At 44.5% G+C, this 60,350-nt stretch overlaps 5 protein-coding genes across 5 annotated transcripts; 4 read left to right on the top strand and 1 right to left on the bottom strand.

Moving 5' to 3' along the window:
• Nucleotides 1-1,073: 1,073 nt before the first annotated feature.
• Nucleotides 1,074-3,664, top strand: LOC129197864 (keratin-associated protein 10-1-like). The gene is made up of 2 exons (XM_054806667.1): nt 1,074-1,091; nt 2,198-3,664. Exon 2 carries the CDS (start codon nt 2,219-2,221, stop codon nt 3,662-3,664), a length of 1,446 nt encoding a protein of 481 aa, XP_054662642.1. The 5' UTR covers nt 1,074-1,091; nt 2,198-2,218.
• Nucleotides 3,665-9,359: 5,695 nt separating this feature from the next.
• LOC129197487 (uncharacterized) lies at nt 9,360-10,301 on the top strand. The gene has a single exon (XM_054805977.1). The coding sequence runs from the start codon at nt 9,360-9,362 to the stop codon at nt 10,299-10,301; it is 942 nt and encodes a 313-aa protein (XP_054661952.1).
• A 16,779-nt stretch (nt 10,302-27,080) lies between these two features.
• LOC129197841 (claw keratin-like) lies at nt 27,081-27,593 on the top strand. Its single transcript, XM_054806635.1, has one exon. The coding sequence runs from the start codon at nt 27,081-27,083 to the stop codon at nt 27,591-27,593; it is 513 nt and encodes a 170-aa protein (XP_054662610.1).
• Nucleotides 27,594-56,525: 28,932 nt separating this feature from the next.
• LOC129197872 (scale keratin-like) lies at nt 56,526-56,969 on the top strand. Its single transcript, XM_054806676.1, has one exon. It carries the CDS (start codon nt 56,526-56,528, stop codon nt 56,967-56,969), a length of 444 nt encoding a protein of 147 aa, XP_054662651.1.
• A 2,294-nt stretch (nt 56,970-59,263) lies between these two features.
• Nucleotides 59,264-59,626, bottom strand: LOC129197860 (feather keratin 4-like). The gene has a single exon (XM_054806662.1). It carries the CDS (start codon nt 59,624-59,626, stop codon nt 59,264-59,266), a length of 363 nt encoding a protein of 120 aa, XP_054662637.1.
• Nucleotides 59,627-60,350: the final 724 nt, after the last annotated feature.

A 60,350-nucleotide genomic window follows, 5' to 3' on the forward strand; every position in this document is an offset into this window, starting at 1 on the left:
CCAAGAGTTCCTAAATTTTGTTCAGTTTCATAACAAAATTATTTATGGACCTTTTTCTTCACCTAAAGAACTACCTGGGGAGAGCCATTTCTCTAGTTCACGAGAAACCACAGTTTTTAATAAACATACTCCGGAGCTGGGTTTCATCTCAGCCAGTGCTAGATGCCAGTGGGGCAGAGCACTCCTCTGCACTGGTGTCCCCTCAGCTCTCCTTGTAGTCAGCAGGAAGAAATCGTCACTTTTGGGGGATATTTCATGTGACAACGTACACATGAAAGCATTGATTATATGTTCAGTGACTTCAAAAAAAAATTAATCTCCCAGTTTTCTAACTATTTTCTTTAATCTGATTGCAGTGTGCGATAAGAAGTTGACTCACTGAGAAAGTCACCTGCAGGACTGGAGGAAGTTTATCTTCTCCTGGTGTTTTTTGTGGCCTGTCATGCTGCTGGTCACAGCTTTGACAGCTGAGCTTGTGCAAGAGCTGCAATCAAATGTGACTGTAGCTCATCTTTTCCGCTCATCTGAGAGTCACTGGACGGTGTATTCCCATTGCTCTGATAACAGGTGATTGCGTTGGGATCACCGGAGCATCAGGACACCGACGACCAGGTGCTCTCCAGAGCTACATGAGCTAAAAATGAAGCTCTCTGTGGATGATGAACTGCACTCACCCAGGGGGGTTATTTGAACTTTACTAGGAGATCCTGATTTTCCTCAGAGGAGCCAGTGGCCTGTGTCCAGCCTGCACACGTGGCTGACCCTGGCTGCTGGGCTTTATAGGGCAGACGAGAGGTGCTGTCACCTCTAATCAGGGACTAAAGTTAGAGAAGCACATGGAGGGGTCAGTGCAGTTCTCACGTCATGAAGCCAATGCCATGTGTGTGCGGAAAGAGGCCAGGTGATGGGATGGCCCCATTTCTGGGGACCACCAGGACATTTCCAGGGTCTGTGAGACCTCTGGAAAGTTATAACAGTATGTTATTGGGTGCGTTTCTGCCTTGCAAAACCCTCGAGGCAGGGGATGCCACTGCTGCCTGCCTCTCCAAATACCATTCAGTCTTACCGTGCCAGGGAGGATTATACAAAAGGTAATTACTCTTACTATGGGGAGCTGACATTCAACTACTCATCCTCAGGGATGAGTACACTGATGCTAGTCACTGCGAGTCTTGCACACAGGACAGCTTTTGCATAGGAGCCAATAGGATATGTCGTGGGTACCTCATACCTTCAAGGCACGTTTAGTAGCTATATAAAAGCTCTCCTTCTATTAGGACTCACTGGTCACATCGCAAAGCTGTTCTCATCACGGAGCTGGGTAAGTCTGGTTTGTGCTGGGCTTTCTGTTGGTTTTTAAAACTAGTCAGTTTGAATTTCTGTGTTGGATTGGGAGTGCACTCTCTTCCAGTGTCTCCAGCCGGGCATCATAGTCCAAGAGACACTTTGGAAAAATGCAAGGAAAGGTTGTTAGCAGTAATTGGGGTGCTGCTATTGTTGTTTGCTTTTGAGGGTGCCTGACAGCAGTCACAGAAGCGTTGGTGTATCAGGGAACATAATGATAGAAGAGCTGTAAGCAGGTTTGTGTTCAGTTGCGGTATCGCTGCCCTTTAATTGGCTTTGGTTCCCTAATGAGCATGAACTTTGTGATGCTGGGACTGAGCTGTGAACCTCTGCCTGCCCGCGGTGTAATGGAATCACCAAGCAGCGGTGCCTTGGGTGCTCTTTGCCTCTCCTGCTATGGCAGATGTGGCTAGATGTTCGGAGTGTGTTTCTAGGTTGAGTTTTTTTCTTGATGTATCAGCGAGAGGTCAGAAGCAGTCGCCAGCCAAAATCAGGAGGAGAAAACTGGATTCAATGAGTGAAAGGCAGCTCTGAGACCAGCCATCCCCCTGCTGACGTCCGAGATCAGTTCTCCCCTGTGGAGGTACAGGTGATGGGGAGACAGCTGCAGTGTGGGGAGATCTTTAATGCTACGTATCTCTGACTTTCCCCACTGTTTGACTTAGTGCTGTGTTTCAGACTTAAAAATGATGGGTTATGTCCTCGGTGGCTGCTGCCGGTGTGTTTTTTGAGACCGTGGCATAGGTGGGATGTGTCTCCAGCACCCTGTGAAGCAGCATGGGCAGCAGCAGGACCGCGAGAAACTCAGCCGGGTGCCTATCTAAAGGCTCTGCTTTCTCATGTGTCATTCCAGTCCTGCCAAAACCTCGCTGAGATGTCGTGCTACCTGCAGCAGTGCCTCCCTCCAGTCTACCAGGACCCCATCCCCATCAAGTGTCCGCCAATGTACGCTGCCAGACACCTGCCACTGCCTACCTGGCACTCGACACTGTGCATCCCGCAGTATGTGACCCCCTGTGTCCCCCGGCAGCGGATCATGTCCTCCAGCTTCTCCCAACAGCAGTGTGTGACCAAGTGCATGCCACGGCAGCAGTATGCAACCAAGTGTGTGCCGCAGCAGCAGTGTGTGACCCAGCGCATTCTACAGCAGCCATGCGTAACTCGGTGCGTGACGACCTGCGTGCCGCAGCAGCAGTGTGCGACTCAGGGTGTGTCGCAACAGCCTTGTGTGACCAAGTGTGTGCCGCAGCAGCAGTGTGCTACCAAGTGTGTGCCACAACAGTGCGCAACCAAGTGCACGACCACCTATGCTCCCCAGCAGCAGTGTGCGACCAAGTGCATCCCGCAGCAGCAGCATGTGACCAGGTGTGTGACTACATGTGTGCCACAGCAGCCGTACCTGACCAAGGGCATCCCACAGCAGCAGTGTGCAACCAAGTGCATCCCACAGCAGTGTGTGACCACGTACAACCCCCAGCAGCAGTGTGCAACCAGATGTGTCACCACGTGTGTCCCGCAGCAGCGTGCAAGCAAGTGTGTCTCGCACCAATTTGTGACCGCTTGTGCCCCACAGCCATGTGCCACCACGTACGTCCCTCAGCAATGTGCGACCAGGTGTGTGACCAAGTGTATTCCACAGCAGTGTGCCACCAAGTGTCCTACCATTTGTATCCCGCAGCAGTGTGAAACAGCTTGTGTCCCACAGCAGCAGTGTGCAACCAAATACATCCCACAACAGCCATGTGTGACCAAGTGTGTCCCACAGCAGCAGTGTGCCACCAAATGTGTCCCGCAGCAGCAGTGTGTGACCAAATGTGCCCCACAGCAGCCGTGTGCCACCAAGTGTGTCCCACAGCAGCGGTGTGCCACCAAATGTGTCCCACAGCAGCCGTGTGTGACCAAGTGTGTCCCACAGCAGCAGTGTGCCACCAAATGTGTCCCGCAGCAGCAGTGTGTGACCAAATGTGCCCCACAGCAGCCGTGTGCCACCAAGTGTGTCCCACAGCAGCGGTGTGCCACCAAATGTGTCCCACAGCAGCCGTGTGTGACCAAGTGTGTCCCACAGCAGCAGTGTGCCACCAAGTGTGTCCCACAGCAGCAGTGTGCCACCAAATGTGTCCCACAAGAGCCGTGTGTGACCAAGCGTGTCCCACAGCAGCAGTGTGCCACCAAGTGTGTCCCACAGCAGCAGTGTGCGACCAAGTGTGTCCCACAGCAGCAGTGTGCCACCAAGTGTGCCCCGCAGCAACATCAATCAGGTGGAGTGAAAATTTCGAGTCATTCCAAAAAGTACTGCTCTGCGTCCAAATGGCCCTGGTAACAAGAGAGGGGGGAAGGAAAGTCCATGGAAAAAAGGAGGTACAGCTTTGGGGCAGGGGTTATTTATCTCCTCGTACCACTGCCAACAATTTCCTATTGCTTAAGTTTGCTTTATCTCTGTTTTCCAGTACTTCTCAGCTCTATCTTGGGCCAGGGTTGTGATGCTATTTCCATGGCTGCACTCCAGGTGCCTGTGGCTTGTACCTTAATCTGCTGCAAGGCATAGTTTAGTGGGATGCTATTAAATTCTCACCTAACTGAAATGAATTTTAAAAAGTAAACAAAAAAAAAAAGAAAAGAAAAAAAATAAATGTCTAAGGAGTCCAGATCACAACAGCATCAAGAGGACTGGCAGTGCGGCCGTCGGAGGGCTGGCCCGTGTCCGGCTCAGGGTTTAGTCCTGGCCTTAGGAGACAACATCCAGGTTAACCTAGATTCCACAAGGCTGCGACCTCTCCAAAACAGCTGTTTTCACTCACAGATTTGGAAGACAAATGTAAATTTGCTAAGCAAACGGTATGAGAATCTTATTCCAATGGCCTTCATTTCGGAAGGTGGCCAGAAATCCCTGCTGCTTTAAAACACTGACTCTGCACTGACTCCAATAGAGTCCCCGAACAAGACAGGATTTCTGGATGGGTGAAGTTGGTCCTTGCTGAAATTTTACACACGAATGTTTTTATTCACTTGGTTGCTTTGATATTATCGAAAACACCACTTGAAACAAAAGAAAGTATTTGAGATTTGAAGTAACACTGAAAGTTGTAGCACGACTGTTTTAGAAATGTTTGAGCTATAAAAGCAATTAACTATATTCTTTATACTGCCTGAAGATGTGTACTCTGCACTGTATTGAAAACAAACCATATATATGTATGTATACTTATACATATATATATCCTTAAATAAATATAGTTGTCTGACCTCAGATTAAATATCTTGTCTTTTTGCCCTCTGGTTGTTCTTCTTTATTAAATATAGTGAACTCCTGTCTGAAAAATACAAAAATCCTGTAATATGCCCTATCATTAGGAAAATGAATAGTAGCTCACGCTAAGTAGATCATGCGTATTTTGGAGGGTAAAAACAAGTGTCGCAAGACAACGAGGAGGGTGTGACTGGGGCCGGGACGCTGCCCCGCATCCTGCCCTGCTCCACCCTTGCCCGGTCACCTTGGGGTGCCACCACGGGCTGCCCTCTGAAGGCAAGGAGGTGTCTAAGCCCTGAGCATCGAGCAATGTCAAGGTGACATCTGGTTGCTTCCCTGGGGGTGCACAGTGTGTGATGGAGGAGCAGACCATTTTCATACCTCCTCCTGAACGTCCAGTGACGATGCTTTGGCCCAGAGATGCAGCGTGCAAGAGCAGCAGTGACTGTGGCCCTCCTTCCACCTTGCAGAGCCAGGGATGTCCTCACAACCCAACATTTTCTACCCGTTTTAAAACCAAGGAACGAGCAACGGTGTGGCCTTCTGAGCAGCTGTCACATCACCATGGCTTTCCCATAGAAGCCAGAGCCCAGGGGATTGTTAGGAAAATCTTCCTGGGTGGTGGGTGGCTGGGTGGCACAGGACATCATCTCACAGGGGTGGAGCGGCCGCTGGAACGTGGAGCTTGTTTTGGATGCGGTTGCTGACAGAGTCTGGTGCTGACCCTGGCTCTGACTCACGCTGTGCCACCAAGTGACCACAGCGCAATGTGCCTCGGTTTCCCCCGTGCTTAATTGGGAATAATAATAGCCCCCACAACAACGTCCCATGCGGCACTGTGCGTCTCTCTCTGAGATGAAAGGACTTTACAGATGCTAATTAAGAACATTTGGATGACAGGGTACGATGTTATCATCGGGTTAATATTTTGCTACCTGCACTGGAAACACTAAACGCAATATTAGCATTACTTGAAGACTACTTGATCCAGACCTTGCCCAGGAACTGGATTTATGTAGCTTATAAAAATTGTATTAATCTGCTTACCTGATCTCTGACGCCAGTTTGATTCCTACAATCTTGGGTCAGATTATGTAACATTAAAAAGGGTGTTGTAGTTGAAACACAACGAAAGTCAAGAGAAATACAAGTTGAATTCAGAGCTTTCGTCTTCAGTTGCAGAAAAGAAGATAAGCCTAGAGAAACCATTCTTCCCTTCGTCTTTCGTAGCTCTTGAAATGTTAGCATCAACTAGAAAAATATGCACTTTGTAATTTTTTCTGTGATACTGAGGGAGAATTTTTGTTGGAAAATCAGAAATGTAGATAACAAACCTACCTTCAGGCTTCTGTATTTTCTGGTGAAAACAGAAATAGAAAATGTACGCAGCAGTTCATGAGCCAGAGATCAATATTCTGCTTCAAATCGTAGAATCCTAGAATTATTTAGGTTAGAAAATACCCTCAAAAGATCATCAAGTCCAGCCGTAAATATAACACTGCCAAGTCCACCACTAAACCATGTCGCTAAGTACCATGTCCACACGACTTTTAAATACCTCCAGGGATGGCAAGCCAGCAGCATCCCCGGTGCTCCATATTGGTGAGAAATTTTCCACCTACTCCATTAAAAGTTAACTTATTTCACCTGTTTTTATTTCAATGTGTGGGACCTCCCCTGAATTCCCAGCATGCTGGAACCCAATTCAGAGGTGTCAGATTTGCATTAAAGGAAAAAAAAAAAAATGCCAGGGCCTTCGCTTATGCAGATATGACTACGTAAAAATACATTCCCTGTCCGCACTTATGTTCATGCCACTGTTAATTTTCCCCTGGGTGTATTTGTGACACAAACAGGGAACAAAGGGAGGGATGACTGGTGCAGAGCACGAAATGCGATTTGTGTTTTCAGGACACAAACCCGGTTTGATTCAGCCGCCTTTCCCCGGGCTGCCCCAGTGCTCCTGCTCAGCCCTTCTCCACTTTGTTGTGCTGAAAAAGCGTCACCTCTTTCGGCAGGTTATTCACTTCATGGCAAGTCATTTTAGTAGCCGTCTTGCCCTTAGCCTAAGGCTTTCTCAGTCCCAATCATCCGTCTCTTCCCTGGGTTCCCTGTATAAGTGAAGGAAGTCCGCGTGCCACAGTAATTACGGTCTGCAAAAAGTCGCCAAGAGTCCTTCCTGGACGGTGTTTTCAAAGGCACCGAAGGGACTTAGGCATGTGGCTCCCATGGAAATCAGGAGTCCCTTTGGTGGTCTCAACTGCAATCTTCTTCTGGGTGGAAAGGTGCGTTTTAGCTGGCCTGGATTTGCAATGTGCAGGCAGGGATGCTTCAGCACTGCACAGAGTGTCCTTGTCCTTCGTTGGTTCGATGTTGGATCAGGAGGTTCCCCTACACGGAGCTCACAGGTAAGCCAGATGTCCCGGCAGTGCCGGGTGGTGATGGCAGCCACGCAGAGCGAGGACAGCCATTCCCACCGTCACGAAGCTGCACGTGGCTCGGCCAGGACTGGCAGGCAATTAGAGCATCACCCAGACAAACCGCCTCACTCCCCTAGGGCACTTATTCACTGTATAAAAGCTCTGCCATCGCGGGGCTCTTCTAGGCACTTCTCTCCGGTTGTTCTCACTGATGAAGTGGGTAAGTCTGGCTTTTAATGGAGCTCCTGAAATGCTGTTTTATTCCTGGGTGGCCGGAGCAGGCAGAGGTCCTGCCTGTGTACTCGCGGAGAAGCATCCTCTGGGGGATGCTGCCTTCAGCACCAGCATGCGCGGCTCTAACGGCTGAAGCATCTCCTCTGTGCTAAACTGAAGAATATTGGGAAAGCAATTCCAGATGGACTGTGAAGTCAGGAGTGGGATTTGTGGGCTTTTCTACGCTTTCTGTTAGTTCTAGTCCCAAGGAGGCTATTGACTATGTAAAGGGCTCAATGCTGGCAGGAGTCAGATACGAGCTTGCACGCGAAAAGGCAGCTCCTCTAAAGGAAGTGGCGTGGAGAAATTTGCTGCCATTTTATGGAATTTAAACAAAGCAACTTTTCAGAGAACAGTAAGAAGCTGACCAGCTTCAGTGCCAATGAGAGACTCTCTAGAGAGTCTGAACATGTTAAAACTTCTATCTAGGCTAACAGTGATAAAAATAAGTCTGAGATGCAAACAACCCCCTGGAAGCCAATAATCCTCCCTACTTTTGAAGCTTTTTATCTTGATGAGCATCACCAGATACTTTAGCATTGTACATGTAGCAGTAGCAATTGCTATCATTGTTTTTCAATGGGTTGTTTTTATTAGTCAATTATTATTATAATTGTAGTGATAATAAGTTTTCCTAATGATAGTAACACACAGCATTGTTATTGCTAATAGTCACCCAGTGATAGGCTTTTAGAAGATAAAATGCCTTACAGTAATTATAGACAGAACTAGGGGTGTTCAGAAAATGCAGTTTCTTTACAGTCATTTAATTATATGCCTTAATCTCCAAACAATGTTGAAAGTAAAAAATCATTTTTGATCAGAGTACCTTTCACATGTCAGTGGTTCCAGTACCTGTTGTCTTTAAAATATTCCTGTTAAAACCTCAGAAAACTCCTTGAAACTGGTGTTTTCTGCAGTGAGGAATGAAGTGGGATGGTTTTTCCTATGGCCCTCAGGGCCAAAGCAAAGTGACATTTCACAGTGGTTTCAGGAGGAAAGTGTAGATCTCCAGAAGGTGCCACCTGGTCCCTTCCCCAGGGATGCGGTCTTGGCTAGAGTCCCCTTCCTGCTGCTCATGCAGGGGCTGCCAGGATGAGGTTTCACTGTCAGAGATGCTATGCCAAGCATTTTGACACTGAGTCTTTGGCTTACCGTAACAAAACCAGGGCACTATGGCTTTGTATGACTGCGGTGCAGGACTGGAGGCTGCTTTAGATGAGTGCAATTCTCTCAACTCAGTGAAACTTGACCAATTAACACCAGCTGACATTTTGCCTTGATAGCTTTTCCTTCCCTGCTATGGTTTCACCAAATACTTAGAAACAATCCTATGGTATTTCCTCTTTTCTTGATGATGCCTACACAATAGTATGAGGCTGGGACTGCAAGGCTTGCAGAGGCAGCAAAGCTGATGCTACAGCAGCAAGCTCAGAGCCTGTAATTGCATGCTGCCAGCCCAGCAGACCCCTGTGGGTCCATGAATCGACAGGCAGGGCGTACGTGCTAAGCTCCGTGCTGCCACAAACCTATCCTTACTCTCAGCTAGCTAATTTAACCTCAGCTTGGGTTTGCCTGCTTGAACTGCAACCACACCTGAGTATTACAGCATGGACACACCTTTAATTTTGGCTTGCCTTTCATCTCCAGTGCTTGGGAGTTGCAGGACATAAACTTGAAAGGATGTCCCAGTGGGGACACAGGAGGTTTCCAGGAGTAAGACAAGGGTCATAATGTCACTTCTCCTCCATGAAATGCTTTGGTGGACACTTAGCTGGTCTTTGAAGGGTGGCATGAAAACTCCCCAGTTTGCCTGGCTCCAATCCCTGATTGTTTCTCAGCTCTCAAGAGAAGGGTGTGTGGGCACAAGCTGAGAACAGACTCTCCTCTCCTCACCTGGCTAATCAAAGCCTGGGCTTGAGTCACCGAGAGCCTCTGACCTTCAGGAGAGCTAGGGTGTGGGTTGCCATGTTGGGATGCAGGAAACTCCGAGTCCCGCATCACAAAAAATAGCCTATGCCTATGTGAACTGTCTGTCTTTTTCCTGCTTTCAGGCATAAGCACCTTGCGTTACCATGCACTATTATGGGGAGCAGTATAAACATCTGTACCTGCCGGGATCGGCCTATATCACCGAAAGCATCCAGCAGTGCACGCCCCAGTCCGACGCGTGCAGTACCACGTGCCACCCAGTGAGCGTGATCAAGAGCCCGATGCCGAGATGGCAAAGCTACACGCAACCTTTCACTTACGTGTGCCCACAGCCGAATGTGACCCAGACCCCTCTGCAGTCTAGTGAGCCCTATGTTCAGCAGTGCGTCCTGCTGTACCCTGAGTCTTGTGAGACCACTCGCCTTCTGCCCTGCAGGAAGCCCAGCCTGAAGCTGAGCACAATGCAAAGTTTCCAGACCTGTGAGACCAGTGGCCCCGAGAAAAAACGTATGGCCAAGAGCCTCCCACCGTGTGCAACCAGGTGCCCAGAGCCGGGCAAACTCAAGTTCCCACCGTGTGGGATCAAGTACTCGTCCTCATGCAAGAACGAATGCAGGTCGCAGAAGATATCCAAATGCTCGTCGCAGCGGTACGGCACAGGGCTCCGGTCCCTGCAGGGGATGACCAGCGGCTATTCCCTGCCGCTGCGGGGAGTCACCGAGTGCCCCCCGCAGCAATGCATGACGCAGTCTTTCCTGCAGGAGTACGTGAGCGGGTTTCCCCAGCAAAAGTGCATGAAGGGCTACCCGACGCAGGAGTGCATCACCACCTACTCCTCGCAGCAGTGTGTAACCAAGTGCCCCCCTGGGCAGGGAATAAAGGAGTGCTCCTCGCAGCAACACATAGCCAAATGCTCGCTGCCGCAGGAGGGAGCCAAGCACAAGAGCTCCTCGACACAACACCTAAGCAAGTCCAAGTGCCTCTACCCGCGGGCCACCCAGCACTCAACGCAGCGTCACGCAGTGGGGGTGAAACATTCAAGCCACTCCAAGAAGAGTCGTTGTGCTTCAAAATGGCTGTGGTAAAGGAGATAAAGAAGTAGTTGTGAAACTAGCAAGCTACGTAGCGGAGGTCCCTGTTCCCATTCCTAAGCTTTGGCCTTATTTTACCCCTTATTGTATCCATGTTAAACTCATAGAGTGCATTGCCTTTCTTTTTTGACCTCACTTCAATAATTCCTGCAACAGAAAACACGTTAGTGAGAAGTTAAGTAACTCTGAGCTCAGGCTTTGAACTTCAAACTGATACAGAGTTCACAACCAACGAGGTTTTTACTGTTACTGGATCAATTATACTCCCTGGTTGTACCAGTCATATTAAACCCAGGTTGCAGCTGGATTAGTGCTGTCTGATTTATTTTCCATTTTAAAAAACTGTTTCTAATACCTACTGCTGGACAAGATTATTCCCTGTTGTTATACCACTCCTTTGTGTAAAATAATGTCAGTAATGATGCTTTTAGGACTAGATTTACCATCTGTGGGAACAAATCTTGGTGTTGTAAAGTTACCCAGAGACATAATAAAAGCAGCAGCGCAGGGTGGTATTTAGAAGGCTTGACTAAAATAATGAGACCCATTAGCAGCCCTCAGACAGGAGTTTACTGTCCATCCAGGCTTAGCTCGGTTGCACCAGCGTCACAGGGGAGCAGGTCTCACAGAGGAGCTTTCAGTCCTGCACACCTTGGGACCAGGGCAAGCTTCCCCCAGGTGTCCCCTGCTCTGCAAATTTGTCCCTGGATGAACCACTGCTGAGCACATCATGAGATGGGTTGTGTGGGATAGTCCCTGGCATCGCAGGGGGAAGAAAGGACGCTGCAGAAGGTCTCTTCTGATGCTGTGACCCTGAGCTGGCCCTGTCTGCATTGGATGGGTGATCAGCATCAATAGTCTGTGGTTATAAAATTGCAACCAGAGGGAAAAGTAACTTTCAGTTCCAGCTGATCCTTGACGATAACATTTTCATAGACAGCAGGAAATAATTATCCTGCTTGGTCAATATTTTGATTTCCGTGTATATATATACATATATGTAAGAGGCAAAGTCGCAAAGCACGTATCTTTGCACACCTGCCCTACACCACCGTCTCTCCCAGGAGGTGCTCCTGGGGCAGCAGAAGCTCTCTGCCACCATCTAAAGGTGCAGTGGAGACCCTGCAGCTCCCACCACGGCTGCTTTGCTCTGCTCAGCCAGCTCCTGAGTAGGTCTCAGCAGAAAACGTCCTCCTAGCTCCTCTGCTTCTTCTGCAGCACCCCGAACAGACCAAGCAGGATTTCTATAGACTCCTTTTTTTCTAATAAAGTGATGGCTTTGCCTGTAAAAACAAGAGACTGATGATACCAGCAGTCCTCCAGGATTAGGAGGAGTCTTGCTCCCCACAGGGAGAGAGAGTTCATTTTAACTTCTGGTAAATCACTAACCCTGGGGAATTAAATGAAAAAGAGAGGAAAGGCCTGAGCAGGTAGCTCCCTGCTGACTACCTCACATCGGATCGATCCCTTTCTTGTACCAAGCCTATGTAAAACCTGGCTCCTCTCTGCCCGCTCACCCCAGGCACCAGCACGCTCAGGACAGGCAGTGAGGCACAGAGGTCTGCAGCCATCAGAGAGAGATGGAGGTTCACAATTAAGGCACAGTGGGCACAGCCCAGGCCTGGGGGGGAAGCTCTCCCACCTGCATTTATCCCACTTGCATGGTTTAAAAGGCTTTACTGATCTTAATCGCTCTTGGTCCCGAAAGGAGCTAGGCTCCCCTTCAGTTAGCGTGGGGAAGATGGCATTGATCAGCAGAAAAGGAGTTCCTTTAAAAAAAAAAAAACAAACCAAAACCAATATTCTGTTTTGCTTTTGCTGCTGATAAAGGAGTTGTGCTGACATGATAACATAAAAACCTGGTATGTCAAAGCAGCCACTAAATGGTGCCTGAACTTTTACTGGCGCTCTGCATGAAGATGGTTTTTATGCTCTCTTGTTCCCTCTCTCCTCCTGGCAGCAGATGCTGCTCTCCTTCATCAAATGGATTAGTAGTTGGAATCTGCTCCTGAAAAGGTCATGAGCACTGCAAAAAAAAAAAAAAAAAAATTTTAAAAAAAGAAAAAAGGACCTGGTGGCCCAGGAGGTGATGTGAGGCAGTGCTGCATCCTTGTGGCAGTGAGAGCCAACAGCAGGCTGGGCTGCCTCAGCCAGAGCATAGCCACTGGCAGGAGAACGGTGGTGATTCCCCTCCAGCTGGCATTCAGGAGGCCACATCCAGCCATCCATGTCCAATTTTGGGTGCTCAGCGCAAGAGCCATGGTCATCCAGGAGCGAGTTTGAAGGGTGCAAGAAGAGAGAGGGTGGGAGAGCTGGGAATGTTTGCCCTGGAGAAGAAAATGCTGAAGGGACAGTTTATTACTACCTTCACCCGCTAAATGAGTGTTTAGAGCAAAGACAGGCTCCACTCCAAGGTGGACAGTGACAGGGTGGGCTGCAAAGTGTCTTCTATTTTGGGCTTACTTTGCACAGCTTTCCATGTGACTCCTGTCCAAATGAGGCTTTGGGCAACGTGGTCTAGTGGAGGGTGTCCCTGCCCGCAGCAGGGGGGTTGGAACTAGATGATCTTTGGGGTCCCTTGCAACCTAAACCATTCTATGGTTCTATGATTATATGAAATTGGTTCTAGTGCAGGATCTCCCAGCTGGACAAACTCCACATTGCCCATGGTATTGTTGTTGTATAGGGTTGTGTTTCTATTCCCATTTCCAAAGGTGCTTTTTGTGCAGAAGACATCGTAGCTTCTAGAAATTAAATGGCAACCTCACTGTCTTTTCTTCCTACAAGGAAGATTGGGAGGTGTAAATGAGTTTCCAGTTTGGGGTGTTTGGGTGCTCTGCAGGTAAAGTGGCATAGAATCAGGAACTTCCATTTTTCCAGACACTTTTCCAGTTTTTAAGGAAGAAGGGTATGATCAGAAACTGGTTCAGAAGTCACCAAGAGATCCATAACTACCTGAAATTGTCACAGAATATGAAATACGATTAACATAAATTGCCAGCAATCTCTAGTAACAGAGCTCAGTGGGGTTAACCTCCATCGTGAGCTATGAATTTAGGGCCTGGCTTTTTTGGATAACTTTGTGTGAGCTTTTTGCTGTATTTTGTGAGAGGATGGGGAAAATAATCCTGACATTCAGGGACTGGTGAGGTTTCCACACAACAGGGAATGTCAAAACATTTCAAAAATATTCATTTCTGGTTTATGCATGCAAAGCATTTTATCGTTATAATATTAATAGTATGTTATCTGAGACAAACACCTCAGGGCCAATAGCAACTTTAGGATATGCAGGTTTTGATGGAAGTGTCTTAGTCGTTCTCATAAACAGGATGTTGTTTTCGAGCCTTCACAACTCAAGGTGTGTTGCTTTTCCATTAAACAGTAATTTTCAATTTGCATTCAAAAGCAATCATTTCAAAACAGGTTAAAAGGTGGCTTCAGCTAGGTCTGTGAGAGTTGAACATGTGACTCACAACTCTGAGAATCTACCTGAATCCTTGGGAAATCAGTGAGGCTCCACAAAACTCATCAATTCAGGTACATCAGTACCCACATGATTAAAAATTTTTCCCCACACTTAAGTCTCCCTTGATGCGCTTTTAGCCCATGACTTCTCTTGTCCTCAACAGGTGTAAGTGGCAGCTAAACTCTTTCACTTTGGCATCTACCTTTTACCTGCAGAAATTCTTACCTCATCTCCTTCCAGTCTTCTCTTCTGTAAGTGAGCATCCTTAAGATGAGGTTATGTTTGTTAGCCTTCTGATCACACATGGTGATTGGAGCCAGATGCTCGGCAGCTGGTCCATACCCAGAGTGGGAACGAGGATCTCCAAGCAAAATGGCATCCTCCAGCTGAAGCTGTGACAACAGTCAGTGAAACAAAGGACAGGAAGCAAATAACCAAATCAGTTTCATTGTGAACAAAAATGGGGTCTCTTTTTTTTTTTTTTTTTTGCATTCTGCAAAATCCTATTCTCCACTCCTCCATCTGCTTACAGGCATGAACCCCATGGTGCCTCCAACTAAATGCTACAGTGGATTTAGGGGAATGAATTAAACCCCCACACCTACCAATATGTCTGCAATACATCGGTTGCTGTCTGCAAACCACTGCTCACATGGTCAATGTTTAAGCCAAAACCGAACATCCTCAAGTTAATGGAGACAGAAGTGGTAGAATCCCATTAGCAATTAATTTAGACCATAAAGACATAATATGAAGGGAACCCCACAGCATGTAACAGTATGTACCATAGAAAAATGAATAGTGCTGGTAAACAATGTTAAAATAATTACGGTAATTATAAGTGTTACACATGCGGGAAACATTGTTTGGAAAGTAATTAAGACCTCATGCACAAACGTTGTCTCATCTTCCTGGAAGTTCAAGAAAGCATATAAAACTCAAAGGATTCAGGGCTCCTCTGGCCATTTCTCTGGACTTCTTCCTGGACAGCTGGTAAGTCCCATTCACCTCAGTCTAATTATATTAAGTAAAACATGGGCTGGGGTTTAACAGCAATCCACCCTGCAGTTTCTAAAAATATTAATGAGATTCTTTCTTGAAAAGTTTGCTAGAAATTATTTAGTTGTATACTTGGACCATGCTCAGCCTTAAAATATATCTGTGGGGACTGGCATTCTTATTTAAAAAAAAATGTAGTGCTATTTTATTATTATCAATTAACTGTATATAGCTACATTGTATTCAACATAAAAGACATTGTAAGCTTGATTGAGGTAGAGTTTAGATAACATTACCGTATAATCATAGAATAGTTTGGTTTGGAAGGGGCCTTTAAAGTTCTTCTAGTCCAACCCCCCTACAATAAGCAGGGACATCTTCAACTAGACCAGGTTGCTCAGGAACGTTAGTATTAGTATTTTTTCATTAAAAAATTGGAGAAGATCCGAGATGTTCAAATTTGTTTTCCAAAAATTTTTATTCATAGATCAGCAAGATTTAGTTTTCAAAGGGATAAAAAAGGACTTCCTATTTCCGTCCTTTCCTGCCAGAATGATCATGTTTGCATCCAAATCACAGCTAGAACAAAGTTTTCATTTCACTAAGAATGAATTTTCACAATTCACAAATTGTGTGAAAAACACAATTTTCAGTTGGTCATTCATGCTGGTCTGTTCATGGCTGGAGCCTCTCTCTTTGGGTTAAGACACCTTTACCATAGCACTGTTAGGAAGAAGAAACTCTGCAAGGACAATTGTTTACAAACTCAATGACTTCAGGGTTTTTCTGATGAGGGCATCTGATGCTGAGCATTGGCAGACACCAAAAGCTAGACAAGATAAGTAATGGGATCCCCCTTAATCTCTCCATCATAATTGGTGGGCAGAAACAGGCATTTCACACGACTTATTTAAGCACCTACCTCTGAAGGAGCTTGACTGCACCCTGAAAGTGCCTGTGCCAGGGACAGAAATAAAGTGACTACTTTATAGGTAACCATCTACATCACACAGTTTTAAGCTTTGGCAGGTAAATCCCACATTATATTTTTGTAATTAGTTCCAGCTGAATGACCTAAAAGATGGATTTGGGGTCTAGGCAAAAAAGTAGGCACCAAAAATCTCTATAAAGCTCTTAGCTCTGCCACGAATGGTCTCTGCAGACAGGTACCTGGAGGCAAGGTTTTCCTAGGAGCTCAGGGTCTAGCACACGGAATGGTACCAAAATCAAGTCCTTCTACCTCCCGCACAGCAGTCTCCAGATTGCAGAGCTGGGACAGTGGTTTTTTCCTCCCAGCGCTGCCTGACACAGGCTCACGAGCCTCTCGGGACAAAGCCTCTTTGTAGACTTGCACCAATACAGCGCGCGGCGCAATCTCGGTGGAGGCACAGGAATCCTACTGCGCATGATTACTCTAATGAGGGCTGAGCATGCTCTATCACAGAGACAAACAAATCAACCCAGGCAAGGACATTCTCCAGCACAGGGATATAAAAAATACTTATTCCTGTATGACCAGTAACCTCATGGGACCCGCAGTGGTTACGCTGGAGTCACTGGCCACAGCTGCTGTACCTCTCCAGTCATCCTTGGGGGCTGCTGAGACAGGATCTGTAATTGGGAGAACGAAAAGAGGCACGGCATAGGGACAGAGGAGGAAAGGGCCCGGGAGCAATGGATGGCAGTGATAAAGCGGGATGGAGGTTGGTTGAACCCAGAGGCCTAACGGTCCTTTTTGGGAGGGTGGAGGCAGGGTGAGAAGGACTCGGGGTGATGAGCATGGGGTGAGTGGAGCAAGGGGACAACCCTGGACTGACCCGTGAGCTTCATTTCCTGAAATCATGGGCTCATGTTGTCTCTGTTACAGCATCTACGTAACCTGCACAGCCCCTGTAATAAAATACCTGAGCTGCACCTCTTATCCGCTTGCACTTTCTCCTCCACCACAGCGTACCCCCAGCTGTGGCACGCACCTCCCCTTCCCTGCAAAGAGGGCAGGAGAGGAGCAGGAGTCCTCCCTGAGGTGCAGAGGTCTGCAGGGTGAAGGGCAGGGTGCGGGTTGCGAATGCTTTGAGAAACACCCCCGTGATCTCCATTGTGTGCTGCAGGTTCGCCACCATTTCTCCCAGATGTCCTTCGGTGGCGGGTGGGACACAGGACGATGTTCCTACTCATGCGATGTGCAGTGCCCACAGCCTCTTGCTACCAGCTGCAATGACCCATGTGTTGTATCCTGTGGCGCCTCCAGAGTCATTATATACCCCCCTCCCGTCGTCGTGACGTTCCCGGGGCCCATCCTCAGCACGTGCCCACAGGAGACGGTAGTGGGAAGTTCTGCAGTCCTGGAGGGAGGTACACCAGCCCCGCCGACATCTTTGAGAGCAGAAGTCCTGTGCTCAGAGCCACCTGCAGAGAGATTGGTCCCAAAATACGTGCCTCAGCGTGCACCACGCTGCTCCTACGTGTTTTCTTCCCACTGGATGCATCCTTGCAGCAGACCCAGCTACAGACGCTGCCAACCATCTGAGAGCGAGAGGGAAGAGCATGCTCCAGAGAAGGAGAGGCCAGAAACTGAAAATAAAGATACAGCAAATGAGGACAAAGAGACCTCTGAAGAGTAACACAGTGGTACCAACGCCAATGACCAAGTCCAAAGGCCTCATAGAATCCTACTACCTCTTTAAAGCAGGCTTACCTACATCTTCTTTAAACTATGCTTTACCTTAAGTACATAGTTTTTCCTCAGGTATGTTCTCAGGCAGGTGATTAGAGTAGTAAAATGCCCCCTATGCTAATTGGTGTTAGCCTGACCTTTGAAACATACAGTATCTGATTCTTGGGAATGAGTTGTTCTTTTTCCATCACTTTCCAGAAAAATTAAGGCAGCAGCTGTTTCAAGAACACCACAAATGTGGTCATTTGAGACATGACAAACCCTTTCACTGCTAAAGCTAATTAGACTGTTCTTGACATTTAAGAGAATTAAGTCACCAGGAAATTCACTATTCTTTTTGAGATATATACGCACGCACACACACACACACGTAATTTGTTTCTGGCTTTCAGTTTCACTGCAGGAAAGAAGTGTGGGGGGGGAAGAAACCAATCCTCTCTTTATATTTAATTTTATTTAAGGAAAAAAGTACTTGAATAAATGTATCACCTGCATATAGAAGTTAATGCAGTATATGAGTGACAGAATCTGCATCTGGAACTGTGCCCTTTATGCTGTTAATTTATTCTAGCAGTCTTTCTGTCCTTTCCCTTCCCATTAAAATTATTCTGCATTATTATGGTGGTTTTCTTGTTTTCCTTGTCTTCTACTCTTGATTTTCAGGTACCTACTGGTGAAATTTAGATGGCAAACATCGAAACCAAATCTGTCAGCCCTGTTCACCCATAAAGTGAGAAAATAAACTCCCTCTTGCACTCCCCAGCTATGTTCACATGCCTTTGCACAAGACTGTTTCATTTTCACTTTCGTCTCCCAGCTTTCACTTGTTCCTCATCCTGTTAAGTACAGCTTGTGGTTTTGCGAGTTTACAGCTTGATGTGTCAGCTGAAAAGCAATAAGTAGAATGTAAAGGAGCAATACCTTGAGAAATTTTCCTTATTATTTACTTCTGTTCAGGAAAAAGCCCCAGCTACTCCCTGTTCCCCCAATTCTAAGCTTCTATTCATCTAAAGATTTCCACATATTTTAAGCTCAAGCATTGTCTTTTTATTCCCAAGAAGAATATTACTGCATTTGTGATCGGGCACTTCTGCCAGTCTTTGCAAGCTAAAAGTCCAGTTTAACAGAACTGAAATAAATTTCACAGGTAAGCTTGTCCCTAAAACTGTGAAAGCTGGCTAAACTCTAATTCCCCATTGTTGAGCTGGTGAGTCTTGAGAGCTGCTGTATAACAATTTGCTCTCACCTGTGGAGAGAGATGCCCGTGAACATCAGGGCGTGCACCTCATTCTGCAAACAACAGCCCATGCAGCCACATCCAGATGCAGTTAGTTGTTTTCCCAGAGACTCCTTCAAAGAGAAAAGGGATTGCAGAAAACTTTACAGCAGTGTTAAAACACGATACGAAAACACGCTAAGCAGCCTGGCTTCCTGCCAGTCTCCCTCTTTACCATGCCCTGTCTCCCTGGGAAGCTGCCAGACGCTGAGTTTGCCCATCCGTCTGCTGCAGCCCCCAGGCTTTCACCTTGACTGTGATCTGCTGTCTGCTCAGCCAACTCACCTGGACATCTGCCTGGGAGATACATGCTGCCTGCCCCCTGTAAATCTGCTCTTTCTAAAATGAGCCCCTCAAATATTTGGTGTATAGATATTTAAATTTTTCCCTTTACAGGATGGGAACTCCTTTAAATCTCCTTGTTTATTTTGCAGACATTAACATGTGCCCTACTTTATTGATCCACTATGAAGATGTAATTACTATATCTTGGAAGATTAGCTTGTGAACTGTGTCTCAGTGTCACGCCCTAGATAAGCTGGGAGGCAGGGCAGAGATAGAAGCTTTGTTTATTGCCTGGCTCACGCAAAAAGTGTTGTGAAAAATTCAGTAATGAGGTCATCAGCAGGGTGGAGCTCTCAGGAACCTCCAGTCCAAAAGACCCGGTCTTGACTCATTATCTATACCCCACCCAGTCCAGCAGTAAAAGGAGTTGAACAATAATCTAGTTGCACAAGGGGATTCAGGAAGTGATTTTTCACCTCCTGAAGATAACTTGCAAATTATTCCTTTTTTTTTCCTCTTAAAAAAAAAAAAAAAATTACTTGCCTGAAAATCACTAGCTTGGTTCTTCTTGAGAATGAAGCAGCTTGCACAAGATAGTCCATCCTCCAAAAGCCTTGCTGAGACTTTTTAGAGAAGAGCCATTAGCCTTTCAGCCTAGGAACTTAGCACTTGATCCCTTTTGGAGAAATTTGTTTGTCACATCCATACCGCGCACCATGGCGTTCTGCTGTCTGAAATGCAAGTGTGTCATTTGAGTCCATTCAGTGTGCACCAACACATCGCACTTTCAAAGAACTCTCAATATTCTCTACTCACCTGCCTAAGCCATATCTTGAGGCAGTTTGATTAACAGCCTAGCTAAGAACCCCAGTATTTCTGATAATTCTGCGTCTTTCTGCCAATTTAGTCTTTGCTCTTGGTCTTTCCTCCTTTGCCTGCTATTTAACAACCTCCCACAAACACGTTGCAACTGTTTCTCTCACACTGCTCATTTCGATGCTTTCCCTCTATATTGCCTTGCATGTGGGAGCCCAGCTGTTCCTCTACCTTCCCCTACTATTTCAGTCATTATAAAGGATGCCACATTTTATTGTCATTATAACATCCCCCATCATCTTCTCACTGCTTCTTGCAAACCTTCTTTCTCTTTGCATCCATATAGCACAGACAATTATCATCTTATTATGGGATAACTGATGCCCAAAAGCCACCTAACCTGTCTAAGGACACTCTATACATAAGGGTGGATCTAAGACTTAGACACACCTAATTATTATTAGCCTTATTACTTATAACCTGTCATTATAATTCCAATATCGCATGCCAGCCAAATTTACAAAGGGGCCAGAGAGACCAAGGCATGGGACAGACACAGGAGAAGGGGCAGAACAAATCCTGTGAGGGATGCCCAGAAAAGGTGCTGGTTCAGGGATGCTGTTACTGTTTAAATCCTTTTTCAAGTTGTGACATGACTTACCAGGAGCGAGGTAGGAGTGCACTGACCTTTGTGGCAGCTTCCTACTCAAGCTGAGGTTATAGCCTTGTTGACCTGAGTTGGAAGAAGCAGTGCTATACAGATATTTGCAGCAGAAGGGGACCTGGCACCACAATTCGGATATTTCCTCTGGATAGCAGAGCACTACTTTCCCTTTCCCTTCTGTGAAAAGAGCCTTCTCTGTCTCTAAGCTCAACTATAAATTCATTTAACAGGGTTCTGTGGCACCAGATCAGCGCTCTTAGTCTAATAGCCTTGAAGGAACTGAAAGTCAGCTGCCAGTTTTTCTTGCTGAGATTAGCAAGCTTAATTAGATAATGAACCAGAATGAAGATTTAATTAATAGCTTTAGAATTAATAGATTATTAAATTGGATATTAGCACCACACCCCTGTGAGCCATGAGGTGATACAGGATTATGAATCCACTCTGGCAGTATCAGGACATACCATGAACACTAACAAAGTATTAAAAATGGATTATTTGCAGGGGTGGAACTTCCAAAGTACTCCACTCTAAATAACCCAAAACTTGGACTCATGAGCACCCACCCTACTAGGAAACAGCTCTATACACATCTCTACCGTACTCGTGTTTTAAGAAGGCTCAGCTAACTCCACACTCCCTCCTTCTCTTTGTCATGGGACAAAAGTGCTACTCCAGAGTGTCTTTGAATACACAATTGCCACTCCAATAAGTGCCCATCACTATGTCCTCCTCACCTCCTCAAGCCTCTTGGTTCTCATTGAGGTCCTTCACCTCTTTGCAGCAACTCAGACACAGAGAAGAAAAATACAAGTGTCCTCCTCAGAGCCTGAGTCTTGTGGGGCAGGACAGAGCTGGGCTGATTTATGGAGTAACCCAGCAGCCTTATCAATGCTGCTACATCAGCTCTTCCCACACCTGGGGACTTCAGATGACCCAGTAGACCTCAGAGTCCTACAGCCCTGTTCCTGGTCAAGCAAGGTGGCTCTGACCTGGAAAACATGCTTGAGTGATGGGTACGTTGTGTGCAGCCTGAGAGGTATGCATTGGCCGGCTTCGATACACAGCTAAATTATACACAGACGTGCAAGCTGTAGCTACACCTTGGGCTGCAATTTCACATACCCTCAGGTTTTATTGAGGAGAGCAGCACTCATATATAAAGAGGATTAGTTCTGTTTTGGTTTTAAGATGAAAGATGCCGGTAAGATTGCAGTAATCTAATTATTCCTGAGCTCCTACCAAATCTCATTTAGTGGTGGGGAAGAATTCCTCAGCTTCAGAATGATTTGTGTGTGTAGTTACTTAATCACCACCTTTTGTTGCACCGTAGCTAGAAAAAGTAACCAAACCTATCCATAAGAGAGGAAAACCACGTGAAGAGAGCTGTATTTTGCCATTAAATACTTAAAGATGACACTAGGCATTCAGGATGCAAATGGGACATCAGTAGACTGAGGTCACTGACTATGAATCCCCTCTGGAATTTTGCTGAAAGGAGATGAAGTAAGGAGTGTGGAAAAGGCAAAAAATAGAAGAAAGTCATCTTAGTGCCAATGAAAACTGGAACATGCAGTGGTGGCTGAATACAGGGTCTCCATATCAGTGGGGTTTCTAAACTTCCAGAGCCCTCAAAGGACAGCTAGACAGTACTTCAAAGAGATGGCAGAACTGCCCATTTGATGAAATTCAAGCGCTTATGGAAAGGTCAATGTATGGATAGATCTCCAGGCTCCACCAAACGTGTCTGCTGACTGTAAGAGAAACTCGGATACGTATTTTCAGACACCCAAGCATAGCTATCTCAGTCTGGAACAGAATCTAACCCCTATGTCCTGCTTTCTCCTGTGGAAACCACATAGTTGCACAACCAAGGCCAACTTTCAGGCACAATGACTTGTTTTGATTTACTGAGTGGCTGACAGGACAAGCAAGCAGGGGTTTTAGGTTCGAAGAAACGGTTACTGGAGAAGATTGTTATAAATATAAGATAAAGCCTGAGAAAGAGAAGTCAGATATTGGCCTGATTTTAAGAAGAAATGAAGTTCCTTTGATTTTTGGAACTGGTGGAAGCATCAGTTTTTCTGGAAAACTACAAATTTTATCATCGATCTAGACTCGCTTTCTTTTTTTTTTTCTTTTTTTCCCTTTTTTTTTCTGTTGTCTTTGGGGCTCTGCTTGGCCCACAGTCACAAGTTTTCCTGTATTTACAATAGCATAGCCTGAGTAAATCATCTCCAACAGCTCCAAACACAGGGAGAAGAGTAGGGTGCCCACAAAAAAAGATTTATTTTTCTTTTTTAAGTAGGGATGAACAAAAGGAATCAAGTAAATGTAACGCACAACTTACAATGAATATAAAAGTACAAAAGTGAGATACTGCTATGGTCTGAGCAATATATAGATAATGAAAGAGCAGACAGTGGTGATCTAGTCCTTCAGTTCCTTATTTCATCTTGAGTCTTGCAATTAGGCAATGAAAAAGCACTCGGTAATATTGATCCTCAAGTTTGAGCAGTTTTAGAAATAGGTTTCCAGGTGACAGCTCTTAGACCATGCTGGAAACCTGTGCCAAAATGTGGATGTTCAGGATCCAAAGCAGCCTTAAGTTTGCACTCTTGCACAATGATCCCCATATTTTAACCTATTTATTTTGCTGCATGGTGATGTTTGTTATTACAAGCACTCTCTGCCTGGAATTGCTATGATAAAATCTGCGGAAAAATGAAGGTTAAGGATAATGTTTTGCTATAATCTGTTGTGGTGGGTTGAGCCTGGCTGGGGGCCAGGTGCCCACCAGAGCCGCTCTCTCACTCCCCTCCTTCACTAAAGAGGGGAGAAAAGGCATAATGAAATGCTTGTAGGTCGAGATAAGGACAGGGAGAGATCACTCACTAATTGTTGTCACGAGCAAAACAGACCGAACTTAGAGAGGGAATTCATCTGATTTATTACTAGGCAAAACAGAGTAGAGGAATGAGAAAATAAAATCAACTCTTAAAACACTTCCCCCCACCCCTCCCATCTTCCCGGGCTCAACTTCACTCCCGGCTTCAACCTTCCCCCTGCCCAGCGGCACAGGGGGACGGGGAGTGGGGGTTACGGTCAGTTCATCTCACGGTGTTTCTGCCGCTTCTTCATCCTCAGGGGGAGGACTCCTCTCATCGGTCCCCTGCTCCAGCATGGAGTCCCTCTCACGGGGTGCAGACCTTCAGGAGCAAACTGCTCCAGCGTGGGGTCCCCCACGGGGTCACAAGTCCTGCCAGCAAACCTGCCCTGGCGTGGGCTCCCCTCTTCACGGGTCCACCGGTCCGGCCAGGAACTTGCTCCAGCGTGGGCTTCCCACGGGCTGCAGCCTCCTTCAGGTGCCTCCACCTGCCCCGGCATGGGGTCCTCCACGGGCTGCAGGTGGAATCTCTACACCCCCTTATCCTTCCTCCATGGGCTGCAGGGGACAGCCTGCTTCACCATGGTCTTCACCACGGGCTGCAGGGGGATCTCTGCTCCGGCGCCTGGAGCTCCTCCTCCCCCTCCATCTGCACTGACCTTGGTGTCTGCAGAGTTTCTTACATCTTCTCACTCCTCTCTCCAGCTGCAAAAGCTCTCCCTCTCTAAGTGTTTTTCTGCTTCTTAACTATGTTATCACAGAGGCGCTGATTGGCTTGGCCTTGGCCAGCGGCGGGCCCGTCTTAGAGCCGGCTGGCATTGGCTCTGTCAGACACAGGGGGAGCTTCTAGCAGCTTCTCACAGAAGCCACCCCTGTAGCCCCCCCGCTACCAAAACCTTGCCACGCAACCCCAACACATCTGTGATAATAATATAGGCTATTTCCTTTCAGACATGTGAGCTTTCAGACCAATTTAGAAAATTATAGCATGGGACAGGTGAGAGCAATGGCAATTAAACCAGCTTCCTCTTCAAGATTTAATCTTAGTATGCAAAGTAGTTGTGTGAGGATCAGAGCACAGTATCGTGATTCCTAAAACCAGAAAATCAATAAAGCTACTGCCAACAAAAACAACAACAACAACAAGCTAGAAAAAAACAAGATGAGGAGTCTTTGAGATAATGCTTCAGAATTGCTTCATGTGAGGTGAGTTATAAATCTAAAGCTGTAAGTACAAGGTCTGGGATTCCTCAGTCAGGCCAGACTGCTGGTTTATATAAGTTTGTTGTTCTGTATATGAAGCAATAAACTCTTCAGAGGAAAATATAAAATCCCTGATGTTTTTTCTTCATATTTTCAGGTGTATTGAGATTTGGCCTGGTGAGGGAGGATATTTATTTCTTTATCCTTACAAGAACTCTTTGATGTAAGGCAGCTGAGTTTCAGGTGATGTGAAAAGGAATGCTGGACTCTTGCCAATTACTCCTTATGCATTTTGTATCTTATATTTTTTTTAAAAGGATATCTGTGGAGTAGGAGAGCTGATCAGAGTTTGATATCGAAAGACCGTATCTGCTCTTGTGGCTTTCTACCTTATGTAAAACATGAATTCCCTTTACTTAAAGCTGCCAGGGAAAAGCATCAGTTACAGAAAGCAAACTGTCCGGATGGTCAAGCCAGTGTGATTTTCTGCAGTGTGTGTTAAGAAGCTATGTTTTGAACAAGTTTTCTATACATTGGAAAAAAAAATCAAAACCAATGAGGTCCTTATTATATTCTATAAAATACACGGTTTGGTAACTCCTTTAATTGCTTCAGCTGTCAATCGCTGTAATTATTAGTTACTTCTCATTCCCACAAATTATGTGTGTCATTATTCTGTGCAGCTTGCTGCCATATCTCTATCAGCAGCATACATTCCGTGGCCATGAAATGTAAATAAAATAATCTGTATATTTTTTTTAGCTTTAGTTTTAATAATTTTCCGCAAGAACATAGCTAAAAGGGTTTTTATGTAAATGTGATTATGTGAATCACAGTATCAGCCTTTGTCAGGCCTCGCGAATTTATTTTAGCTGAGGTTATGGGCCTGTGCTTCAGGTAATGTTTCCTCTGGATTGTCTAGTCCCACAGGTAATGTATATTGTTCCCCTCCTCATATTGACCTCCAACAAGCATACTCAGAAAGAAGAATTCAGTTTCTTCATAGTTACTAGTATTTTTTGGTGTTTATTCTAAATGGCACCTTGGAAGGGAATGATTCCTTGAGATGAGGAATGGAAGATAAATTGTAAAAGCTTGCACAAGTACCTCTCCTTAGCTGAATTTCCAATTGGATTATTGTGCCTGATCCTAGTGCTGACAGGAGAGCCTGTGAACTGCTTTGGTATCTCTTACTTTCTACTTACTTGGGACGTGATGTAGTCATGTAGGAGAACATCTGTCCTAAGGACAGTCCCAAGCCATAAACTCCAGTCCTAAAGCCCCTGGAGTGGGTACGCAATGGCCATGGACACTAATGCCTGTTTAATGTAAAAAGATTTCCTACTTTAAAGAGGAAAAATCCAGAAGACTACTGGTTGTTATTATTACCTGAGATGACAAATGATAAACGGGAATCCTGTGCTTACTGGCAGCACGCAGTTTATCCATCTCTGAGCTACCTTCATAAGTATTAACAAGTATTTAAGAGAAAACCAATCTCAACTTATTGTGCGATTTTCGGCGAAAAGACAAGATAGGTGAAGTGCACGCATTGTGCTGTGTGGGATTGGAAATTATCTAATAATCACAAGCTATTATCAAAACAGTTGCAACAAAGGCAGGCATCATCAGAGGAAAACGTTCTGTTTCACAAGGTGTACAGAATGGTTGCGTAAAGATATCTCCCAATTTCTACTCTCTATGACAGCATATAAAAGTCCTCATAACTCAGGTCTCCGTAGCTGCCTCTGATGACTTGTTCTTCTTGGTGACTGGGTAAGTCTGATTTAACTGAATCAGTTCATAATTATAGATGTGGATTTATAGGTAGCATTAATATGAGGTTATATATCCTACTTTATTTTAGGGCAGGACCTTATTCTCTAAAAACATTTTACTTGGAAACTGCTTACTTGCAAATAGGGTGGATCTAGACATCACCACGTGTGGGGGAAAAACTAAACGGGAGTCTCAAAAATGTGGATGGTAGCAATTCCTAGGAATTGAGCATTTATCTATGGAGACAGGACACTCCAAAAACGTTATCAGGATAGGACTGACTCCCAGACAAAAAACACAGCAGAGGCAGTGATGTGAGAAAAGGACAGAGACATTCTTCACAGGACTGATTTTGGGAATAAGCTATAGGGCAATGGAGCGCTCAAGAGGAGCGGGAGTAGACTTAGAAGCCTCTACCCGGCAATTCATCTTGCTTGCTTGGCGAGATCTGTAATGCACAAGTCTACTTTAGAGTAGAATGGATTGTGCCTTAGAAATGGCGATTATTTTTTATTATTTTTTTTTTAATCACTAACTCCTAAGTTTAGTGTATGGCTGGGACATGTGTATCTGATCTATTCAGATGAATAGCATTCAACTCATCTACACAACCCACGTTACTATAACACATTTTGTTTCTTCATTCCTCTGGCTGTAACAGCTGTAACTTTACCAAGTTAGTGTACTCTCTGCCTTTCAGGTTGACTTGCCTTCTGGAATGATGTCTTCCTATGGACAGATGCTTAGCTCCCGCTGTGCTGCACCATGTGAAGTGACGTGCCCGCAACCATATGCCGACTGTTGGAATGAACCATGCGTCAGGTCATGCGGTGATTCAAGAGCAATCGTGTACGCACCACCCGTTGTCGTGACTTTCCCGGGACCCATTATCAGCTCGTGCCCTCAGGAAAGTTTTGTGGGAACTGCTGAGCCTCAAATAGAGGGTCAGATGGGCTCTGGAGGTGGAGGAATGGGCTCCGGAGGTGGAGGAATGGGTTCTGGTGGTTCCTGTGGTGGAGGCAGCTCCTATGGGATGGGCTCCCATGGTTCAGGTGGTTCTTGTGGTGGCATGGGAGGGGGCTCATATGGTGGGGAGGGCTCGTGTGGTGGTGGAATCTCCCGTTTTGGAAGCTTTTACCGAAACTCATTTTTTTCAGGATTTGGTAGAAATTATTTCCCCTTTTATTCCAGAGGGTACTATAGATATCGCTACGGAAACTATGGGCCATTTTAAATCCTTAAGAAAGAGTCATGACTAAAGGAACAATAAGACACAAACTAGTAGTTGACATATAGACCTGGAAATCAGACATGCCAAGCAGCCTCTGCTCCAGCCAGTGTCAGTAGGAGCTGGGATTGCTTGGGATCTCTTGCGCTATGTTTTATCTAAGGCTTACGATCCCGATGTTGCCTCACTTTGTTATTTGCTCATGTTATGTTTTGTTCTTTCTGAACCTGAAGAGAGTGAAACAAGTAATGGGACTTGACTGTGAAGCATCCAGCTGAAAGAAGAATGCCTTGTGAGCCCTGTGCTCCTCTGAATGACTGATCGATTGTAGTGCTTGTTGAAATGGAAATTACATTCTTTGTCTCTGCATTGCCTCATTCTGCAAGAATGTATTCCACTTCTTGTTTGTATTAAAGCCCTGTTGCATCATAGCACTGTCTTCTGGCTTTCATTTTGCTGCAGTTTCTTAGTTACAAACCACTTTGAAAGAAGTTAACTTTGTGGAGCAATTATTATGCATTAATCAAGGACTATCATCAGAGAAGAATTAATTTCTCTGTATGGCCAATATAATTTTTCAGAAATACTTCATTAGAGTATTTTTTTCCCCTTTCTGATATATACCATGGCAAACATACTGATTACAACAGAATCATAGAATAATTTAGGTTGGTACAACCTCTGGAGATGGTCTGGTACAGCTCCCACTTCAAACCAAGGTAACTTTGAAGGTCATTACCAGGGTCATTACCAGTCATTCCTTGAATATCCCTGAGGAAAATGTTTTAACCCTCAGTGGAGGTTAAAATGACTGCATGTGTCATGAGTCAATCAGAAGGCAAAGTTGTGCTGCAATTTATCTAGTCTTGATGGTAAAATAGTTTATCTGATTACAGACTGCAAAGGGAAATGGGTTAGCCTAGAACTAAGCATTGTAGGCAGGCAGGCCAAAAGAAATGGGAAGAAGTTATCTGTATGCAACTGAGAATCAGACTACAAGTCTTTCACCCTGTGACATGTCTTGAAGTAAGTTGAGCAATTCACCGCGGCAGCTGTACCAGTATTTTTCTTTAGGAGCCCTTTCTATTGTGCTGCCGCTCACAAGAGAGGGCTGGGGCGTAGGTTGAGCAAATGCTGCTTTGCCAAGCATAACATTCATTTCCTTCCTTTGATTGTCTTAATCCTTGTGGTTTGTTAACTTAATTGAAGCATTTATGCAGTAAATGTTTTGAGCTTGTTAAGCATCACCATGAGATCCCTGAGGCAACAGCTATATGGACGCCCTTGTGCTCTCTCAGAATTAAGGATCACAAAGTGCCTCATGCACAGTCATTGCCAGAACTGCCTGAGAAACAGATTCTTCCACCACGACTTTGCATCTGGTTTTAGATTTTTGGTTTCATTGACATCTTCTACACAGATCTCTAAGATGATATGTCTGCAAGCCTTTTGATGAAACAGGAATTTCAATCAGAAAATCTTAGGAGAAATATTCAGATAGCTCTACTCATACTGTGGGTTTATGCATACAATGCGCTGCACCATAACATTAGCAGAATATCACTTGAATTATATCACCCAGCAGTAATGGCATTACTTTACGAGAAGCCTATCAAGCAAAGTACTGATGTTCTGCGAGTCAGATCATAATCCACAGACTTAAGTAAAAACATATTTTGATCGTTAAAAAAGCAGGATTGCTTTTATTTGAGTATAAATCCTTTCTCCTAGTGCAGAATTGTTTTTTTCAGCTGCTTGAAGATATGTGCAGAGATGTGTGTGTATGCACTGGGGTCTCAAAGTACAGAAGGAGTTACTTAGCTGTTGTGACTCCAGTTTTCATGTCAGCTGAGGAACGCCTGATGTTGCTCTAGAGCACCGCAGATAAGATTGTGGCAGCAATGCCCCAGCAATTTTCACTCTTGTTACTCAATGTTTCATTCCCGAGCCTACTGAGTAAGAACTGTGTGGGGGTGTAACTCTCCTTTGTAAATTGTGAGGCATCACCTTTGCTGAAGTCACGTGTCTGGCAGTTTATATAGACATTGCCGGCTCAGCCTCAAAATCACTGACTCTGATCCTCTTAGTACTGCGCGACTGCAACTGCGTGAAGCCGAATGTGGGTACAATTATCACTCAACCTTTGCAAGCTATGTTATCCAAAATGTTCTCAAATTCAAATGAGTGCTCAGGAATGACTCCTTTCAGGCTCAGCCACTAAAATGTGTAGAAATACTTCCCTACACAGAAAGAACAGTGAGATTGGTGCTTTTATGCAGCCACGCATGAGGCCATTTAATTCTACTTCCCATGGAGCTCCACCTCCTATTTTGACTCCCACAGTTCAATTTCACTAAAATTAGTTTGTAAAGCAGAATGGAAGAAAAGAAAAACCAGCAACCTAGTAATATGATTCAACAAGACTTTTAATATCACATGAAATAAGTGCAACAGAATAGAATGGTGCCGTTCAATGATGGTCTATTCCGTAGTCCAAAGGCAGCCAGACCATCCGTGCCGATGATAAAAGACACTGCACATTACAAGGTAAAGCTGAAATCTTCACAGCAAATTCCCACTCACAAATCTGAAGCATTTCCACTCCACCAGAAAGGACATAGAACAAAACTGATAAGAATTTAAGGAGAGAAGCCATCATATGAAACTGCTATTGATAGAAGATGAGGCATAACATGGAAGAAAGAGGTGTGGGCCCACCTGGGCAAGGGTGGCTCCCATTGATGCAATGGGCTTTCACCATCTCTGAAAGCCATCTCAGCTGCGGATCTGGACCTTGCGTTTTCATCTCCGAAGCTGTTGTGTGGGTATTCAGGTTGCCTTAGAATGAGCCACAGTTTCCAAGGTGGGATCCACGGCTGCTGCTATAGGACCGCCTGCTGTAACAGCCCCCCATCCCCGAGGAGCTTCCATACCCAAAGGAACCCCCGGATCCAAAGGAACCCCTCATCCCCAACATACCTCCATACCCAAAGGAACCCCCAGAGCCAAAGGAACTCCCCATCCCTGACATGCCCCCAGAACCAAAGGAGCCCCCAGAGCCAAAGGAACCTCCCATCCCTGACATGTCCCCATACCCAAAGGAGCCCCCAGAGCCAAAGGAACCCCCAGTTCCTGAGGAGCCTCCATACCCAAAGGAGGCCCCAGATCCAAACAAGCCCCCTGTCCCCGACATGCCCCCAGAACCAAAGGAACCCCCCATCCCATAGGAATCATCAGAGCTGTACGGGGTCAAAGCTCCATAGGGCTGGGGAAACGATGTTCCCACAATGCTCTCCTGAGAGCAGCTGCTGAGAGTTGGTCCCGGGAAGGTGAGGACAACTGGTGGGGGGTACACCATGGCTCTGGAGTCCCCACACGATGTCACACAGGGCTCAAGGTTTCTGCTGTAAGCACATGGCTGTGTGCACGTCACTTCACAGGCAGGCAAGCACTCAGAGCTAACGTTGCTCAACATCGTTCTTGGGGAGTGGAGATGAAGCTGAGAAAGACAACGTGTAGTCAGGAAATCATCACAGTCAGGTGCATCTTGTCCTTCTCCTCTAGCTGCTCATCAACTCCCAGCTTAACCTTCCCTCACAGTCTCCCTTTTCCCTGCTATTTCCTTCCTGACTGACCCCTTTTAAGACTTCTCAGTACTTCTTCCTTTGTTTACCATCCACATCTCTTACTCTTCTGAATCTCTCAAAAATATTGCTCTTTTCTCTGGGAATAAGTTACCTGATTCTCATACAACTACTTGTTCAGAAAAGTCCCATTCAATCTCTTTTCAAAGTAGACTTACAAGGAGGTTTGTCTGTAACTTCAGGAAGTCTCCAGGGGAAAGTAACTAACTTCCTAACTCTGTTCTTCCCTTTAGCCCAGCTTTGCTATGAATTCTTGCTAAATCCATTCTTCTCTTTACCTCAGCTTTTCAAAAATTGCTAGTATTTTGCAAGATAAAAAAAGAAGTAAGTTTTAAGTATTCTATAGCTACAAAGATATGCAATGAAATTAGACTTACCCTGTTGGCTTGGAGGAATAAGTCAGTGGAGCTGGAAGAATAGAATAGTTCTTAGTTCTCTACCCTTTTATATATTTTCTTAGACAATAGGAAGGATATGAGGTCATCCGTTATTCACTAAATTCTTGTCACTTACCAAAAAAAAGGTATTCTTCTAAGCCTTGTAATTGTTTTCATTTCAATTCATAATTAGCAATCCATTTACAGTCCTACTTTGAGTGACAGGCATCCAACACCCAGCAGTTTCCTTTTGTCTCAAACTTAATCGAAAAAGTCTTTCGGGCATCATTCTGGTTCCAACTGAAACAGGAGTTGACCTCTCTGTTTACATCTCTTTAATGGCTTTAAGGAAGGTGGCTTACTGATGTGTCAGTCCCACAATTTATTTGTAAGCCTTAGATTTAGGTATAATACCTCCCAAATGGAATCATCCAACCCCACCTTGGATGGGGGGGGTCAGCATTCTTTGCAACTCCACCTGTATCTATTGACGGAATGGATGATACAGCACCATGACAGAATCAGACCTCACAAATTACTCTTGAGCACTGCACAGGACACAGCCCTGCAAAAAGTCTTTCAAAATACAGATAAATGGGATTGAAGTGACACATGACATGTCCTTTAAGCTCTGAGCCCTCTGAGTAATTTTAACCGAGTATGTACCAAAATTCACTCTGGGCTGTTACGCTTAGAGCCTTGTGATGAGGACACCAGTGGGGCCGCTTGCAAGGGCATACCCGAAGATCACCAGGTCTTCTTACTCCAAGGTGGGTCTCAAACTTAGAAGGGAGGTTGAACTTCAAAAGCATCTCATGTTGCTCAGCACTGGGGTCAGGCCATTCCTGAAAGCAGTCTTGAAGGGTTGATCTTTCTGGGGGCCCCTTCTTGGTAAATCATTAATGAAAAACAGTAAGGAGGGGTCAATCAGCTTCAGTGTAAATCCACTGTAGTCAGCAGAATGATATTGTGTAGGAATTTGGCTCTACAATTTCAACAAAGCCCAAATTTATTATATGAGAGTCATATTGTATAGGTCTGTGGATGATTTACTAATTAGGAACCATGAAAATAATTACAGGTGTTAGAGGAGTCACCCAGAAAAGAAAACCCATAGTTTGGTAAGTGCTAGAGATTTTATGAGGTGCTTCACATCCTTAGAGTTGCCTGCACAAAGGTATAAAAGCAGGAACATCTCAGGAGTCTGCTAAAAACTTCTCCTGACTTACCTGTCTTGGTGCTGTAGGTGAGTTTGATTTAAGTTAATAATTTTATATCTGTCATGCCTCTGTAGTGATAGTTTTAAACAAGGACTCTTTCCTGTGTCTGTATTTTGTGATTTTAGCAATGAGATAAGATGTTGAGAATTTTAGGAGTTACTTTGTTTTTTATTACAACTTTCAAAACTTGAGGTGCAAATATAAAGCTAAATCCTCCTGAATGAACGAAGTCCTAGGCATCCTCCACAGGTGCAAGAGGGGAGGAAGAAAAGGGATCACAGGACAGGAGGACTTGAGGGAGGAATAGGAAGCATGAACAAGGATCTAGCCTGCATACCTAACCCCATTGCTGTCACGTGTGTGATGGGCACCCATCCGCACCTGACCGTGATGGTTTCCTGACTACACATTGTCTTCCCCAGCTTCACCTCAAACCCTGAGAACAATGTACTACAACAACATCAGCTCCCGGTGCTTGCCCGCCGGTCGGGTGACATGCATTGAGCCATATGCCTGCAGCAGCAGCCTTGAGCCCTGTGTGACATCGTGTGGGGACTCCAGAGCTGTGGTGTATGCTCCACCGGTCGTCCTCACCTTCCCAGGACCAATTTTCAGCAGCTGCCCTCAGGAAAGCTATGTGGAAACATCGGTTCCCGAGTTTTATGGACCTTTGATCACATATGGCTCTGGGAACTCTGGGATGGGGGATTCCTTTGGCTCTGGGGGCTCCTTTGGGTATGGGGGCATGTCAGGGATGGGAGGTTCCTTTGGTTCTGGGGGCTCCTTTGGTTCTGGGGGCATGTCAGGGATGGGGAGTTCCTTTGGCTCTGGGGGTTCCTTTGGGTATGGGGGCATGTCAGGGGTGGGAGGTTCCTTTGGCTCTGGGGGCTCCTTTGGGTATGGAGGCTCCTCGGGGATGGGGGGCTGTTACAGCAGGCGGTCCTATAGCAGCAGCCGTGGATCCCGCCTTGGAAACTGTGGCTCATTTTAAGGCAGCTTAGATATCTGAATACCCACACAACAGCTTCGGAGATGAAAACGCAAGATCCAGATGCGCAGCTGAGATGGCTTTCAGAGATGGTGAAAGCCCATTGCATCAGCCACGGGAGCCACCCTTGCTCAGTACCTCTGAAAACTAGGTCCACACCTCTTTCTTGTATTTTTCACTTTGTCTATTCTTAATGACATCTTTTGTTAATCATCTCGCAATGCTAGATCCCCATTTTCATTGTGCCAATGTTAAGAAAAAAAAATAATTTCAAAGGCCTGACACAGAGATTGTCAATAAAACTGTGACAGCAGGCGAACAACTGGTTGAAAATGGACTCTTCGTAGGCAGTGAATGCTGTGCCCTTCCCTGGAACTGAGGAATTGTCTGCTTTGTGTTGTGTGCCATCTCATTCTGCTGTGTATCCCATTTCCCCTTTGTATTAAAATCCTCCTGCATCATCAAATTTTGTTCAGGTTTTCTTTCTCTGCAAGACTGTTTTGGTCCTATCCTTTCCACTAGCTCATTAGGCTTCTGAGAGCTGGCTACATAGCCTGTGAGCAACAATTATGTGGTTTTATGGTAATATGATAGTAATTGCTTAAGTAATAAAGGTGTTGTGAAAAGGATGGTTGAATGAAGCATTCAGAATTTAAGCACACAAAACAGTTCAGCATTGCTTCTCCGTAGGGCACAGAGGTTTCTGAAGTTGATGACACAATACTTCGTCCTGGTGTATGAACAGATAGCAAACACTGTCACTTCCCACAGACCATGCTCAGATAAATCATTTTTCATCAGTGCAGCTGCTTCATTTTATGTCAAAATGGGGGACGAGATTTAAAATACCACATGTACAAGACCTTTTCAGAAGAGGTCACACTGCTTAATATCTCTCCCTGGCTGATGGGGAAAAGTGTAGGGGGAAAAAAGTACAAGGGATGAGACATGGTCAGCTGAAGACTGGAAATTCATAAAGGTTTTTCATTTTACACTCTGTGGTATAGCCCAGCTCTTCTCTTCTGAAGGAGTCTGTTCGCCCATTCTGTCACCATATTTCATTTAGAATCAGTTTATAAGAATTATCATGGTTCCCTGAAGATGTTTGAGGTTCAGGCAACTTAAATGTGTTATCAGGAGTGCCTAAAGAATTCAAACCAATATAAAAATACATTTCTCTGGGGACTGTGAATGGTGACCAAAGAAAATCAACCGTATCAGCCTTACTTAATTTCTGAGATTTGTCACCTTGAACCTGCAGTCTTAAATTCCCGAAGACATTTAGGAATTTCTTTTGACTGTGGCCCCATCAAAGAGCTGCATTTATATGACAGCATAGTGTGCTTTGATATCACAGGGGTATGCAAGAAATACTTTCATAAGTGATGAGTGACACGACACCAGAAATAATGCCTTGTGTTGTTTTCCGTAGCTATTGCTGGGAGTCGAAATGCAAAGAGACCAATGGGTGAGTCTTCAGGAGATGTCTATTGAACGCTAAAGATGTGTTAAAACCTGGATCTACTCCATTTGATGTTAATTGGCAAACACATGAGGGACATCAGGAACCAAAGAAAGATTTTTTAATTTTTTTTTTTTTTTATACTTCATGTTGGAACTACAGGATCGTTCATCAGAAAGTCAGGAAGCATGAGCTGAAACACAGGGACTATTAGCAGAGCCAAAACATAGAATGTCCCTGTCATAGATTCCTGGTGCCACTTTGAAAATCTAACTTTTATCTCTGTTAAAACTAAGGTGAAAATGGCAATAACAAAAATTTTAATTGATGGCTTTTCCAGAGATAGAAAAAAAAAATTAAATTAGAGGATACTCACACAATTAAGCAATTGCATAAGTTTCCAGTGTTTAAAGAAGTTAAGGAATTTTAATCTGTCATTTATTTAATGATTGCAGACAAGAAACTCATCAGCTCCAAGCAAAATGTTAATATGACTGAAGAAACAGGCTCAATTTGAAAACAATTAGATAATTTGTTTGCAATCATTTTGTAGCTCTGCAGCTGGAAGGTAAGATAATCATACATCGTCAGGAAGCAGAATTCCAGTTCAGCGGCATGAATCCTGAAATGTGTCACAGGGTGCAACGTTTGCCACTGCTCCAAATTCCTGCTGTCAGCTAAAAGAGCCTGATGGTCTCTTAAAGACTTAAGACAGAAAGTTTTCAGCTGCCAGCTGGCTTCATGGCAATGTGTTTCATAATCAAAGTGCTTTGTAGGTAAAAAGGTGAAAAAAAAACCATTAGGCGAACATACTGATGCAGCATAGCTTTAATGACAGGGAAGCACAGGGTACATTTGGTGAAGACAGGCACGCAGAGCACGAAGGACGTCTCCCAGGGCTTTGGGAAGCAATGCAGCTCCGTGCGTGCCAGCAAAGTCGATCACTTGGACGTCACTGGGCTGCAGCTTCCCCTGCGAGGTCAGCACAGCCCAGGGCTGCTGCAGCGGGAGATGTTGCCCCTTCAGAAGCCGGAGCTACAGCTTCCTCCGCCAATCCTCCTGTAGCCAGAGTAGCTCCCGCCACACTGAGAGCTCCCCCCGCCAAAGGACCGGCCTCCTCCAAAGGAACCCCCACCATAGGAGCTGCCTCCTCCGCAGGAGCCCCCAAAGCCCCTGCCATAGGAGCTCCCGGAACCAAAGGACATTCTGCCTCCGTATGAGCTCCCATATGACCCGCCTCTTCCGTATGAGCTCCCAGAGCCAAATGACCTACCCCCTCCGTACAAGCCCCCCATTCCTAGGGAACTGCCCCCACCGTAAGAGCCACCCATCCCCAGGGAACTGCTTCCTCCATATGAACCCCCAGCACCAAACGAGCCCCCTGAGCCCATTCCCCCTGAAAACTCCCCAATGGATGATGGCAACGTGGTGCCCACAAAGCTCTCCTGAGGGCAGGAGCTGAGGATGGGGCCTGGGAAGGTGATGACCACGGGCGGTGGGTAGACCACGGCACGGGAGTCCCCGCAGGAGGTGACGCAGGGCTCATTCCAGGCATACGCGCATGGGTCTTGGCAGGTCACCTCGCAGGGTGGGTAGCATCTGCTGCTCAAGAGCTGTCCTCCTGAAGACATCTTTTGTGATGTAGATAAAGCTACAGCAGGAGATAAAGTATAAGTACAATGTCGAAATGCTAGAGGGAAAAGAGCTTGCAGATTTGAAGTCTTTCACGAGCATGAAAAAAGGGTGGAAGAAGAATGTTTAGAAAGATTCAGGTTTATCTGTCTTACAGGTTTTTCTGAACATGCATGCACTAACACCTGGCCCTTCCCAAAGTACTTTCTGCTGCTCTAGAACTATTGATGATCATGGAGAGCAAAGCAAACTCCATGTGTTTTTGGAAGGAGCTCTTCTTCTAGATATTGTTGGATTATAATATGCAGCTCTGGAGCTAACTGACAATATTGAATTGATCCAAATGCCTGTGAAAATTCAGTCTTATAATTCATCAGCTGTGTCCACAATGGCATACATTTAAATGACTATAAAAATTTATGTGTGACAAAAGGCAAATGGCATTGCTTAGCATCACCCTTCCTGCAGAAGGCTAAGTCCTCAGTTAAATACTGAAAATATTTTCCTAAAGGTTCATGTAGAGAATGAAGAAGATCCAACTCACCAGGCCTGAAGAAGCGTAGATGAAGAGCTGTCGTCAATGAAACTGAAGTGTTCAGAGCGCTCTTATATACCTCTTCAGACCACCAGTGGGATGTGAGCCATGCTTTGTGCAAGAGCTTCCTATGTGTTGCCAAACTGTGTTTTGCCATATGGATTATTTCTTTAATTGTTCTAATTGTTCTCAAGTGATGTGATCACGACTTTATTCTTAATTCCAAGTCACGTTACAAGCATTACACACCTCGTGTTTTATTTTACACTCCAACCCTGACAAAGTCACCTAGCAGCTGACATTGTCCTTGGCCCTCACTGGAGTTGAAACTGGAATGAGTATAGATGCATGTGAGGGTTATATCGAGCTGATTGTGTTTTGCACACAATGTTCCATTTTTATTCTTCAAAATCTGGATTGCAAATAGTTGGGTGGTTAATAGAAGTGCTACCGCTTGCCAGTGGTGCTGAAATGTGAGAAACAGCAGCAGTGCCCAGGGTTCATCATGTAAATTGATATTTCTCAATGCAATTGTAGGGAAACCAGGAAGACTTGCATTAACTGAGGAGTTGATGAAGAATTGCTGACTAGCAAAACTGTGAAATCAAGGGCTGCCCACTGGTGCCTGACAGGACTCGTTCGCATTCTGATGCAAGATCTTAACCATATAAGCTCCCTGTGCTCTATTTTCTAATTGGGCTTGAAAACACCAGAAATCTGGTGATATAAATGATATAAACATTAAATATAAACATTAAATATAAACATTATAATGACATAATGACATTAAACATAGAATGATATGTAATACAGGCTGAAAACCCAACAATTTAGATTCAGACAGGCTGCAGTTTCTTTCTTCCCACAGCTGTGTCTGAGAGTCAAAATCTAGAAATACTTTAGTTTACTTTGATTTAGAAAAAAATCTGTTTGAGTGTTTGATACAGCTGGCACTAATCCGTGTCGTATTTGTCTCATAACCACACAGAAATATTGATCGCATCTAATGTTCTCACTGTGTTTCTGGTCATTGGTAAAGGAAATTTTGCTTACAGAGATGTCCTTATGCACTCGCATCTCTGTCTCCTAATATACGAGATTTTAAGTACCAATCCAGGAATACTGCTGTGACTTTCTTGAAAGAAATAGTCCTTGCTATTATGAAGATGGTTTAATTTTGGTTTAGATCAAATCACCTCTATACACTCTATGTGCATCCATTCCATATCCAAAAAGACTTTATTTTTTCTCAAATGATGCCTCCTGGACAACACAGTGTGTCTTGCTAGACTAGCACAGCTGTCCTGTGACAAAAGAGGAAAGATGACAATAAAATTACCCCGTGTTCTCACATGGTGCTTCCTTGTACTTATTTGGATGACACGGGACATTTGATGAAGCACTTCTGTAAGCAGTTACCTGGGTGGATGTTAAACAGGTGGAAAAAAATTACCCCTCCCATCCAAGGAGCTATAAAGATTAAATTTGCAGTTTTTCCAACTCTAAGCAATTCTAAATTTAAATGGAATCTTCTGCAGAACAGAAATTATTTCTCCTGACAAAGCCAAAACAATAGTTTTATCTTGGGTAAGGGAAAGACTGATGCCTTTGTCTTGCTAAGTGAACGGAGCTCAATTCATTACCATTGCAATTCAAATCAGGTCAGGAGATGGCACTAGTCATAAAATGGATATAAAAATTATTTAAGGATTAAAGTAAGACAAAGGGTGTGTTGCACATACTTTATGATGTAGACCTGATTTACTAATCATTATCAGTTATCACAATAATTATTACAATTAGAAGTAGCTTATACAGCAAAATGTTTTGCCGGCTAACTATTATGTCCCATGTACAAGTGTGTTGCATATCCTGGTAGCAGTCTGAAGGAGTATATAAAAGCACTGCATTTCTTCCAGATTCACCAGCAACTTCTCTTCAGTCTGGTTTTCTCTGTGAGCCTGGTAAGTACTCTTTCTTTAAGTTTCTTTATGTTAACTGGGATGTTGCTGTCGGTGTTTAAGTTGGGAATGAATTCTATGTCAGTACTCTGCAATGATCAGCAATATCAGTTTTGTTGTATTTCTTAAGCGGGTAAGTTTTTTGTAGCCATTCAGCAGTAACCATTGGTAGATACAGGTCTTAAAATGTGAGGCTGTGTTCTTCCAAACCACAAAGGGAAAGTGTCAATTAAATCCTGTTAATTTGATAAGGAGGTTACAACTTAACCACAGCTTGGCTTTTATTAAAATATGTGTGTATACACACACAGGCACACATATATATATATGTCAAGAATCCCTGTTGATTTCTGTTTATAACTACAGGGTCTGCCAAATCTGCTTCCAAAAGGACCCAATAGATGAGATGAATAAATTAGTGATTAGTCCTTAACAGAACTAGAGGTTAGTGGTGGAAGACAGTAAGATACGCTCTCAGAACGAAGACAGGCTAAAGATGATTTAGAAAGGCAGATTCCTTACTGGCATCTACACTGGACTGTAAAAGAAGTTGTATTTGTGTCTGTATTATTTAGTTTTAACCATGCTGAAGAACAATGTTTCAGACTGGAGTAAGGTTAGATATCTCCACAAGAGTAGTTCTCGTATTTATAAGAAAATAATTCCTTCTCTCAGGAAACATACAGCTCGTATCGTCAGAGTGATTGTGTAAAGGCACAGAGCTACATATACATCTTACTTTTACTCCTTAACCTGTGCTGCAGCTTTATCTACATCACAAAGGATGTCTTCAGGAGGACAGCTCTTGAGCAGCAGATGCTACCCACCCTGCGAGGTGACCTGCCAAGACCCATGCGTGTATGCCTGGAATGAGCCCTGCGTCACCTCCTGCGGGGACTCCCGTGCCGTGGTCTACCCACCGCCCGTGGTCATCACCTTCCCAGGCCCCATCCTCAGCTCCTGCCCTCAGGAGAGCTTTGTGGGCACCACGTTGCCATCATCCATTGGGGAGTTTTCAGGGGGAATGGGCTCAGGGGGCTCGTTTGGTGCTGGGGGTTCATATGGAGGAAGCAGTTCCCTGGGGATGGGTGGCTCTTACGGTGGGGGCAGTTCCCTAGGAATGGGGGGCTTGTACGGAGGGGGTAGGTCATTTGGCTCTGGGAGCTCATACGGAAGAGGCGGGTCATATGGGAGCTCATACGGAGGCAGAATGTCCTTTGGTTCCGGGAGCTCCTATGGCAGGGGCTTTGGGGGCTCCTGCGGAGGAGGCAGCTCCTATGGTGGGGGTTCCTTTGGAGGAGGCCGGTCCTTTGGCGGGGGGAGCTCTCAGTGTGGCGGGAGCTACTCTGGCTACAGGAGGATTGGCGGAGGAAGCTGTAGCTCCGGCTTCTGAAGGGGCAACATCTCCCGCTGCAGCAGCCCTGGGCTGTGCTGACCTCGCAGGGGAAGCTGCAGCCCAGTGACGTCCAAGTGATCGACTTTGCTGGCACGCACGGAGCTGCATTGCTTCCCAAAGCCCTGGGGGACGTCCTTCGTGCTCTGCATGCCTGTCTTCACTAAATGTACCCTGTGCTTCCCTGTCATTAAAACCATGTTGCATTCAAACTGAACCCTCTTCTTCTTTTCCTTGTAACTCGTCTTTTCAAGTAATCTTTTGGGTAATTCAGCAATAGCCCTGAGAAATCTGTGAATGTGCTGGAGGAGGAGTATCAGGCTCCTTTACTACACCATAGCATTTTGTTTGAATGGGGGGAACATAAATCTTACGCTACATCCTTTAGTATTTGCTGGTAGTGTCACCTGGCATAGAATCAAATGGGTAAATCAGCTGATGCCTTCCTGGAAATATGACCTAGTGGCAGACATGCTCCTCTTGAAAACAGGAACATACAATATCAAGTTTAATTAATTATAACATTACAATTCTTTCATGTGAAAGACTCTGGTTATTAGATTTTTCTTCAGTAACACTGAAGATTTGGATTTGTGTGCACACATGCCCTTCAGTTCTCTCTCGTCATAGTGCTCCCTGCTCCTCTTAATTGTTATGAAGATACTTTCCCGTAACAACATGACTCATCCTTATGAATCTGGTCAGACTACTCTGCTGACTAACATGGAACACATGGATGTATCCGTATAAGACCTAAATGTGAGCAAAAGAAAAGACAAGAGGTACAAGAATAATAAATAGGATTTGCTGCTCTCTCTTCCATGCCTCTGAAGTTCTGGTAAGGTGATGGAGAGAAAAGCAAGAACCTGTTGGAGCAAGTCCTGGACCTGTTGGAGCAAGTCCAGAAGAGGCCACGAAGATGATCCAAGGGCTGGAGCACCTCTGCTATGAGGACAGGCTGAGAGAGTTGGGCTTGTTCAGCCTGGAGAAGAGAAGGCTGTGGAGAAGCCTAATTGTGGCCTTCCAGTCCCTGAAGGGGCTACAGGAAAGATGGTGGGGGGCTGTTTGTCAGGGAGTGTAGTCACAGGACAAGGGGGAATGGGTTTCAGCTGAAGGAGTGTCGATTTAGATTAGATGTTAGAAAGAAATTCTTCCCTGTGAGGGTGCTGAGGCCCTGGCACAGGTTGCCCAGAGAAGCTGTGGCTGCCCCTGGCTCCCTGGCAGTGTTCAAGGCCAGGTTGGATGGGGCTTTGGGCAACCTGGGCTAGTGGAGGGTGTCCCTGCCCATGGAACTGGATGATCTTTAAGGTCCCTTCCAACCAAAACCATTCTAGGATTCTTTGAAAAGCAGTGAGTCCTCACAGACTTCACCTGCCTAGTGAAAGCAACGGTGGCAGGAAGGTGAATCACAGATCTCTACCCAGATTTTAAGATCATGGGAAGAAATTCTTTCAATGCCAAAAGTAGCTACCCTAGCTAACTTGAAGCTAGGTCTGCTGTGTTTACATGAACGCTAGACACAATTTTAATGTTAAGATAGACATAACTGTACAATTTATTACATAATTATATAGCCTTCAATTTTATTTTTTTTTTTATTTAATCAGAAATCTTGAAATACCTTTTCCCCTGATGTGTAGACATAGGTTTTCTTTCTCTGGTATTTGTTCTATTCTATCAATTGGAATGAAAACATGGATGTGACAGGTGTTGAGACTGGGTGCTGGTGCCACATCATACCTTAAGTCACGACAGATATTTTGTATTCTCATGCCTAAAAATCTTTTGTCCAGAAGCAATCTTCTGGACAATATGAACCAGAAAATATGAGCCAGTACTTTATCTCTATTCCATAATTTCTCTTTAAACTATCAGACACCTTTTGACTGAACACCCACTTTTGATTTAAAGTCAGTGAGGAATCACTCATCTCTGCCAAATTATTCCAACGGTTAATTATAGTTATAATTAAATGCTTGCACGTTCTTTCTTCTCTAATTACAGTGTTGCCCAATTAGAGAAATCAACCCCCTTTGCAGTTACTTGCGTTTGTTTAAGTCTCTTCCTGGTCTTACTTCACAGAAACCATACAGTACATTTGATTTCTCTGTTTTAGAGAGACTTTAAAAGGGATATAACATCATAAAGCATTGCTTCAAGGAGAAAGGCAGTAAAATCACCTCTATTCAATGGAAAAATGATCATCTCACATTGCAACAAAGAAGACTGAGCTTAGTTTTAGGGAATCCCCCTCCACGTCCAATTGCAGGAGCAGACAGGTGCCGACGGATTTGCAAGTGAGACAATGGAATCCCAGTACTGGAACACTTTTAAGAACAGCTTATACAAATCTTTCCTAGGAATAATTCAGGGGAGAGTATAAATTGGACAATTTCACTTCCACAATGATTTCCTACAATTCTGTTTTTTCCCAAACTCTTTTTTTTTTTTTTTTTAAATTTTTTTTTGAGCCCTGGCATTGCTCAGCACCATTTTTGAGGAATGTTCACCTTCTCAAGCCATTCATATTCATTTAATTTACCTGTTCACAACAGAATTCGTTGCTTCACCAGTTTGAAGTCTGAAATCCTTTACCAATGGCGATTGTATAATTACTTCCTTATCACTGATTTTATACATGTAAATAAATAAATATATGTAAGAGAATAAATGCATATATGTATGTGAAAGTTGGGCTCACTCAAAAGCTCCCTCTGGAGCTGCTCTGGGTAAGTGAGCTGGTACCAGGAGGGTGAGAGTTGCTCTTCCTGCAGCCCTTGTCCTGCCACTGGAGCTTCCTGGGAAATGCCTCTGCAACAGAAATATGGAAAAGGATGAACAGCTGAAGCTGGAAATGCCTATTAGACAGCCAAAGACATGGAAAAAGCTACAGGAGGATGCCGCCACGTGAGCTGAGCATTACCAAGAGTGCAGGAGGAGTCATGGCAAAAATTGCCTGGCAGGGTCGGCGCAGCTGAAAGGAGCTGGAGATGAATGCCAGTCGCTCCACAATTTTCCAAAGCAGCCAGAGGTTGATGTGTTGGGCTGTGCCTTTAAGACAGCACCTGACAGATACTATTGAAATCCTCTCTGAGCAGCACATCTCATCTCCCCTGCATAGCTCCAGCACGGCGGGGAACAGTTATGCATGTAGCTCTGGCTGGGCAGCAGTTCTGGTTGTCACCATGATCTTGGGACCCGTCAGCACAAACAAAGTGTAAAAGGCACACATTGAACAGTTTCTGGGTTCATTTCCCTTCCCTCATTTCCATACGTATACAGCGTTTCTGCTTATTATTGTTGCAGCTTCTATGCTATCAATTACCTCTTGGAAGCAGAGTGATTTTGGAGGATCCTCTAGGCAAGAACACTTATTGGAAATGTTCTGAGGAAATGCTTTCAGATAGTTTTGCCAACACCCACTAATGTTTTATACATGCAAAGTATTGTGGTGTTATGATGTTAATAACAGGCTGCCAGTATTAAACTCCACAGTATTGAATCATAGCGTCACTTTAAAATATATATGTCAGGGCCACCCATGTGATTCTCTGAAACAGGCAATGATAAACACCTTGGGAATTTGGATCCCTTTGGTTTTTTTGATTAAAAGCCAGCTCTGCATTTGTTATCCTAATCATACTATTTAAAATAAGTCGGCCAAATATTCACCTTTCCAAATCAGGGCATATTTGCTGATTTAAATATTATTATACTTATATCATCTGAGGGACCTGGGTCTGCGCTTCAAACATGACATGAAATGCTGCTTCATCACACCAGGTCAAGTTGGGTGCAAATCGGTACTGTAACTCTTAGCCCTCTGTATCACCAAAGCCCTCCTGAGCGATATCAAATAAATCAGTTGCTCCTCTTTTCCCTGGCCCAACTGTGTGTTAAAATGGGCAATGACCAGCTTTGCTGGCTTTGACAGAGCATTGCTCACTTACCTTGAGTTTCCTGCAGGACTCTTCTCCACACTCATAAGCATTTTTCTGATGCAGCTATGACCATAACCACCGTGAAAGGGACTGAGGGTAGAGTGATTTACTCCAAACCAGACTGAGCAATTCCTAGATCCCTCTCACCATCCCACTTTAACCAAAATGAACTTTCTACTCTCATGTTTCTTCCTGGGCTTGGACAGGAATCTTATTGCAGAGGAGGACACCTTTCATGCTCAACCAGGGCTATGGCTGCCACATCGAGCCCTTGCACTGTGTTATATTCTTGCCTTGGAAGAGACTTGAACATCAAATGAGGAGCCAGGGCACCAGGGGCAATGCTGTGCCCTGCTAGGAGTGTCTCTCCAAGGCAATCCTGACACTACAGTCATGCAGTGACTACAGTTTCTGTAAACACGTCCTAACAAGCTTTAAACCAGCAAGCACACTTACTACTAATACTAGGTTAGGCTCTTATGCATTCTTGGAGGTCATGATGTTAAGCAAGGAAAACAAACTCCTGTTTTCTAAGGAACTGCAGGGATGAGTCCTGCAGAGCCTCTGACCAGCTGCGGCACTGACGGGGCTCCCATGCAAGCCCGAGTTCAGCCCTGCGCGCTGTCTTCACGCCGTCAGGGCTGCAAGAACGGGTTTGATGCTTAAAACTGTGAAATGAAAGGAATCCGGGGATGCGACTGTGCAAGTCACGTGCTGGTGAGAATAGGGTAATCAACACAAACAGTAAGCAAAACAATTACTGTAATTACATGTCAAATTTTGTTTGGGGAGTAATGGAACCTAATGCACAAATATGACGTTATTTTCTTGCATCAGCCTGGTGGTCCAGGACAGTATATAAAACCATTCATGATTCAGAAATCTTCCAGCAGGTTCTCTTGGCTTCTCCTCGGTGAACTGAGTAAGTTGGATTCTGATATAACTTCTTCCTAAAAAGAAAAGAAGTATCATTTTTGAAATCTTTGCATTTACTTCAGGGATGAATTTTGGATTCATATGCTGCGATTCTGTACAATATTCAGGAGTTTATTTTCATGAAAGAGTCATTTGCTAATTATTCATTCAGAGGTGCTGATGGATTGAGGTTTAAAAATACATTTGAGATCTAGATAATATTAAAGACATCTACTTCCAGTACTTTATGAAAATTTAATGCATATAGCCTTTAGGTAGCCTAAAAATATCTTAGCCAGTAGTATACATCTGGTAGTGTTGTTCTGACCTTGTGGCTTCCATTTTTTAACTAATTTTGGACAGAGGTACCATGTATAAATAGTGAGATAGGCTATATAAATACTGAGAAGGCGAGATAGCTGCATTCGCCTTTCGGAAAAGAGCCAGCTATTAGGACGTAGCGTCTCTGAGGATGTGGCCCTACAGGGTTCCTGGTCTGACTTTGGAAAAGTCCCACCGGGGACCCTCTCAGGCACTCGCTGTCAGTCTGAATGGCCAGGGCTTTGCTAAATTGTCTATCAGTACAGCTATGCGGAAGAAATGTGAACCCAGAAAATGTCTACTTAAGGTGTATATTCCTTGGGAAGTTGCTTTGGGTGTTTTTGTTCTGTTTATGCAAAGCAGTGGTCTTATGCAAAACATTCAACAGGCTGTGTAAGAAAATTATCCACTCTAAATGTTTTGTACTCTACGTTAGGTGTTCGGATCTGTTTTTCAGCTACCCATTTTCTCTGGCTTGCTTTCTGCCGAGGGATTTGCAGGTCAAGTCAAGAGCATAGAATTAATAGATGTAGTAGAATGAAAGGGTGGGAACCTGAAGACAGTGTCTGGATTAGGGCTTAAGGTCACGAGGAGTTTAGGTGAATAATAGGTATTTTGGCATTGAGTCTAAAACAACAAAAGAAAATAAAATCCGACAAAAATGGCTTGAGTCAAACTGAGCCCCACCCAGGCTTTTCTAATACGCAGTTCTGTTAGATAAAAAATAAGTAATCGCCTTGGCTGAAACCAAAAATATTCCATTAATCTGAAACAACAGATTAACTAGCTCCTTCATTTGGTGATTTAATTTGGAATTTGGGTAACTTTGAAATGACATCCTGAAATATAGTTCTATGACATTTTCCAAATTACCTCCCCACCCTTCAATTTATTTCAAAAGAAAGAAAGAAGGTGAAGAATTTAGTCCAGGTTTGTGAACATTTTTACTCCCTCTGAAATTTAAATTCAGGAAATCTGCTTTCAGGTTTTTGCTGGGCTTCAGATTTTTCCTCGTCATCTTGCAAAAGGGTCTTACTTAATTTTCCAAGTGAGCTTGATGCAAAATATGCTGTATTAAAGCCACTCGTTACAAACTAACTGCACTAAAAACACAGCACTTGGTATCCTTATGGGATTGACTCCCTCATGTACAATACAGGGATTATATACCTCTTCAGGGATTATATACCTCTTTCTGCCTTTTGTCTGCTTAGCCCAGAGAATATGTGAAATCTGTGCGGTAAAACCTCTCATGTGTTTTCCATTTCTGCAATGCTCGGTGCTGTGTTACCCTAATTTTACTGAACTCCACCTCTGGAGTCCAAATTACATAGAAGAAACTGGATGTTATTTAGGCAGCAGCCCCAAAGAGGTGGTTTGGTGTGTGCAGGAAGGAATCAGGCTCTGAAAGGCCACGGAGGAGAAGAGCAAAGCAAAGCAGAACAGGATGGGTATCAACCTATCTACCAACTTGTGTCTCTTCAGGGCTCATGTTAGCTTAGCTCAAGTGTTGATCCTGTCCTACTGGCTCCTTTGGGTTTATATTTGCTCCTTCCCATACCTTGCAGGTCTTACAGCACAGCTAAAAGATGTCCTGCGAGAAAACTGTGTGCACTGAGCCATGCTCTGTCCCATGCGACGTGAAATGCCCCGAGCCCCGTGCCGCCGCCTGCAATGAGCCCTGCGTCATCGCCTGCCCAGACTCCCGCGTGATTATATTCCCACCTCCTGTGGTCGTTACCTTACCAGGACCCATCCTCACCACCTACCCACAGGAAACTATTGTGGGCTCCACGGAGTCAGCCGAGCTGGCCGGCTCGTTAGAGTCAGCCGTGGGGATTGCTTCAGCACAGAAGGGCGCTGAGTGCTTGGAGCCCTGCATCGACCGGTGTGCCCCGCAGTTTGCAACGAAGTGCGAGCCCCAGTGTGTTCCTCAGTGCGTTCCTCAGTGCGCTGCCCCGTGCGCTGCCCCGTGCGCTCCCCCGTGCACTCCCCAGTGCACTCCGCAGTGTGCCCCCCCCTGCGCTCCCCCCTGCGCTCCCTCCTGCGTGCCGGAGTGCTCCTATACTTATTCCACCCGCTGGAAACATCCTTGCCAGAGGGGTTTCTGTACGAAGATCTAATCAACTTAAACCAAAGAACAGTCACGGGAAAAGAACGAGCAAAGAAATGAAAGAATATGGCATGTGATTTACAGGCATGGCTACTGGAGAGGGAAGCACCCCTGAAAACCAGGACCCTACATTTACTTCCTATGTAGCGCTTTAGCTTAGATTAATGCTTTCTTTATTCTTGTGGCTTTGCATCTTACGTCTGCGCTTTTAACTTTCTCTACCCAGTTTGACACTGACCATGGTTTTAAAACAAGGCACACATAGGGATTTTGAATGTCAGGCTCAAGCGAGAGTGAGGAAAGTGAACGTCTCAATGAAATGGGTCACACTGGAATGGGTAACTGGTTTTAGCTTTTCTTGTCTCTAGAAATATGCTTTTTCTAGTCTGCATTATTCTTCCTGCAAATGTTTACTCCACTTTGCATTTACATTAAAATGCTGCTGCATCAAACCATTGGCCTTCTGAATCTCCTTTTTCCTCTGCTACTTATTTGCAATGCTCTCTTGGTGACACTCAGCCTTGTATAGAGGAGCAGAAGATAGCCTGGATACTCTTCCTAGACCACTCAAAACTTGATGCACAGGTAAAATTAAGGATTTGGTTCTGCTCTGCGGGCCTTTGTGCGAAAATGGGATGTCAGTTGTATAACACAGGTTGCAGTCTGGAAACCAGTGAACAGAAGTCCTTTTCACAGAGAAACGTGGTTCTGCATTTGCTAGGTGTACACGTCTAGATTACAGTAAAATTATTATTATTAGAGCATCCTGTTCTAACTCATAACCAGTCCTATTTGGAGGCCTTCTTTTCTATAAACAAACTGAACTGAGCCAGATTCAAGCTATTCTTCATATTTCTGCATCAAAACTTTTCCGGCCTGCTTTTGCAAAGAACTCTTTTTTCACATGTAAGTGTTAACAGTCACGGGTGGACCTGAACCACCAGTTTCTTACTTGCTCCTGGATTTCCTGGTCAGAGCCCCAGGTACCTATGCCTGCCCAGCTGGTGCCAGCAGTGGATCCCTCTAGGCAGATGCCATTTGGGACATCAGGTGTGTCCTTCTCATGCCAAGCAGTTTCAGATGCTGTTTTTATACTAAAGATTATGTTAATTTCATTCTTCCATAATGGCTACGTACGTGTGTTTGCTTATTTAAGTCACGGTCTTTTGGTGCCTAGGAAACACCATGTCATTCTTGCAATTATACCCACCCTGAAATATCCCAAGACTTCCGTAGAACAAAGGGAGTCAGGGTGCTTCACAAACATGCACTGATGTATTACACATGTAAAGTGGTATGTTAATATAATGTTAATAGTATATTACTTGGGTTACATTCCCCAAGACTCTGTAATAACTGATTTGGAAAAAAAGGTCATGATTTCACACACATTTATCTCCATATATTCTCAGGATATTTTTTCCTAGTAAACTGATGATTTTCACTATAAAGTTGCTTTTGTTTTGGTTTATGATGAAACCTTTCATGTCAATGATCAAGACATAGGGCTATTTCCAATCAACCCAAGTTTAAGAGAGGGGCTCACGGAATACATTTGGACCCCTCAGCTCAGTAGTTCCAGAAGTGCAAGTTCACTCTTCAGGTGACCACGTTTTAAAATAAGCTGAGTTTTTTAACATTGAAAAAAAAAAAAAAAAGCATTTTTTGTCCCTCTATTGAGTAGTTCAGAGGGCTAAAAACCCAGCAGTTGAAGTGTTTTTATTAGGGAAACCACTCAGATATCAACCCTGTGAAGCCCCAAGCTATCAGGCTAGAAAAACTTAACGCTGTGCATTCACAACTAGCAACATCGTCCCCCCAGCTCCCCACCATAAACCCAAATAATCCAAATCAGATATTTGAGGAGAGAGGTAAACACAGGAAAACAGGAAAACCTGAGCAATAAACCAGCTCTAGATAAACCACCAAAGCTACCATTGCAAAGATGCTTGTTAACAGCCAGGAACCCATTTCCCATGGCTGCGAAGATCTGATGGAGCAATTAATAAATGTCTCCATCAAAGGATTTGGAGGTTCCTCTTTATTCTCAGCTCCCTTCCCAGCCTGGAAGGATGTGCTTTGGAGCAGGCTGGTCTCTCCTGCAGGGACGGTGTGAGGTTGGTGGGGCTGCAGGAGATGCAGGTCTGGTTGCCCAGCTCGGTGCTGGGGCTGCTGCCCTCCTGTGGAATCAGATTGGGTTGACTCAGACCCTGATCTGAAGGGAACTCAGCAGGGACTGCAAAACCTACCTGCAAGTCTAGGGGTGTGCTCCAGGCAAGTCTAGGTACGTGCTCCCAGACAAGGTCATCATGAACCAGGCATGAAAGTGGTATGGGTTGGTGTCCAGAGCTCCTGCTGCCAATCGCATGCCCAGGAGAGCTGCTGGTGTGCCACAGCCTCTGCAAAGTCTTCATCAATGCCTGTTCATGAAGATCAGCCCAGTGATAAGCCTGCACCAGTCTCTTCTCTTAGTCTCTTTCTCTGTTTACACCATGAGACAGCTCCAAGTCTGCTGCATCTCACTTTCCCAGCTGTTTTGCTTTGCATCACTTTTTGCCATCACTAATATTTTATGAAAGTAGGTAGTTACTATGTCACTTTTTATAGAAAAGATAATTGCTGCCCTAAAGCTAAATGACTTGCTTCCATGGAGAAGCTTGGATTAGACTCATCTGTTGCTATCTTTTGAAACATCTAACATAAATTATAGCGTTTCCTAAACACCACAGGTAAGTTTTAATGTTCGGCTGCCTTGATATAAATGAAATAACAGACAGTTTTGGCCTGCCAGAAAGGAAAAAAAAAATTGACAAGGAAAGAAAGAAAAGATCGTTGGGAGGAGAATTGATTCCTATTTACAGTTGAGATAGGGATACTTAGCAAGTGGCAAACTTTCAAAACAGCTTATTAAATATGAAAACTTTGGAAAGTCTGGGTCCTGTGGATGTGTGGAGGGCCCCAAAAAAGCCCCATAGGGTGAGTGCAGAAGCCTTCACCTTCCTGTCACTCCTCTTCAGGATTACCTGGCCCAGAGCGATGCACTCGGTTACCCGTGCCTATGGTTATTCTTTAGAACAGCGATGGTAAAACGCAATACAAAGGGCAATACTATGAATGTATTAAAAACATTGGCAAGTATCAACAATTATTCCGTTCTGAGCAAGCAACATTTTCAAAGCAGCTGGGACTGTTTCACCACACATTTGGGCAAGCACAGTGCTCACAATGCCATATCCTTCATCAAGATTTAATCTTTGCACATGAATCAGCCCTGCAAATCTTCAAGGCAGTACTCTTAAGTTTCCAAAACTTGAGTCAGTAAGACATGCTAATGAACCAGAAGATATTATTTTGCAAAGGTAATGCATAATAGGTAGATCCTCCTGTGATGTAAGTTACTATTCCCTCCCTGTAACAACTCTATGCCAGCCTACAAAAGTCAATTACCAGGCTCTCAAGTGACATAAGCAATAGATGTATGCCAAATAAGAAATCCAAAGAGACCTAATTTGAAAATGTTCTTTCAAACATGCACATCTGGAGCTGAACACCATCCAAAATCCTGTCTCACCACAACACACCACATATATGCAGACCAAAGCCTATTTGTGGACAGAGAAAAAGGCATATTGTAATAAATGTGGAGAAGCCAGAATGGTAAAAAATTCATGGTGATGTTGGTTGCACTTCATCAGAAAAGGTTAGGATGGAGCTCTGTGCCCTGGAATTACTCATCACTTCTCGTCATAAAGAATATTTTTGTTTCTGCACTTAATCTGCTCATGTTTTTCTCTTTGTTGACCAGTTTGTTGCCAGTGTGTCAAAATGATCTTTAGATTGTGGTGAGTCACTACGGAGATCCCTGGAGCAACAGCCTGGGAAAGTCTTGGGCTTGCTCAGAACAGGCATTTCAGGAGATGTTAACAATGATGGTTCTCTGACTGCAGTGATGTGCAGGGTTATTACCACTCTGGTAATTGCTGGGGTAAGACGCCCTACTGTTGACTAATCATTGCTCTCTAAAACATAACACTGGTGATGTTTCCCCAAGGAGGTTACAACTGAAAGCCTTAGAATTGATGGTCACGTTGTTAGTTAAACCAAAACTTTTTGACTTTGTTTTGGGTTTTTTTTTTTTCCAACTCCATGGACCAAGCCCTCGCTTAGGCACACACCTGAGACTGTGGCTATAGCCAGGAGCCAGCACTCTTGTGGAAGAAGCTGCACTGCATGTAACTGCTGCCCGGAGGATGCTCCGATGTTGTACTTTGCTTTTGTCTAGCACTTGAGGAAAGTTGTGCCAGGGTGTTTGCTGCTCTGACACTGTGGTGTTCCTGGAACAGGGCTAGGAAGCCCATTTAGCTTCCTGGGAATGGAATGAGGAAGGAAAAAAAAGCTGTGAGACAATCAGAGCTGAAGGCTCCCATAATGACACCTTGGGATCCGTCCCAGTGGTGACTCTATTTGGTTCTAATTGATGGTTGTTTGGAGGACAACAAATGTGTTATTATACAGTTCATCAAGTCTGGCTTTTGTGCTTTCTTTAGAAGCTTTTGATGCCACACACAGCTGCAGCGTCTAACCTGAGATATGGGTGTGTGCCAGGACACTCCTGGGGTCCTGAGCCAGGGCCTGCACACCAGTGTGCCCATCCTGTCCTTTCCAAGGCATGTAGGGGGTCAGAGAGGGGGAGCTGGCTTGCTCTGATCTATAAAGACAATGTACATGTTCTCCATTATAAAACCAAGTTCAGTTTCACCTGGAGGCAGTCAGCAAACTGTCATCAAAGCTACAGGAACTCTGAACTCACCCAGAAAACTCATCCCTAAAGTTGTATTTTCGTGCTATAAATTATTCATTTTTTATTGCTGCTGACTCGTAAGTGCTAGAGACCAAACCACTGACCAGAGAAAACAAGACTGTTGAAGGCAGACTGCTAATGCTGTTAAAGTAAGCTTTAAAAGGATTAACATGAGCTTTGTTTCTTAACAACCACTGCTGGTTTTGCACCTATTAATTGTTAAATATAACTATCACTGCTAGTTCTATAAATCTGTCTACTGCAATTTTGCATGCTATTACTTTATGCTTCTATGATAAACCCCTCAGGAAAGGCAATGTCTCATGACCTGCCTTTGTGCAGTATCTGTCCCTTTAGGGTGTCCAATATAACTGGAGCATCTAACAATTACTGGAATTTGCAGTCTACGTAATAAGATAACAAGCCCATAAGTGCCAATCTGGAATTTTCTGCTGATTCCCCAGAAGGGTGTCAACCATGTCAAAGAGTGGTCAGGAATTGGCTCTCTCCTTTCCATTATTTTTACTGATTTATCATTACAGCTCCTTGCTGCATGTTGCAGGCTTACAGAGAATCAACTGTCCCTCTCCCGAAGACATCTTTCTGTGCAAAGTGAGACAAAATGTAGGAGGGATTTACTTTAGGCACCTGACTTAGGGCTAAGCCAACCAGCTAGACTCCCTCTGTAGTCCACAGAAAAGGAGGGTTTGGGACCTCCAATCTCTGGCTACTCTTCTGCATTTTTGGAGGGGTGTACCACTCTCTCCACTGGCTGCAATGGCCAGTTTTTAACCAATTTGGCAGGCTTTAGGTCAACACGTCACAGGCCCCTTGAAGCTTCTGCCCTTCCAAAGATATCTCTGCTTGCTGTGGTGGATGATTTGTTTAATTCTCTTTTAATTTCTCAGGTGATCACCATAGGAATGAGCCCAGGGCAGTAGCTGGTCAACTTAGTTGCTTGTAATTGGTGATGTTAACACACTCCTGGCACCACACATGGTACCTCACCATCCTCATCTACTTTGGGGCTGGCTGAAGGCAGCATCCCCTTGAGATAAGGATAAAGGGTGATGACAAACCCACAGTTGTCTTGGTTTTCAAAAATGACAGACGCTCACAGATGCCTTGGTTGTGATAACCATGATTATGAAGGTCTTGGCAGAGACCTTCCATTCGCCAGACATAAAATCCCCTGTCTTTTTCTCCCAACCTTTGGATAAGGTCCATTGCCATGGTGGCTGTGAGCTGCACTGCTGACCCTGATGGGTGGGATAATACAGTTTTCTGAGCTGGCATTTTGCCGTTTGGTTGGGCAGGATGAAACAGAGTGCCTCGCATGTAGGCTGGACAGCAGAAACATGCCTCGCTGCGATTCATTCCTCTCTCGTGCCTGTTTACACCCTTAACAATTTAAGCCCTGTCCTTTATGGCATAGATTATGCTCATATTATGTGGGATGGTTATGAGGAAGCTCTAGGCAATGCTTATCTGGGTTGTTCTAATTTTTCCACAGAATAAAGGACTTCAAAGCACCTCGGTGTGATTAACGTGTTGTAGATACAGAGTTCTACTGTAATAAAACTAATGACATGTTGCTTCAGTTTTAGGTCTTGATAATAAGTAATAGTTTCACTTTAAAACATGATCTTCTCCTCCTAAGCAGACCTTTCATAGCTCTGCAGGCTTTCTTTGTCATAGATGACATTTTTTTCTGTGCTATAGTAAAATCAAAATCTTAAATGTATGAACCTTTTATCTTTATATGGTGTCAATTTGCTCTATCAATTGAAAAGATACCTAAGAGGATTACCCTGCATAAAATCTGGGCTTATGTTGTTTAAAAAAAAAATTTGAAAACCAGCCTTGTAGTGTGCTAAATTAAGCTCTCCTAATTAAACATATATAGTACAAATGATATAAGCCCTCCTTCTCCAGTGATAACTTTGTTATTTCATTGTGTAAAGCAGTTATAATTCTCTATAGAAAAGGAAGGCCCACAGATTTATTTAGTCTCCAGCTCTGCTTCCAGCTGGAGGATCTGGATTTCTTCAACACATTGACCAAGGAATTCAAAGTTTTCACAATTTAATGAGGAATTTTGCATGCTTTCTTTGAAAATAAATGTTTTGTGTTGTCAGCTACAACTGGTGATCATGAAGAAGCCAAGTCAGTTGTCAGATGGATATCGCACTGCATAGGGCTCAGAACTAACAACTAACCCTAAGAAAGATAATTACAGCAGTTGAAGGAATGATCCAAGCAACAACATCTGATTTGCAAGTAAATGAGATAATCACCAACAAATAGGTCTTCTAGCCTCCAGGCAGTTGGAGGAATTGTATAAAAGCACTTGCAGCTCAAGACTATTTACCTGCTTCTCCTAACTTTCTCTCTTCAGTGGATCAGGTAAGTCTGATTTTCCTTATTCTTTTGACTGCTGCATCTTTAGTTTTAGTTTTGATGTAAAACTTTGTTACTTTCAGAATTGCTATAGCTGTCTGTTATAAAGAAGTCTCTGCTGCAAGCAGTCTATCGTGAGCTTTGACAGAGGTGGATTTGGGGAGGTAATGTAGGATTTAGAGACCCATATGGGTTTTAGACACTTTGAGTACATGGAGGGTGTCTAAATTCTCTCCTCTGCTTTGTACGGTCTCACTATAGCAATACTTTGAATACTGGAGATTATTTTTTAGGACGGTTATTTAACCAGATTCACCTAATCAAATGTTCATTCTTTCATATACAGCTACTGAAGTTTAAAACTTTAACCCTTTTTCTGCTTTCATGCACACACAGATTCATGTCCCCTGTATGTGTTTAAGGTCTGGGCAGGTGGAAATACATAGAAAGACTCACTTCTCAGGATAAGGCAGAACTTTGTCCTAGAACAAATAACTCCATAATTGAGCACACCAGCACTGAGTATTTTTTACAGAAAATAAAAAAAACCCCTAAAATATCCATAAGAAAGCAGTAGGCTAGGCTGATCCAAGATCTGATCTCAAATAGCAGCTCTCCCCTTTCTAGAACAAGCCGTTTTAGCTCCAGACCCTGTCTGATGCCATTTACCCTTGTATTTGTGCAAATATTTCCTGTAGCGGGCTCCTTGACTACAAACACTTCTGTGAAAGGAGCTTATTATTCTGTATTTAATCTGCACCTTGAGGCAGGAGGATGCACTTGCAGTCAGTGCCCTGAGGGACAAAGGAACTCACCTAATAAATACAGCACAATATGTTGAAGAGCTCCTGAGGGCAGGTTCCTGCTTCTGCACTGGCTCTAGGTGTGACCACTGAAATTTCACGCAGTCGTGCTTAGTTAGTGCTCCTGCTGAGCTCTGAAGTAGCCATAATTTCTAACAATATTTTGAAACAGAATCTAGGTCTAGCTTGGAATTAGGATGAAACTTGCCTTTTTTTTTTTTTTTTTTTTCCTTGGCTGGCTATTTACAGAAAGCAATCTATCCACATGCCTTAGCAGAGCACTCAGATGCCCTCCAAGCTTCTCTGTCACTCATGTGGCAGGAAGGGACCAGTGGGTGACAGCCTTCACTGCAGGGAGCTGTGCACCAGTTCCAAGGGGTCTGGCGTTATTCTGATCTCCCTGTGTTTCAGACTTACCCGCTTTCCAGAGCGATGTCTTACTGCGGAGACCTGTGCGTACCATACAGCAGCCCATGTGAGGTCACCTGCCCTCAGCCCTTGACCAACGCCTGCAACGAGCTGTGCGTCACATCCTGCGACGACTCCAGAGCTGTCATTTACCCACCACCCGTTGTCCTGACTTTTCCGGGACCGATTCTCAGCTCTTGCCCACAGGAAAGCGTCGTGGGCAGCTGTGGACCACTTGGTGTTGGCCACCCATGTGGTTCTGGGGGCTATCTTGGATACAGGGGCTATGGAAATGCTGCTGGCTTAAGGGGCTCCATTCTTTTTGGAGGCTCAAATGGTTATGGGGGTGCATGCAATTACAGCAGGTCTTATAATTCTGGATACTCATCACTGGGAAGGGGAAATTTTAGCCCAAATTCTTACCGCCGGTACAGCACCTACAGCCGAGGAAGCTGTGGGCCATGCTAAATACTTCATGGGAGTTCATGAGGATGTGGAAAACATGGTAGAAAATCATGGATGGGAAACTGAGTCTGAACCTGAGCAGAGCTGAGAGCTCACTGCTCTGACTGACGCCAGGAAAATGGGCTTATAGGTAGAGCTGGGAAACTGTATAACTACACACACACAGAGATGGGGTGGGGAATAAATATATTTAGTCAAGGTCCAGCAAAGAAAAAGAATTTTTCAAGGAAGAAAAGAAAAAAAAATCCACTTGGAAAACAATTCGTTTTAAAATATCAACTTTAAAATTTTAGAGGAGAAAGTAAAAGAGATTTTTCTTAGAGAGATGTCAAAGTTAAACAGTTCAGAATGTTTTTAACCACTTTTCATTTTCAAAACTCTTATTTTCTCCCCATTGAGATTACTTCAGCTGAAAATTTTCATTGCCCTACAGCTCCATCTTGGAGCAAATTTGCTGTTTATTAGAAAAATATAACCAGCTCAACCTATAAGCATAGTTTCCATTTTACACTTTAGGCTTTTGGCATCTTCTGTATACCTTCTTGCCTATAAATTTATTGCACCGTTCCTGGGGATGGGCTGGATGTTCAGTTACCAAAAAAGATCTGTGCACTGCAAGTATTGAGGTGTCCTCAATTCCCCTGAGGTTAAACAATGTTCAATGTAATGCTTTGTAAGAAATTGTACACTGTTTTGTGGCCTTCCACAGCAAGACAGTGCAAGAGTCATGGAAACCTCATTTGCCTCAGTATGTCTGCTCTAAAACGAATTTATTGTAAAGGGGTAAAAATAGGACATATAACTCAAATTATACAACCGTAATAAGGAAAGCAGAAATTCTTGTACAAAATGCATGGCTTAATATCACAAGCTTTGTGTTATCAAGGGTCCTGAAGTGTCTGCCTTTATTCCCTGTGTTATTGCAACTGTTAGCTCTGCTTCTCATGTCCATTAAAAGCCATATTGCATAGCACTGGCCTGGTGTTTGTTCCACCTCAGTTTTCCACTTACCTCTGTTTCAATGAAAAGACTTCACTTCCTTCTGAGCTCCCTTATTTCTCTTCCAGATGATACGGTACGTTTCCAGTAATCACCAAAACGCAGTTTTCTTCAAGTCACAAGTATTCAGTTACTTTGGAAATAAAAGTTTTGGCCCTTCAGTTTTAACAAAAAGAGAATGCTCTTAAGAGCCAGAGAAAATGATGCTACATACATACCCACAGCACACCACCGCTTCTGTGCTGTGTGGGTCCAGCTCCATGCAGAAGCTGAAGGCTTTCCCAGGATAGAAATGGAAATCTAGTCCCAGCATTTGCAATTAGCAGAAGACTTTAAGCAGCAAATACACTTTTAAAACGTAGTGAAGATACTGAGGGCAACTCCTTTCTCTTTGTAAGGTAGTGGGGAGATGAAGATAACCTCTGATCCAACAGTCTAGCATGATTGTTTAATCCCACCCCTTTCACCACTAATCCTTATAAAAGATTTTAGGGATGTCCACATCTTGTGGATAAGTGGACAATGCACACAACACCCAGGACACCTTGTCCTTTGCTGTTGATTAACACACAGAGGATCCTGGGTCTCAAATGAGGAATCATTTTAGCATCATTGTCCAATAGTTTTAAGCAGAGAAAAAAAGGAACCAGAAGGAAAATGTGATGCAACGCAAACTTTAATTGAAACAGGACAAGCACTTCATAGCAGCAGAACATAACAATCCAGAGAGTACAGAATACATTTGCAGGATTTGCTGGGGATGGATGTGGTTGTCTTCTTTTGGGGCTGAGATTGTAAGACGATCTTCTGTCTTTGTTGTATTTGCAGCATTTGAGAGTTGAGTTTGGGTTTCACCTGTTTTGTTTTTTTTTTAATCCCAGGCTATGTGAAACAGGGCAGCTCCCAGAATCAAACTGGAGCTTTGAGAAGTTTTTCCACTATACCTCAAAAGCCATGAAACATATTAAAGGCCAGAATATACAGGATCTAATTTGCATTGATGTTTAGTCTTCTATAAACCGCTTGAATTCAAACTAAGGCCTTTTCTATATTTCTTAAGTAAACAGCCCCTCGAACAAGGAGTTGGGATCTTCTTAGCAGATACCTAATCCAACAGGAATGGAAATATAGTGTCTGGGCTTGTTTCTCAGCATAGCTGAGTGTGCCCAGCTCCTGAGGACTCCCACTGCAGCCTGGTACGCTGCCTCTCTGAAAGCCATGTCCCTCTGCTCACTCATAGACAGGGACTTGGCTAAGGTCCCTGCTGTGTCCCGCTCTCTGGAGCATCCCTGCAGAGCTTAGCAGGGCCTGCAGCTCCCACCACGGTAAGTCGTGTATCTGCGGGAATAGCAGGGGTAGGAGTACCTGCCACCCTGTGAGATGCTGGACCCAGAGGAGCTCTGGGCATCCAGGGAGTTCCCATAGCCAAAGGAGCTGCCCAGCCCCAGTGGGGCTGAGGAGCCCACAAAGCTCTCCTGAGGGCAGGAGCTGAGGATGGGGCCTGGGAAGACGATGGCCACGGGTGGTGGGTAGACCACGGCACGGGAGTCCCCGCAGGAGGTGACGCAGGGCTGGTTCCAGGCGTTTGCGTACGGTGCGGGGCAGCTCACATCACAGGGCGAGTAGCTGCTGTAGTTGCAGGCCAGTCTGTTGGAAGACATCTTTCTGGCTGGAAGTAAGCCTGAAACACAGAGGGTGTGGAGAGCATGGGTCAGGTGTGTTTGCAAAGGGGAGCCCTCATGCATTCAGACCATACAATATTCAGATAGTCACTCTTCTATAGGTAGGTATACAGTGTGATGGCAACTCATATGCGGAAATAACAAAGATTAGATAACCCGTTAGAAGTCAGCAAAGCCTCATTAGGGACAGGTGAAAATTAACTTAGCAATATTTGTTTAAAACTGTTCCTATAACTATTGTCTTCATTTGCAAAGCATTCCTGGCCATAGATAAAATCTGTATAAAAGCAGCTCTTGAAGCTGCATGGCCTCCATATAAAACCCATACCCTCCAAAGACTGCCAAGCTGAAAGAAGTTGGAGTCTTTTTTAATGAAAATACCATTCTTCCAATAATAGGCAAAGACATATTAAGTGCTCAGACATAAGTACATTAAAGCTCTTATTAAAGCAGCTTTTAAACTCATAGAAGAGATTTAACTGAAGTCAGACTTACTCAGTTCAGCAACAAGGAGAAGGCAAGAAGAGTGGTTTGAAGAGCTCTGTGCTCCAAGCACTTTTATACGGTTCCTCAGAGCAGCTCCAGGGTCTGAGCCATGCTTCGGGCATGCGGTCCTTCCTAGTTACAAAACAAACTTTCCTGCATTTGTCACGTCAACAGGTGGAGGAATCTTTGCATATTGTCTGCTGTTAAGCAATTATTA

This window comes from Grus americana, chromosome 29 (genome assembly GCF_028858705.1).
Source record: "Grus americana isolate bGruAme1 chromosome 29, bGruAme1.mat, whole genome shotgun sequence".
NCBI lineage: Eukaryota > Metazoa > Chordata > Aves > Gruiformes > Gruidae > Grus > Grus americana.

Bases quoted from the DNA above. Each gene is read 5' to 3' on its own strand.
- LOC129197864 (XM_054806667.1), top strand. From the start codon at position 2,219: ATGTCGTGCTACCTGCAGCAGTGCCTCCCTCCAGTCTACCAGGACCCC.
- LOC129197487 (XM_054805977.1), top strand. From the start codon at position 9,360: ATGCACTATTATGGGGAGCAGTATAAACATCTGTACCTGCCGGGATCG.
- LOC129197841 (XM_054806635.1), top strand. From the start codon at position 27,081: ATGTCTTCCTATGGACAGATGCTTAGCTCCCGCTGTGCTGCACCATGT.
- LOC129197872 (XM_054806676.1), top strand. From the start codon at position 56,526: ATGTCTTACTGCGGAGACCTGTGCGTACCATACAGCAGCCCATGTGAG.
- LOC129197860 (XM_054806662.1), bottom strand. From the start codon at position 59,626: ATGTCTTCCAACAGACTGGCCTGCAACTACAGCAGCTACTCGCCCTGT.